At 38.7% G+C, this 72,089-nt stretch overlaps 1 protein-coding gene and 1 non-coding gene across 2 annotated transcripts; both read right to left on the bottom strand.

Annotated features, from left to right (window-relative positions):
- Positions 1 to 22,453: 22,453 nt before the first annotated feature.
- LOC127675918 (small nucleolar RNA SNORA17) lies at positions 22,454 to 22,585 on the bottom strand. Its single transcript, XR_007975595.1, has one exon. It is a non-coding gene; the product is annotated as a small nucleolar RNA SNORA17 (small nucleolar RNA).
- An 11,542-nt stretch (positions 22,586 to 34,127) lies between these two features.
- On the bottom strand, positions 34,128 to 41,107 carry Nexmif (neurite extension and migration factor). Its single transcript, XM_052170829.1, has 3 exons — positions 41,029 to 41,107; positions 35,662 to 40,042; positions 34,128 to 35,089 (listed from the first exon to the last, which is right to left on the bottom strand). Exons 1-3 carry the CDS (start codon positions 41,105 to 41,107, stop codon positions 34,996 to 34,998), a joined length of 4,554 nt encoding a protein of 1,517 aa, XP_052026789.1. The 3' UTR covers positions 34,128 to 34,995.
- Positions 41,108 to 72,089: the final 30,982 nt, after the last annotated feature.

The following is a 72,089-nucleotide window of genomic DNA, read 5'->3' on the forward strand; positions in this document are numbered from 1 at the left end:
TTGCTTCAAATAATCTTTCTAAACAGGTCTACTTGCCCTGTATCCTTTCTTTTCCACTACCTCTGGTGGGTGGCGGGCTAAATGGGCGGTTAAAGGTTTAAGAACCATCACTATAAAGTTTGAAAAAAAATAAAGTTGTATCATGTCTAAAATTGACATAAATTTTGCCTTCTATCTCAACAATAGCTCCCAAGACATCCCTACATCTCTCCTGTTCCTTTCCTCAGTCTCTACTGTACACTCTCCCACTCTTCAAAATCCCTAAACCCCTCTCTATTACACTTAAAGAGCCTTCTGCTTACATCTCCAAACCTCCAATACTCAATTTCCTTACCAGGCTCCCATGTTCAAACCTATCATTTGATCCCTTTTATCTAAGCAGTTTCTATGCCTTAGCTCTTCACCTTACAACACCCCTTCAACACAGGACATGATTCACTGTATACATCACACAGTTCACTCTAATACTAGCTTTCCCCCAAACACACCTGTCTCTCGCCACAACAGACAAGACTTCTTCTTCTTCTTCTTTTTTTTTTTTAACAGAACTGATCCCAAACCTGCAATATGCCAATGAACTAACCACACCTCTACTCTAGGTCCCCCTATTTTTCCCACTCACCAAGTTATAAAGGCCTAAGGTTGTAAGAGTCTAGGAAAATGTCTTAAGGTGTGTAAATACAAATTATAAAGGTCTGAGGACATAAAACCTCAATTGTAAAAACCTGTAAATACAGGTTATAAAGGGCTAAGTTCTGAGGGTATGAAAGCTTAACTGAGGGTCTAAAAAATAATTTGAGGCTGTAAAAAGTTCTTCAGCCTTCTCCTCTCTCTCCATGCTATTTCTTGGGTCCCCCAACTTTTACTATAACTCAAAACCATGCATCTAATGCTTTTTTTTACAATGTTAATTTTAGTCTAATGTATCTAAAACTTTTATCTTTTTATAAACTTAAAAAAATTCTTATAAGCTTCAGGAAATCAACTTGAATCCACCTGTCATAGGTCAAATGGACTCCAGGTAAGTACTACTGTTAACTAACAGCCTACATTTTCCCACCTGTCTATTCCTGAGGATGGGAACTTTCTTCTTTTCCTTGTCTTCTTTCCTTTCCCTGATCTTGGGACTCCTTCCTCCAACTGCTGGGATCATGGGCCTAGAAGTTTCAAATGGATACCCAAGTTAAAAATTTTCCCTTGATCCACTTGGACTTGAGATTTGTCAAGGACCTCTACATAAAATCAGATACTGAAGCTTATAGAGGAGAAAGTGGGGAAGAGCCTCGAACAAATGGGCACAGCGGAAATTTTCCTGAACAGAACACAATGGCTTATGCTCTAAGACCAAGAATTGACAAAAGGGACCTCATGAAGTTGCAAAACTTCTGTAAGGCAATGGACACTGTCAATAGGACAAAATGGCAACCAACAGATTGGGAAAAGATCTTTACATCAGATAGAGGGCTAATATCCAATATATACAAATAACTCAAGAAGGTAGACTCCAGAGAACCAAATAACCCTATTAAAAATGGGGCACAGAGCTAAACAAAGAATTTTCAACTGAGGAATATTGAATGGCCGCAAAGCGCCTAAAGAAACGTTCAGCATCCTTAGTTATCAGGGAAATGCAAATCCAAACAACACTTAGATTCTACCTCACACCAGTCAGAATGGCTAAAATAAAAAAGTCAGGTGACAGCAGATGCTGGTGAGGATGTGGAGAAAGAGGAACACTTCTCCATTGCTGGTGGGATTGCAACCACTCTGGAAATCAGTTTGGCAGCTCCTCAGAAAATTGGACATAGTACTGCCTGAGGACCCAACTATACCACTCCTCCGGGGCATCTACCCAGAAGATCCTCCAACATGTCATAAGGACATATGTTCCACTGTGTTCATAGCAGCCTTATTTATAATAGCCAGAAGGTGGAAACAACCCAGATGTCCAACAGAGGAATGGATACTGTGGTATATTTACACAATGGAATACTACTCAGCTATTAAAAATGACAAATTTATGAAATTCATAGGCAAATGGATGGAACTAGAAAATATCATCCTGAGTGAGGTAGCCCAATCACATAAGAACACACATCGTATGCATTCACTGATAAGGATATTAGCCCAGAAGCTCAGAATACCCAAGATACAATCCACAGACCACATGAAGCTCAAGAAGAAGGACGACCAAAGTGTGGGTGCTTTGGTTCTTCTGAGAAGGGGAACAAAATACTCAAGGAAGCAAATATGGAGACAAAGTGTGGAGCAGAGATTGGAGGAAAGGCCATCCAGAGACTGTCCCACCTGGGGATACATCCCATATACAGTCACCAAACCCAGACACTATTGCAGATGCCAACAAGTGCTTGCTGACAGGAGCCTGATATAGCTGTATCCTGAGAGGTTCTGGCAGATTCTAACAGATACAGAGGCAGCTGCTCTCAACCAACCATTGGACTGAGCATGTAGTCCCCAATGGAGGAGTTAGAGAAAGGACTGAAGGAGCTGAAGGCATTTGCAACCTCATAGGAAGAACAACAATATCAACCAACCAGACCCCACCAGAGCTCTTGGGGACTAAGCTATCAACCAAAGAGTACACATGGCTCTGGCTGTATATGTAGCAGAGGATAGACTTGTCAGACACCAATAGGAGGAGAGGTACTTGGTCCTATAAAAGTTTGATAGATGCCCCAGTGAAGGGGAATTGAGGGCAGGGAAGTAGGAGTAGGGTGGGTGAAGGAACACTCTCATAGAAGCAGGGGGAGGGAGGATGGGATACGGGGTTTCTGGGAGGGAGGCAGGACTGGTAAAGAGGATAACATTTGAAATGTAAATAAAGAAAATATCCAATAAAAAAGATTAAATAAAAAAGTTCCCTAAACTCCTTTAACTTTGCCTTCTGTCCCTAGTCTATCCATCCTAGCAGGTTTCAAATCAACTACTGCTCCAGCAACTCACCAGCCCCAGTTGTTCTTTCAGAATCTACAACCTAAACTGCTAGCCCTAGATGATCCAGTCTCACAAACTGCTCCAACAACTGCCCGTATTTCCCTAAACCCAGATGGTTTCACAGAGCCTGGGTAGCAAATGCCAGCCTGCTCTTCCAGACCTTGCCTAACACCATTCCAGTTTCCTTGGGTCCCTAATAGCAACACCCCTGATTACAAGAAAACCAGAAGAACTATGTCCACTTGCCTGACACCCAGTGATACAGTAAGAAAACCATAAGGTGGAAATGGAGAGCTCTATAACAGCCTGAGCATGGCAAACATGGGGCTGGCAGGTCTTGCCCTCTCCTCTTCCTCTTCTTTGCTAAACCTTTAGATAACATTCTTAAAGCTAGCCCCCAAGGTCTATTCCCTTATTTGGCCACCTCCTTATGCCTGAATAAAAATCCAAGGTCCAGCTATCAAAACATCAAGGTCCAGCAGATCAAAATTCATACTTTGGCTACACTGGCTAACATGTCCAATCAGGACTTGCCAACTCACCTTAGCACAGATCTCCCATTCTTTTCTCCTTAAAAACCCTCTCCTGCAAAAAACAAAACAAAACAAAACAAAAAAAACCATGCTGCTTGCCTTTGTCTGATCCAGAAGCATTCCCACCCACCCTGCTCGTCCTTCCAGGGTCATAAAACCTCTTTGTGCTTAGAACAGGTTGTCTGAGTGGCTTCTGTATCTACTTCAATCTCTTCCCCTTTCTCTTGTCTCCCAATACAGATTTACTAGAAAATTCTTCTGTATGAAGTTTTAAACGTTCCATTGATGATATACATGGATGAATATAGTAGAAGGTAGACTGGACAGCTAAATAATTAAGGGCTGGGCTGGGGAATTTGACAGTCTTGATTCAAATTTTGACTCTAGTTTAAAACCTGTGTGACCTTCACCTGCCTCAGTTTCAGCCTCTGTCAAATTGGAGTCCTGATTTCATAAGGGAGGAATTAGGTGACACATATAAAGAATGTGACATGACAATTGTTAAGCATGAAGCTGGTCGTTTGTATCTCTCAAGGGCCACTTTTGTGCACTCCCAGGAGAGCTCCCACGGTGGATTTCTTGCTCTAGTTCTCCCGAGGATACCAACACTTCTCAGGACATCTACCACTATCCCTGGCCCTTGGTCTCACCCTACACCACACCAGCAGATCTATTTTACTTGTCTTGGGACAAATTCATAAAAATAGCCATCACTGTCTAGCTCCCTAACTCCTGGTACCATCTGTTTCCCGGAAAACAGTTTCTGTTGACTTGTTTTCTGGATAACGCAGTGCTCACCCACCCCCCACCCCGGAAGCTCCCTTTAGATTCTGGAGTGGTACATGAGATACCACAAGGATCTGGTACCTCTTATCATCTCACATTTGAATTATATACAAGTCCTGTGTTTTCACAAACTCTAGGGGACATTATTTTGCCATGTATCCCTTTGGCTTGATGTAAGGGAAAGTACCCCAATTTGTTCCTTTTGAGAGGCAGAGAAGAGGAACACTCACCCACCATTTTTCCCATAGAGTTACTCCTCTTATGTATTGGGCTCTCCAAACTCAACTCCTGTGAATAGGAATTATTCTCTCTCGCAGTCCTCTTAGTGTATGTTTGTGGGTAATTTTGTAGTTTATTTTAGAAAATAATAATATTTATATTTTCCCATACCTTGGCACAGAAATATATTGCACATCTGTTTCTACACTGAGGTCCAAAAAAGCCATATGCCTTGTGTTATTCAATTAAGTTTAATCAGAAACTTGAACCCATGACTCCCAGTGTCCATGAAGTAAAGTGGTATGATTTGTCATCATTAAGTCCGGGACACTAAATGAACAGGATGATCAGAAGTCCTTGCTGATAATCACTAGTAATGCTGTATGAATGAGAAAACAGTTTCATGTTTCAAACAGCTCAGATTTGGGGATGTTTCCTGGTCCATGTGGTCAAGAATGTAGTTAACGTCAATGTTTTCCTTTTTTAGGCCCTCTTTGTGAGATTCAAGATAAATATTTTCTATTCAGTTTAGTCAGTCTTACAATTTCTTCCTGTTACTGCTATCACTTTTACACTGGGACTTGTTAATAATGGTGATATGTAGAAAAAAAACTGATCAAAATATCAAGGAGACAGAAAGTCTGATTTGGTTCCAAAATTAGCTTTATATATCTGAGCCTCACTATTTCCTCAAGTATAGAAGACAGGTCTATACCTCCTCTGCTTCCCTCATTGAGTTGGCTTAAGGATTAGTGAGAACACAGGTAACAAAGTGATATGACAATTCTAAGGCAGAACACCAGCATAATGTGCAAACTTGTGATCACAGATGAATCTGTACAGCAGAATGACCTATAGGTCATCCTCAAAGGCAGATTGTAAAGCATTCACAGGAATATGATGATGAAAAAACATTCAGTCAGAAACTTTCTGCACGCCCAAGCAGTTATTTGTGCAGTAAAGCATATTAATTTCACATTAGACCAAATAGTCTCCAGTTACTTTCATGTGATGAAAAGTCTTTTAGGCATATCTGATCTCTGTTTAATACTATGCTGATCTGTGTGAGAATTAACAGTTTAAGGCATGGTTTGTGACATAATTTTTCTTGTTTTGTTTATTTGAGGCGGACTCTTATGTAACCCAAGTTGGTGCTTAGCTTATGATTTTCCAATCTGTACCTCCCCAAAGTGCTGGGATTACAGACATGCACCAGTATGCCTGATTAACATTTATTCTATTTTTACTTTAAACAGTATTTTAGTTTTTGAGAACTTCATAATGATCATTGTATCTATACTGCTCCCACCCCACCTCAAACTTCTCCCATGAACCCCAACCAAAGCTCATGGACCCTTTTAAAATTGTGAGTTGCCTATGCCTCCCAGAGTGCTGGGATTACAGGTGTGTGCCACCACTGCCAGGCTGAGATCAGACAACCTTATTAGGAGCTTGTCCCTAAAGAAAACAAATTACTCCTCTCTCTTAGCAGTCATAGACTTCCTGTGGTTCTTCATTGAGGGATGAGACCATGAGGAGTTTGCCCTGTCCTTGCAGGGGAACAACTGATGTTTTCATTATGTTGGTCTTGTTCAGGTAACCATATTGTTGAAATTTTCTGGGTGCAGTTTCCCTGTCATACAATATCTGACAATAGGCTTCCTGAAACTCTGGCTCTTCTAATCTTTTATTCTTGAGAAATACTAAGAGTGGATGTTAACTATTCTTACCACAAAAGCATAGCTTTGTGACATAATACATACATTAATAAACAATGTAGGTTCTGTTATGTAGAAATTCCTCAAAATATTGTACTGTATACAACAAATACACAGTATTTGTTTTGAGACAAGAATTATGGAGCCCAGGCTAGTTTCAAACTCTTAATCTTTCTGTCCCAGATCTTTAAATGCTAACATTATATATATGTGTTATCATGCTTGATTATATATACAACATTATCTTCAATTAAAAGAAAATAAGTGCTGGAGAGATGGCAGTTAAGGGCAGTTATTTCTTTTGAAGAGGACTCAGGGATCTGGGTTCAATTTTCAGCACTCACATAATAGCTCACAACCAGCCAATCTGACATATAGGTTCACACATAGAGCACATATACATGTACACAGGGAAAACACTCATACACACAAAATAAAATATCTATAAATAAATATTAAAATTTATATTTGCTTGCATGTATGTTTGTGCACCAACTGCATGCTTATTCCCAAAAGAGGCCAGAAAAGGGTTGATCTTTTGGCACTGAAATTACAGACAGTTATGAGCCTCCATGTGGGCACTAGGAATCAAACCTAGGTCATCTGGAAGAACAGACTGTGCTCTTAACCACTGAACTGTATCTCAGCCCCATAAACAAGATCATTGAGCCCAGAAAAGGTACACTTTAATAAATAAGAACAAGATGAAACAAAAGACCTAATTTAGGCAGAATGAAGACTTAGTAAATCTTATCCTGTGAAAATCAAACTGATAAAATTATTTAAAGAACCACTTCAGAACTCTAAACATTAACCAGAAGTATGAAATTCAGTGAAAAGTATTTGCTTGGGAGAAACTATTCAGCCTTAGTTAAGAACATTGGGATCGTTCCACTCGGGGGCTCACCTCTCTTTTTCTTCCTACCCACTTAACTGAGGTACAGTCTGTGATAATCATTGTCTTTGATGCTGGGTAGAGGTGGCTAACTTGATATAGAATTTTGTTCAAACCCAAGTGTCCATGGTGTCTGTTGTAAACAGTGGTGACTTGTGTTTAAAAAGAAAAAAATCAAAAGACCAGTATTATACTTCCAAGAGCTGGGCTTGGTGTAATTTGAGTATTTGGAAGAGATGTTAAGAAGTACCAATAAGTTTTACAAAAGTAATATTCAGTGACTTTATATACAATTTATTTTATTTTATTTACATTGCAAATGATTTCCCCTTTTCTGGGTCCCCACTCCCGGCAAGTTCCATAAGCCCTCTTCCGTCCCCCTATTCTTCCATCCACCCCTTCCCACTTCCCTGTTCTGGAATTCCCCTATACTCTTGCACTGAGTCTTTCCAGAACCAGGGGCCACTCCTCCATTCTTTTTGTACATCATTTAATTTGTGCATTATGTCCTGGGTATTCAAAGTTTCTAGGCTAATAGCCACTTATCAGTGAGTGCATACCATGATTGATCTTTTGAGACTGGGTTACCTCACTTAGTATGATGTTCTCCAGCTCCATCCATTTGTCTAAGAATTTCATGAATTCATTGTTTCTAATGGCTGAATAGTACTCCATTGTGTAAATATACCACATTTTTTGTATCCATTCCTCTGTTGAAGGACACCTAGGTTCTTTCTAGCTTCTGGCTACTACAAATAGGGCTGCTATGGACATAGTTGAGCATGTGTCCTTATTGCATGCTAAAGAATCCTCTGGATATATGCCCAGTAGTGGTATAACAGGGTCCTCAGGAAGTGACATGCCCAGTTTTCTGAGGAACCGCCAGACTGATTTCCAAAGTGGTTGCACCATCTTGCAATCCCACCAGCAGTGGAAGAGTGTTCCTCTTTTCCCACATCCTCACCAACACCTGCTGTCTCCTGAGTTTTTGACCTTAGCCATTCTGACTGGTGTGAGGTGAAATCTCAGGGTTGTTTTGATTTGCATTTCCCTAATGATTAATGATGTTGAACATTTCTTAAGGTGTTTCTCAGCTCTTCGAAGTTCTTCATGTGAAAATTCTTTGTTTAGCTCCGTACCCCACTTTTTAATGGGGTTATTTGGTTCTCTGGGTTCTACTTTCTTGAGTTCTTTGTATATATTAGATATTAGCCCTCTGTCGGATTTAGGGTTGGTGAAGAGCCTTTCCCAGTCTGTTGGTTGACGTTTTGTCCTTTTGACAGTGTCCTTTGCCTTACAGAAACTTTGTAGTTTTATGAGGTCCCATTGAGGACCAATTCTTGATCTTAGAACATGTTCTATTCAGGAACTTTTCCCCTGTGTCCATGTCCTCCAGGGTCTTCCCCAGTTTCTTTTTGATTAGTTTCAGTGTGTCCCGTTTTATGTGGAGGTCCTTGATCCATTTGGAGTTGAGCTTGGTACAAGGAGATAAGAATGGATCGATGCACATTCTTCTGCATGCTGACCTCCAATTGAACCAGCACCATTTGTTGAAAAGACTATTTTTTTCCACTGGATGCTTTCAGCTCCTTTGTTAAAGATCAAGTGACGATAGGTGTGTGGGTTCATTTCTGGGTCTTCAATCCTATTCCATTGATCCGCTTGCCTGATATTGTACCAATACCATGCAGTTTTTATCACTATTGCTCTGTAGTAGAGTTTAAAATCTGAGATATTGAATCCCCCTGAAGTTCTTTTACTGTTGAGAATAGTTTTAGCTATCCTGGATTTTTTGTTATTCCAGATGAATTTGAGAATTGCTCTTTCTAGCTCTATGAAGAACTGGGTTGGGATTTTTATGGGAATAGCATTGAATCTGTAGATTGCCTTTGGCAAGATGGCCATTTTAACTATATTAATCCTGCCAATCCACGAGCATGGAAGGTTTTTCCATTTTCTGAGATCTTCTTCGATTTCCTTCTTCAGAGATCTGAAGTTCTTGTCATATAGGTCTTTCACTTGTTTGGTTAGAGTCACCCCAAGATACTTTATGCTATTTGTAGCTATTGTGAAGGGGGTCATTTCCCTAATTTCTTTCTCAGTCTGCTTATCCTTTGAATATATAAAGGTTACTGATTTGCTTGCGTTGATTTTGTAGCCAGCCACTTTGCTGAAGTTGTTTATCAGCTGTAGGAGTTCTCTAGTAGAGTTTTTAGGGTCACTTAAGTATACGATCATATCATCTGCAAATAGTGATAGTTTGACTTCTTCCTTTCCAATTTGTATCCCTTTGACTTCCTTTTGTTGTCTAATTGCTCTAGCTAGGACTTCAAGAACTATATTGAAAAGATATGGAGAGAGGGGGCAGCCTTGTCTAGTACCTGATTTTAGTGGAATTGCTTCAAGTTTCTCTCCATTTAGTTTGATGTTGGCTACCGGTTTGTTGTATATTGCTTTTACTATGTTTAGATATGGGCCTTGAATTCTTGTCCTTTCCAAGACTTTTAGCATGAAAGGATGCTGAATTTTGTCAAATGCTTTTTCAGCATCTAATGAAATGATCATGTCCTTGTACTAAGCTCAAATCCAAATGGATCAAGGACCTCCACATAAAGCCAGACACTCTGAAGCTAATAGAAAAGAAACTGGGGAAGACCCTTGAGGACATCAGTACAGAGAGAAAATTTCTGAACAGAACACCAATAGCATATGCTCTAAGATCAAGAATTGACAAATGGGACCTCATAAAATTACAAAGTTTCTGTAAGGTAAAGGACACCATCAAAAGGACAAATCGGCAACCAACAAATTGGGAAAAGATCTTCATCAATCCTACATCAGGTAGAGGGATAATATCCAATATATATAAAGAACTCAAGAAGTTAGACTCCAGAAAACCAAACAACCGTATTAAAAAATGGGGTACAGAGTTAAACAAAGAATTCTCACCTGAAGAACTTCGGATGGCAGAGAAACATCTTAAAAAATGCTCAACTTCATTAGTCATTAGGGAAATGCAAATCAAAACAACCCTGAGATTTCACCTTACATCAGTCAGAATGGCTAAGATTAAAAATTCAGGAGACAGCAGGTGTTGGAGAGGATGTGGAGAAAGAGGAACACTCCTCCACTGCTGGTGGGGTTGCAAATTGGTACAACCACTCTGGAAATCAGTCTGGCGGTTCCTCCAAAAACTGGGCACCTCACTTCCAGAAGATCCTACTATACCACTCCTGGGCATATACCCAGAGGATTCCCCACCATGTAATAAGGATACATGCTCTACTATGTTCATAGCAGCCCTATTTATAATAGCCAGATGCTGGAAAGAACCCAGGTATCCCTCAACAGAAGAGTGGATGCAAAAAATGTGGTATATCTACACAATGGAGTACTATTCAGCCATTAGAAACAATGAATTCATGAAATTCTTAGGCAAATGGATGGAGCTGGAGAACATCATACTAAGTGAGGTAACCCAGACTCAAAAGATGAATCATGGTATGCACTCACTAACAAGTGGATATTAACCTAGAAAACTGGAATACCCAAAACATAATCCACACATCAAATGAGGTACAAGAAGAAAGGAGGAGTGGCCCCTTGTTCTGGAAAGACTCAGTGAAGCAGTATAGAGCAAAATCAGAACAGGGAAGTGGGAAGGGTTGGGTGGGAAAACAGGGGGAGGGAAAGGGACTTATGGGACTTTCGGGGAGTGGGGGTCCAGAAAAGGGGAAATCATTTGAAATGTAAATAAATATATCAATAAATTAAAAAACAATAATAATAAAAAGAAAGAATGGTGTTAAGTATCATGGAGCCTTCCTTATAACAAATTGATACTGATTTACTATTAGTTCATATTATGTACATTTACTTAAGCAACTGAGATTCTTTGTTTTATATCTCTTAGCTATACAGTCTGGCATCACATAAGAGATATGTCCCTGAAAAGTATAAGCACATTATATCACATTTTAAGTAGCAATAGAATAAGCTTTGAGAGTTGAAGGGATGCCTTGACCATTAAAGTCTAGGCTCACAATCAAAAATATAAGAATGAAATTTGAAAAAAAAAAAAGAAATGATCATGTGGTTTTTTTCTTTGAGTTTGTTTATGCAGTGGATAGCATTTATGGATTTCCTTATATTGAACCATCCCTGCGTCCCTGGCATGAAGCCTACTTGATCATGGTGGATGATCGTTTTGATGTGTTCTTGGATTCGGTGGGCAAGAATTTTATTTAGTATTTTTGCATCGATATTCATAAGGGAAATTGGCCTGAAATTCTCTTTCTTAGTTGGATCTTTGTGTGGTTTTGGTATCAGCATAATTGTGGCTTCGTAGAAGGAGTTGGATAGTGTTCCTTCTGTTTCTATTTGGTGGAATAGTTTGAAGAGTATTGGTGTTAAGTCTTCTTTGAAGGTCTGATAGAATTCTGCACTGAAACCATCTGGTCCTGTGCTTTTTTTTTTTTTGGTCGGAAGGCTATCTATGACCCCTTCTATTTCTTTAGGGGTTATGGGTCTGTTTAGATGATCTATTTGATCCTGGTTTAATTTTGGTATTTGGTATCTGTCTAAGAAATTGTCCATTTCCTCCAGATTCTCCAGTTGTGTTGAGTACAGGCTTTTGTAGTGGGATCTGATGATTTTTTGAATTTACTCAGTTTCTGTTGTAATATCCCCCTTTTAATTTCTAATTTTGTTAATTTGGATACTGTCTCTGTGCCCTTTGGTTAGTCTGGCTAAGGGTTTATCATCTTGTTGATTTTTTCAAAGAACCAGCTTTTGGTCTTGTTGATTCTTTGTATGGTTCTCTTGGTTTCTACTTGATTGATTTCAGCCCTGAGTTTGATGATTTCCTGTTTTCTTCTCCTCCTGGGTGAATTAGCTTCTTCTTGTTCCAGGGTTTTCAGTTGTTCCGTTAATCTTCTAGTGTAAGCTCTCTCGAATTTCTTTTTGGAGGCACTCAAAGCTATGAGTTTTCCTCTTAGCACTGCTTTCATTGTGTCCCATAGATTTGTGTATGTTGTGCCTTCATTTTCATTAAATTCTAAGAAATCTTTGATTTCTTTCTTTATCTCTTCCTTGACCAAGGTATCATTGAGTATTGTTCAGTTTCAATGTGTATGTGGGCTTTCTGTTGTTTTTACTGTTACTAAAGACCACTTTTACTCCATAGTGATCTGATAGGAGGCATAGGATTATTTCAATCTTCTTATATTTGTTGAGGTCTGTCTTGTGACCAACTATATGATCTATTTTGGAGAAGGTACCATGAGGTGCTGAGAAAAAGGTATATTCTTTTGCTTTGGGATAAAAAGTTCTATATATATATCTGTTAACTCCAATTGGTTCAAAGCTTCAATTAGTTTCATTGTCCCCCTGTTTAGTTTCTGTTTTCCTGATCAGTCCATTGGTGAAAGTGGAGTGTTGAAGTCACCCACAATTATTGTGTTAGGTGCAATGTATACTTTGAGCTTTAGTAAAGTTTCTTTTATGAATGAGGGCGCCCTTGTATTTGGGGCATAGATGTTCAGGATTGAGAGTTCTTCTTGTTGGATTTTTCCTTTGACCAGCAAGTAGTGACCTTCCATGTCTCTTTTGATGACATTAGGTTGAAAGTCAATTTTATCTGAAATTAGAATGGCAACTCCGGCTTGTTTCCTGGTTACATTTGCTTGTAGAATTGTCTTCCAGCCTTTTACTCTAAGGTAGTTTTTGTCTTTGACATTGAGGTGTGTTTCCTGTATGCAGCAAAATGTAGGGTCCTGTTTACGTAACCAGTCTGTCAGTCTATGTCTTTTTATTGGGGAATTGAGTCCATTGATGTTAAGAGATATCAAGGAGTAGTGGTTATTGCTTCCTAACATTTTTGATTTTAATTTTATACATGTGTGGTTATCTTCTTTGGGTTTGATGAAAGAAGCTTAATATCCTGCTCTTTCCAGGGTATAGTTTCCCTCGTTGTAATGGTGCTTTCCCCCTATTATCCTTTGTAGGGCTGGGTTTGTAGAAAGATATTGTGTAAATTTGGTTTTGTCATGGAATATCTTGGTTTCTCCATCTATAGTAATAGAGAGTTTCGCTGGGTATAGTAGTCTTGGCTGGCATTTGTGTTCTCTTAGAGTCTGCATGAGCTCTGCCCAGGATCTTCTAGCTTTCATGGTCTCTGGTGAGAAGTCTGGTGTAATTCTGATAGGTCTTCCTTTATATGTTACTTGCCCTTTTTCTCTTACTGCCTTAAGTATTCTTTCTTTGTTTAGTACATTTGGGGTTTTGATTATTATGTGATGGGAGGTATTTCTGTTCTTGTCTAGTCTGTTTGGAGTTCTGTAGGCTTCTTGTATATTCATGGGTATCTCTCTCTTTAGGTTAGGGAAGTTTTCTTCCATAATTTTGTTGAAGATATTTGCTGGCCCTTTAAGTTGTAAATCTTCACTCTCATCAATACCTATAATCCTTAGATTTGGCTTTTTCATTGTGTCCTGGATTTCCTGGATATTTTGGGTTGCAAGCTTTTTGCATTTTGCATTTTCTTTAACTGCTGAATCCATGGTTTCTATGGTATCTTCGGCATCTGAGATTCTTTCTTCTATCTCTTGTATTCTGTTGTTGATATTTGCGTCTATGGTCCCTGATTTCTTCCCAAGGTTTTCTATCTCCAAAGTTGTTTCCCTTTGTGCTTTCTTAGTTGTTTCTACTTCTGTTTTTAGATCCTGGAAATTTTTGCTCAGTTCTGTCATTTGCTTGTTTGTGTTTTCCTCTAATTCTTTTTTTTTTTTTTTTTTTTTAACAGAGCTGAGGACCGAACCCAGGGCCTTGCGCTTGCTAGGCAAGCGCTCTACCACTGAGCTAAATCCCCAACCCCTTTCCTCTAATTCTTTAAGTGATTTTTGTGTTTCCTCTTTCATGTTTTCTGCCTGTTGATCAAGGTTCTCCTGTATTTCTTTAAGTGATTTTTGCATTTCCTCCTTATTGGCTTTTGTATTCTCCTGAATTTCTTTCAATGATTTTTGTGTTTCCCTTGTAAGGGCTTCTAATTTTTGATCCATTTTCTCCTGAATTTCTTTAAGTATGTCTTTCATGCGTTCCTGTACTAGCATCATGACCAGTGATTTTAAATCCAAATCTTGTTTTTCTGGTGTGTTGGGGTATCCAGGACTTGCTAATGTTGGAGAATTGGGTTCAGATGCTGCCATAATGCCTTGGTTTCTGTTAGTAACGTTCCCACGTTTGCCTTTAGCCATCTGGTTCTCCCAGGAGTTAGATGGTCTTATTGTCACTGGCTGGTGCTTCAACCTACTGTGGATCTTTAAGATTATCTCTGCACCACTGGATGACTGGGTTTCTTCTGGCACAGATTACTGATATGCTGGCTTCCTCTTTTGTGCCTTTGGAGCCCTTCTCAGTCTTGCCTCAAGCAATGTTATACTTAGGTTGTCAAGGTCAACCAGGTATTCTCTGTCTGCTCTATTATGGAACGAAGATGTTGTGGTGGGGGTCACTCCCTCTGTTGATTCTCACATAGGACACAGGTCCTGTGATGGACTGGCTTGCAGATGAACCGCTTATGTGCTCAGTTCCTGAGTGCAGGCAGACCCCTGGCAGATTGCACCACCAGAAATCTAAAGCTCAGGGTGATATAGTATCTTTTTGTGTCTCTGCAGGCAGCGAGTATGGCTGCAGGGCTTCTCTCCTTCCCCAGCTCCCTGGGCAGGATACAGGCCCCAAGCCCGGTGGGCTGGCAGACAAAAGCCACCTACGTGCTCATTTCCTGAGTGCAGGCAGACCTCTGGCGGTTTGCGCCACCAGAAATCTAAAGCTCAGGGTGATATAGTACCAAGTGATCCTTTTGTGTCCCTGCAGACAGCATATATGGCTGCGGGGCTTCTCTTCTTCCACAGCTTCCTGGGCAGGACCCAATTTTAATTCTTATTATAAGCGAAAGACAATAATGCAATAGGCTAAAAGGACACAAAGTCTGCATATAGCAAACTACAAAAGTGGTTCAAATATCCATATATGGTTTTAATGAAGTATGCATTTCCACATGAATACACTTACAGGTATGTCAATAAATACTACGCCAAATACTTGTCTTGCCATCAGCTTTATAAGTGGTACCCTTTCGGCTACTGAAAGCATATGTTCTTAGAAGCTTTAATTTCATTGAGGAAGGTAGGGCCACTAAAACTTAACAAGTATGTTATAAGCCCCTAAAGGTCTTAAATAAAAAAAACACTTCAACATAGAAGCACTTAACTTAAAACTTTTAGTTTCTTAAAAAAGAAAAAGAAATACTGCACATTAGAAAAGAATATTACAGCCAGGCTGTGGTGGCGCACACCTGTAATCCCAGCACTCTGGGAGGCAGAGGGCAGGCGGATTTCTGAGTTCGAGGCCAGCCTGGTCTACAGAGTAAGTTCCAGGACAGCCAGGGCTATACAGAGAAACCCTGTCTCGAAAAAACCAAATCCAAAAAACAAAAGAAAAGAAAAGAAAAGAAAAGAAAAGAAAAGAAAAGAAAAGAAAAGAAAATTGCAACAGATGATCTATTAAGGCAGAGAAACACGCTTATAAAAATGTAGTTCCTTGGGCTGGAGAGATGGCTCAGTGGTTTAGAGCACTGACTGCTCTTCCAGAGGTCCTGAGTTCAATTCTCAGCAACCACATGGTGGCTCACAGCCATCTGTAATGGGATCTGATGCCTTCTTCTGGTGTGTCTGAGGACAGCTACAGTGTACTCACATAAATAAATCTTTAAAAAAAAACTGAAAAAAAAATGTAGTTCCTTGAAGAAAACACAAACACTCTCAGGTCCTTGTTGCCTAATAACTTCAGAATACTGGGTAACCAACCCTTAAAATGGTAAAAGAGGCAAAAATCAAAAGTAAAGGCAGCAATACCAGTGATGACACCCTCAGCTCCCTTACTAGAGCCTTGTTTTAGATACGCATCCTCCATTGCCTGAAAGTGACAGTGAAGCGCTGGGTGAGGAATTTGATAATCAGTCTAATCTTGAACCCTCTCTGCTTTTTGATGAGGACTTAGGAAAGCCTATGAAAAAGCTAACTTTACAGCCAAGGCAAGCTAGGGCAGGGCATGGAAAGGAATTTGTTTAGCAATCCAGACTAGAAGAAGCATTTGTGTATCATACTTATTTTCCCCACTAAATTGTCTTCTACAGATGTTATAGCGCAAGAGGATAAATTTTTGGGATGGGTTTATTTATACCACAAGGACCATACAATACTAACTGCTTATCTTACTTTTCTTGTTAAATTAGTAAATCAGGAGATGATCTGATGTCAACAATTAATAGGAATTGATCCTTGTTGTATTGTTTTACTCTTGCAGTCGGTTCTTAAGAACATTACAAAAACTCTATGGATTTTAAACTTTTTTCCATTTAACTATGGAAGGATAGAAAATCATTATCCAGCTTCAGGCTTAGGTTTTTCAAAACCTACTTTTACTAAGGGCTCTTAAATGCTCCGACCTCCCTTCTATCCCACCACCCTCCAGAGGTAGTGGAAAGGAAAGGTTAATAGAGTAAAGGAGGATGTGGACCTGTTTGAGTAAAGGAGGATGTGGACCTGTTTAGAAATAGTTCTTTGGTGTAAATCCAATCTGCATTGTCAGGATATCAGCAGCTCAGTTCAATCCACTCAAACACCATTCATGAATCAGCAATGGCAGGTTGATCCAGAAACTACAAGGCTCTGCCAATTGGCCCGAATCCACAGAAGTAGCAAGAAGGCACTGGAACACCACCAGAAGTTTTTCAGTCCATTTCTCTCAATACCATCCAGTGTTGTCGATGAAGATAGTGTCAGTAAAGCCCAATGATGACCAGTAAAGAATGGCAAGGTGTACCAACACCATCTAGCATCACCCATTGTTGGTTGGGATATATATATATATATATATATATATATATATATATATATATACACACACACACAATTTTCTATATTCTTTGTTTACAATCCAAAAGCTTTTCCCTTTCCGAGTTCCCCCCTCCCCATATGTCCCATAAGTCCTCTTCTCTCCATCCATTTTCCTGTCTTTCCCCCTCCCTTTTCTCTGTCCTGGTACTCCCCTACAATGCTGGATCAAGCCTTTCCAGGATTAGGGTCCTCTTCTTCCTTCTTCATGGGAATCATTTCATATGCTAATTCTATCTTCAGTATTTAGAGCTTCAGGGCTAATTAATATCTACTTATCAATGATTGCATTCCATGTGATTTTGTGATTGGGTTACCTCGCTTAGGATATTTTCCAGTTCCATCCATTTGCCTAAAAAATTCATGAATTCATTGTTTTTTAATTGCTGAATAGTACTCCATTGTGTATATATACCACATTTTTTGTATCCATTCCTCTGTTGAGGGATATCTGGGTTCTTTCCAGCTTCTGGCTATTATAAATAAGGCTGCTACGAACATAGTAGAGCATGTGTCTTTATTGCATGCTGGAGAATCCTCTGGGTATATGCCCAGGAGAGGTATAGCAGGGTCCTCCGGAAGTGTCATGTCCAGTTTTCTGAGGAACCGCCAGACTGATTTCCATAGTGGTTGTACCATCTTACAATCCCACCAGCAGTGAAGGAGTGTTTCTCTTCTCCACATCCTCGCCAACACCTGCTGTCTCCTGAGTTTTTATCCTTAGCCATTCTGACTGGTCTGAGGTGAAATCTCAGGGTTGGTTTGATTTGCATTTCCCTAATAGCTAATGTTGAGCATTTCTTAAGGTGCTTCTCAGCCATCCGAATTTCTTGAGGTGAAAATTCTTCGTTTAGGTCTGTACCCCATTTTTTAATAGGGTTATTTGGTTCCCTGGGGTCTTACTTCTTGAGTTCTTTGTATATATTGGATATTAGCCCTCTATTGGATGCAGGATTGGCGAAGATCTTTTCCCAATTTGTTGGTTGCCGTTTTGTCCTTTTGATGGTATCCTTTGCCTTACAGAAATTTTGTAATTTTATGAGATCCCATTTGTCAATTCTTGATCTTAGAGCATAAGCTATTGGTGTTCTGTTCAGGAACCTTTCCCCTGTGCCTGTGTCCTCATGGGTTTTCCCCAGTTTCTTTTCTATTAGTTTCAGTGTGACTGGTTTTATGTGGAGGTCCTTGATCCACTTGGAGCCGAGCTTAGTACAAGGAGACAAGGATGGATCAATTCACATTCTCCTGCATGCTGACCTCCAGTTGAACCAGCACCATTTGTTGAAAAGGCTATTTTTTCCCACTGGATGTTTTCAGCTCCTTTGTCTAAGATCAAGTGACCACAGGTGTGTGGGTTCATTTCTGGGTCTTCAATCCTATTCCATTGGTCCACTTGCCTGTCCCTGTGCCAATATCATGCAGCTTTAAACACTATTACTCTGTAGTATTGCTTGAGGTCTGGGATACTAATTCCCCCAGAAGTTCTTTTACTGTGGAGAATAGTTTTAGCTATCCTGGGTTTTTTGTTATTCCAGATAAATTTGAGAATTGCTTTTTCTAACTCTGTGAAGAACTGAGTTGGGATTTTGATGGGGATTGCATTGAATCTGTATATTGCTTTTGGCAAGATGGCTATTTTAACTATATTAATCCTGCCAATCCATGAGCATGGAAGATTTTTACATTTTCTGAGGTCTTTCCAAACATCACCTGTTCTCTCAAGCATCCGCTCTAACAAAATATCACATGTTTTTTTCCCAGGTTACCTCCAGAGAACACCACATGTCTGTTTTTAGCAAAACATCTTCCCACGTGTCTTCATCAGCAAAAGCATCCTCTTGTAAGACAGTTTCCAGAAAAACATCACATGATGCAACTGAGTGTCCAAAGAAACCAGAAATTTCCACTTCAACCAGCTAGTAAGCTATGGGAGTTTTTCACATGAACTGTATTTGTGATTACAAAAATTGTCCAACCTTCTCCTATTCCAGAGACACTTATTTTATTGATGGCTCATTTAATGGTATAGGTCCAGATATTGATCAATCTATTAGTTCTTGTTTTTCCTTATCCCAACAGGTGAAACTGGCTGTTTTGATTCTTCTATTATGGTTAATTCATAAACCCTTAAATATCATTTCAGATTCTGCTTATGTTGTAGTATTATTTCCAGCAGTAGACTCATACTTGTGCACCCTAACCTCCCTGGTTTTATTGCAGAAGGAAATAAGAAAGCTGATGTGTTAACATGCCCTATTTTATTTCTCCAGAAGAAAATTGGGAATGGGGTATACATCTGTCATTGTAGTTGGATCCAGTGAAACATTATGAATTCTTCTTTGGCTCTTCTGGCCCCAGTTCATCAAGGATGATGGAAGAGGGTGAGGAGACAGTGTAATTCACCAGAAAAATAGCAAATCTCTGGCTAAGGGCAAAGGAGATATCTACCATATCATCAGAAGTTATGTCTGCCCCACCCTGGGCCAAGTTATGGCCCTATTCATCAAGGGAGAAGTTATCTTTACTAATGACTCAGTGTTTATGGCTGCACCTTGGGACTGTAATAGGCTCATTCATTCATGTAATTTCATGCATTTAATTTCATGCATTTAATTTTCCTTGGAGTTTGAATCACTTTCCATTTGCATAGGACATCATGATACTTATATTTCTTTCTTTTTTTCTTTTTTAATTTTTTTATTCGATATAATTTATTTACATTTCAAATGATTTCCCCTTTTCTAGCCCCCCCCCCCCACTCCCCGGAAGTCCTGTAAGCCCCCTTCTCTTCCCCTGTCCTCCCACCCACCCCTTCCCACTTCCCCGTTCTGGTTTTGCCGAATACTGTTTCACTGAGTCTTTCCAGAACCAGGGGCCACTCCTCCTTTCTTCTTGTACCTCATTTGATGTGTGGATTATGTTTTGGGTATTCCAGTTTTCTAGGTTAATATCCAATTATTAGTGAGTGCATACCATGATTCACCTTTTGAGTCTGGGTTACCTCACTTAGTATGATGTTCTCTAGCTCCATCCATTTGCCTAAGAATTTCATGAATTCATTGTTTCTAATGGCTGAATAGTACTCCATTGTGTAGATATACCACATTGTGGTGGCGCACGCCGGTAGGATTTGCTGAAGGAGGCAGAGGCAGGAGGATCACGAGTTCGAGGCCAGCCTGGGATACTTATATTTCTATTAAAGGCAAGTATCAGCTTGTGTTCTATAAGATAGTAGAAACTACAAATCTATGGGTCTCCTTCCATTCTATTCTTTAGATTTTTCTAATCAATATAATAACAGCGATAGAATTAGTCATATTTTGGATATTTGCTCTTAGTGGCAGAGTACTAGACAATGCTGTCACTGTTCTAATACTATTCATTATGTTTATAATTTGCTTGCTTATAGGACACTCATGCACCAAATGACAATTAGATTTCTGTACAACAATCTCAAATCAAAACCACCCTGGATCTCCTGCAATTAAAAAAATAGAAAGGGGTGAGTGTGGGAACATAGAACAAGAATTGTTTCATGTGAGGGGCATTTTGGGTGCTTCTGAGAAAATTCCAAGAAATCAAGAATCTTGTGACTTCAGTTTCTTCAAAATATGGAATTGTTCCTAGACTGTGTTTCCATGTCCTACCCATCTGTAGAGGGTAAGAGTGAACTCACTTTAGATTATTCATCACAACTGGATATTGCTATTAATTTATATTCTTCTATGGAGAAACAAGAATTTATCATGTGTGGCTTGTACATTTTAGTCTCATGAATCATCTTAAGCCATAGAGTACAAATACTCTCAGGTTCATATAAAGTTGTCTATTGACCAAGACAGTAGTCCATCTCATTATCGCCTCCATTCTCCCATTAGAGTGGTAAGTGCTGTAGTATCAAGAAGACAATATCTGCAATTTGCACTTGACCTTGTCTTCCAATTTACATTGTGTTGTGTCATTTCAGTGATAAACTCTATGAATAGCCTGTTGTTGCCCTGTGTCATGGAGATCCTGTAGTTTTGGATCTGTAGAATGGGCCCCTTCAGACACTCCAGCAATGATAGGGTAGATGTTAGGGTGGGCCAATTGAAAGTCCTAGATCTGGGTCTGAGAGGTATCAGAGATGGCAGCTGCACTGGCTCTCATGCTCTTGAGGCCAGCTCATCTGTAACCCTGCTGCCCAGGCGAGGAGTAGGGCCTGTTCCCCTGAGTGCTGCAGTCAGTGAGGGACATGGCCAGTTCTTCCACTCTCATCATCCTGGGAACAGTTTTCATCTGCCACAAATGGGGAGGGATGAGGGAGGGGAGGAGAGTGTCTCTCCCTCATCTGTGTCATCTCCCAACAGACAGAGGTAGAGCTGGTTCTCCTGTGCCTTGGGCCTGTCTCACCTGTAGCTCCCATATTCAGGGGCCAGCTCTACTATGTTACCCAGGCAAGGTGCAGGCTCTGCTCTCCGGAGTGCTGCACCAGGTCTGGGGCAGGACTAGTTCTCTTCTCTCATGTCCCTAGTGCCAGCTCTCCCACTTGTCCTAGGTGGCAAGGGGCGAGGGTAGGGAACACTGATACATGGCAGACAAGAGGCAGGGCCAGCTCTCCCACACTCACACCCTTGAGACTGGCTAACCCGAAACTTCCAAAATGTGCAGGGCCCACTCTCCCAAGTATTGTGGCTGGCTATGAGCAGGGTCAACTCTCCTGTTCTCATGCCTCTAGGGCCAGCTCTTCCATGATGACGCCAGTTCTACACAGCCCTCAGACATCATGTCCCCAGTAGCATTCCAGACCAGGGACATCTGCCCGGCCTTTGGGGACAACAGACACCTACTTCTGCAGAGCCACGGACCCAGACGTGGCCCCCAGTGTCAACACAGGCCAGGACTTCACCGTGGTCCCAGGTGGCACCACCAGCGACTCCCATCAGGCTGCTCCTCACTACCCTTGAGTCTCCAGCTCTGTCTCTCTTCATTGTGCACTCATCTCTTTCTCTTCCATCTCTCCACCACTTGCTTACTCCTCTTAGTGGCACCCAGGGTCTCTGAGTGTCGGGAGTAATTTCAGGAGTGATCTCAAGAGTGCAATGCGCTACCAGGCAGGGTTCATCTCGAGCATGGTCTGCCCCACCCCCAGGCCTAAGGGGTACCAGACTGGTGTTCATCTCCGGCTAGCTCTCTGTCTGGGCCCCAAGGTACCAGTCTGGTGGTCATTTCAGTCTCGCTCCTCTACGGGCCCATCCTAGTGACCATCTGTCTCAGGCTTATTCCTGCCTGGAGCCTGTGGTCCCAGTGGGGGTTCTTCTAGTGCCAGGCTTGTTACCATCCTGGGAACCAGTCCACACCTACCTGGCGCCTGAATCGTGGTCATCTCAGGCTCCCTTTTTTTTTCTTCCAGGAAACGTTAGGCTACTAATCATTCAGATATCAATCGGTTAGAACACTAAGCTTAGACATAGACTCTCTCCTCTCTGCCACCTACTAACACACATGTGACACAGCAGTCACATCTGCATTGCTTCCAGGAGCAGGGCTTTTAAAAACTCATCTTGCCTTTAATGCTTAGCCATGTAGTTCAATCTTATTTCCAGATAAGAAAACTGAAACATGGAGGAAAATGGTTTTTATGTGTTTGAATTTAATGTAGTAGCAGAGCTAGGAGTAGAGCCCAGGTTTCATGATTAATAATTTGCAGCTTTATCTCACCCTGCCGCTAACATTAAATTAGTTCTAACAATGATGTTTCATATAATAGCTTTTCTAATTTTGTCTTCAAAATGGCATCTTTCTCCGAATGAAGATCTAAGTCTTTTCAAGGTAGTTTATTGATTTTCTTAGTTGGAAGCCAAATAAAAAGACATATATTAGCAGCATCTGAAGTGACCTCTAAAAATAAAAATGAGAACTATGAAGATGGAGCCAGGTCTGGTGGCACACTCCTTTAATGTTAATTCTTGGGAGGCAGGCATAGATGAACTCTGTGAGTTCAAGGCCAGCGTGGTCTACATAACCAGTTCCAGGACAGCCAGGGCTGTTATACCATGAAACCTTGTCTCAAAAATCCAAAACCTAGAAAAGCAAAGCAAACCGGAAAAAAACCCCAAACCAAAAACAATCAAAAACAAAAACAAACAAACAAACAAACCAAAAACCCCAAACCAACCAAACCAAAGGGAAAAAAAAACACACAAAAAGAAATATGTAGATGTGTGCTTGTATCTAATAAAAAGCAGTAGTTGTTAAGCAAGACTTGACTGTTTATTGCTACTAAGACTTCATAAGTGTGTTCTTTAATCTTCATGACAAGCCTGAGAGGGATACCACTGCTATCCTAGAACACTAGGTTATGTAGTTACACTCCCCAACTCTGCTCTCTGCCCCAGTGTGTGTGGTGTGCTGGGCTCAAACCCAGGGTCATGTGCTCAATCACTGAGTTACATTGCTAGCACTATACATTGGTTTTGGGGCAGAGACTTTGGAACACAGAGATTAAAGTAATTAATCCTAAATACCACCAGTATGCTCTGACACCTGATTCCAAAATGGGAGGCAGAATAGAAGATATTTGGGAGTGACATTTGGCGACATTGATTTGGTGCTATTACATCCCAGGTTCTAATGGACAGTAGCAATTTCACTTTATATGTGATTGTTATTTTAATCTGCTACTGGCAGACAGGTGTTATGGTGCATACCTATAAATTCAGTACTTTAGAGACCGAGGCAGGAGGAGTTCCAGTTAGTGCCTCAGGCTCATCACAAAACAAAACCTAGAGATGGAGATATGGTTCAGTGAGGCCCTGGTTACCTGTAAACACCCACACTGAGCAATGCACGGATGCCTATAACTCCAGTTTCAGGGAATCCAACACCGTATTGTCTCCTCAGGTGCCTGGGCATATATGGTACACATCCAGAAAAGCATGTGCTTGAACATAGAAAAAACAAAGACAAATGCCGGTGAAAGTGTGGGGAAAGGGGACTCTCACTCATACATGACTGCGATCTTGTACAGATACTCTGGAAATGAGTGTGGAGAATTCTCAAAAAGCTAAAAATTATTTTGGTTGTCATTAGGGAAGAATTAAAATGAGCAAAGAATGCAAAATGCTCTTCTCCATCATAACCCTTGATTTCAAAGAAACATTTGTCATTTGGTGAGACTGCGATGTTGGTTTACTATTTCTTGTGACTAGGGGATCATAACAGAAATAAATTATATGAAACTAAACTAAACCAACCTAAAACTTAATCTCTGACCCAGCTATACTACATCCTACTCCACAGACACGTGTGCAGCCATGCTTACTGCTGCCCTAGTCTCAAAAGCTGGGAAATGAAAACCTAAATGTCTTTCAACCGAAGAATGGATAATGAAACTGTGGTACATCTACACAGTGAAATCTGACTCAATTGTAAAGAAAGATAAGAAATCATCAACTTTTGAGGTAAATGGATGGAAATAAGCACATTTTACTCAGTGAAGTAATGCAGACTCAGAAAGTCAAACATCACGTGTTCTTTTTTATGGTCCTGTTTCAAAATCCTTAGATGTGAGTATATAACCTGGGGGAACCACAGAAACCAGGAAAACAAAAAGTGACCAAGGGTGGCAGAAGAGCATTAGAGAGGAGGATAGAAGGGTCATGTGATGTGAAGAGGAAAGGAGGGGTCTTTTTTTTATTGATATATTTTTTATTTACATTTCAAATGATTTCCCCTTTTCTGGGTCCCCACTCCCCGCAAGTCCCATAAACCATCTTCCCTCCCCCTGTTCCTCCATCCACCCCTTCCCACTTCCCTGTTCTGGTATTCTCCTATACTCTTGCACTGAGTCTTTCCAGAACCAGGGGCCACTCCTCCACTCTTTTTGGCCATCATTTAATTTGTGGATTATGTCTTGGGTATTCAAAATTTCTAGGCTAATATCCACTTATCAGTGAGTGCATACCATGACTGATCTTTTGAGACTGGGTTCATATTTAAGAGCACTGACTGCTCTTCCAAAGGATCTTGGTTTTGTTTCTACACTCATGTGGTGCCTTATAATCACCTGCAACTCCAATTCCAGAGTTTCCAATGCCTTTTTCTGACCTCCACCTATATCAGGCACCCAAATGGTGCACATTCATGCATACACACAGGCAAAAGCACTCATATGCATAAAACAAATCTAAACAAACATATTATCTTAAAAGCTAAAAAAATTAAAACAAGGGCTGAAGCTATGACCCAGCATTTAAGATAATTTACTGATCTTACAGGGGATCCATGTTTGGGTTGCAACACTTTCATGAGGTTCACAAGTGTTAAAGAACAGCTGACTCCATTTTTTTCTTTTTTTTAGTCAATGTTAGACTCCAATTTATTCCTATATTGTTCTTGATGGTGTTTTTTTCTCCTCTCAGATCATGTCCTCAGTTAAAAATCAACTTTATTTTTTGATGTATTCTTCCTCAATAATATTGTGTTTCACAAGTCACAAATTGATTCTGCTTTGCATTGTTTGTTACTGGAACCATCTGATCATAAACCCACCACATGTATTTTTCCCATGATTATGAAAATAATGCAAACTCCACTTTTGTAATCACTTGCTTGCTCATTATGAAAGACCTTCCTGCTCCTAGTCTGAGCAGATTTCTGGAAGTTTGGCCTGACCATAAAAATAATTTTTTTACCTCTTAGTGTTAGCTCCTGAATTATGACACACAACACTGGCATTCATATCTCCAGTTCCAAGGGACTCAAAACCATCTCTCATCTCCATGGGAACCAGGTACACATGTGGTACATACCTATACATTTGAGCAGAACACTCTAACACATAAAATAATAAAACAGAACTGCCAAACATCTGGACTCACACCCATAAACAAACTGACCATTGGCTATTTATTTAAACTATTAAATTGAGCCTGTCCATTTAATTTGTGGACTACTAGAGAAAAACAGGCACTTTACACTTAAATTACTTGTTTTCATAAAATCTAACACAATACCCAGCACAAAGCTAGTTATTTCTTTCATATAATTAATGTCAGAATTAATATTTATCATATTTGTAATATATTATATGTAGTTAGTATGGTATTTGCTAGAATATTCAGTATGTTTTTTGCTAGAAATAAGTATCTTGACTTAGAAACCTGGGTTCAGAAACAGACAGACACAAAGGACTTTATCAACTTCTGTGGGGTGATGGCATGAAGGTTATCATGCCATCTTGAAGAAGTGAACTATAATTCTATGTCCTAATTTTCTTATATGTAAGATAGAAAAAATACCTTTGCATAGTTTTGAGAAATTGTTATTCATGTACAGTAGCTGTCACCTAGTATGCAATAACAATGATAGTTACTGTTCGCATCATTGCAGAAAAAGCAGATTAAGAAAACTTATTATTAAGTGAGGAAAATGCTTTATAGGATTCATGCTCCCACTCAGTATAGTAATTACAAATCTGCAAAACCTCTGAAATTCTATCAAATTCTGAGTACATTACATTTTGTGGATAAGACTCAGTGACATAATTAGATATCAAGGTGATTGTAGCCTGAAAGGTTTAATAACTATGCTCTCAAATATTTTCAAATGTAAAACTATTAGAAACAGTACCATAATAATCTGCTATTGTCTAATATGAATTATCCAAAGGCTCATGTATTAAAGACTTGTTTGTTAGCTAATGAATGGGTTTTTGAGAAGTCACTGGGTCATGATATTTCATCAATGGATGCATCCACTGGTGAATTCTTCCCATATTATTGGGAGGTTGTGGAAACTAGGATGTAGAGCTTATTTGGAGGAAGTAGGTTATCAGTGTGTGCTCAAGAAGGATACATTTTATCTTCAGGTGATTCTGTATCTCAGTTTCTTGGCCATGAGGTAAGTACCATTGTTTTGCCATACCCTCCCCATAAAGATGTTCTGAAAAAATAAAAACAAAGCAACAACAAAAGAAGCCAAAACAAACAGCACCAATAATAGGAGCAAGTGACCATGGACTGAAACTTCTGGAACCCTGGTTTCAGTCTCCCATGACACATATTAAAGAGAAAAAAACCCAATATAATGTATTTGAAATAGAGACTGCCTCATCATCTTTTGATGCTACAATAATCTCTGAACTAATAGTGAAGAGTTTAATTCTTTGATATTTTTACTTAGCAAGTTAAAATTTCTGTGATTCTACAAAATTTCTAGGTATAAAATCCAACTGAAACTCACTAAATTAAGACAATAGTGAAATAGCACAGGTAAAATACCATTAGAAGCTTAACTGAAGTAGTGACAATGGACTTAGAAAGGTACAAGTAGCCAGGCAGTGGCGGTGCACGCCTTTAGTCCCAGCACTCTGGGAGGCAGAGGCAGGCGGATTTCTGAGTTCAGGCCAGCCTGGTCTAAAGAGTGAGTTCCAGGACAGCCAGGGCTACACAGAGAAACCCTGTCTCGAAAAACCAAATCCAAGCCAAACCAAACCAAACCAAACCAAAAAAAAAAAAAAAAAAAAAAAAAAAAAAAAAAAAAAAAAGAGGTACAAGTATTTAAAGTAACCAGAAGGACATGAAGTGACCAGTTGCTGACATGACATGGGTGACTAGGTGGATGGCAAGATTAAATCACTGTGATAAGGCACACTCAGATGGTAAAATAATCTTGACTAATTTGGTCTGAGGATGTTGCAGAATGTTCAAGTAGATGACCGGTCTATAACTGGAAATGTATTGTATATGCAGGAACTTGGGAGACATTTGTGGAAAATCAAGGGGTAGCTGGAGTGATGAATGGAGGTTCCAATGGGAGGAAGGGCACTCATTCATAAACATTTTTCAGTTTCTTTGAGTAATGATATTCAAAACCAAGAAGTGGTCATTGACTTTTGTATACCACAATGACTTGTGGTTAGTCAGAACTCTAGGCTCTGGTGAGCAGTTCAAATGTCTGAGGACATAAAAGACTAATTTCTTTTCTAGACACAGCAAGTATCAACATATTGGAAAGCTGTAGTTGGACAGAAGCTGGGAAGTCATGATTCACACAGTTAGGGACCATGGCTGCACAGTAAATAGGATAATGTGGGAACTGCAGGGAATTATGGAAAATCTGACAGTCTTAGGTACCAGGCAAATCAGTATTTATTACTTTCAACAAACAGCTTTTACACTTTGAGAGGAATGTTTCTCTGCAGCCTCCATCTGAACCACAAATGAAGAATATCATTTACTTTAACATTACTTGAAGAAGGGACAGACTAGAGAATAATTTCCAAATTTGACGGGCACACAGAATTCTAGCCCAGTGCTTCTCAAACGTTTCCATGTATACACATCACTTAGGGATCTGGTTGAAATCCATATTCTGATTCAAAATTGGCACAGATCCTGGCACTCAGCATTCCAAACACGTTATCAAACGATGACAATGATGTTGGTCTTACTCAAAGTGTTGCTGTGTTTCAGTTCTATGACAACTTGACATTGATTTGTGCATTTGTTCTCCAACAGGATACTGACTTCTGGTAATTCTTTTTTTCTCTATGCTGCTTTGAAAGGTAGCTTTATACCTTGATCTAAATACAAATACACCTGGGCTTTTATTTTGCCTATTTTTCACTTTACTTATTCAGAAATTCATTTTTTTAACATTCTGAGATGGATTGTAAGAAAACCTGCTCTCTTGCTAGAGACAGTTTGAGAAACACTGCTCTAGACACTGAAGAACTGTTTAAGATACAAATTCAATTAGAAATGTTTTTTAATTCTGTTACATATGATTCTAAAGCAGTATTTTAAACTTTTCTTTTATTTATTCCATAAACAATAACAAAGCTCAGCTAGGTAACATTATGACAGTTTCACCATACATTCAGTCACAAATATTTAAAACTTTTTTCAACAAGAACAACAAAACCAGAGGTGTTACAAGAATAATTTACAAGAAATTCTATAAAACAGCAAGAAGCTCACAAATGTTCATTTTCTTTTCACAAGATCACTACACTCTTTCACAACATATTTTCTGTTACAAAATTCCCAACAAAAGTGTTTTTTTCTTTGTATTGAGGTTTCTAAAACCAGAAACTTTGAAGTAAATATCCTTTTATTAGCACATAGTGGTGCAGAAAAAGGAAAACTCTCACATACAGACACTTCACAGCACTTTTCTAAGAAAAATATACACTTACAAAATATGTTACAAATTGGCACACTTAAAAATATACAAGATTTTGTAGGCGTCTTAAGAGTGATCCTTAAGCTTTATACTTCAATTGACTCTACAGATTATTTATAAAGCTTAACTCTAAAAGAAAAAGGCAAATAATTTCCTAACTTTAAAGTTGGAGTGTCATGTGTCAAACAGAAACAGGTTACATTCATAAAAAGGGTCTCTAAATGCTTTTACTTTAAATTTTCTTAAATGCTTAAGGGGCTTGGCGAAGAAGAAAAATGGGGATAATCATTTTCTTTAGCACCATAAAGCATTTCACTCACTGAAGAGGTGCATTCAATTCTATGGAAACTAAAGTTTAGTAAGTACATTCAAAACTCTGTAGGCAGCAAACTCCAGTCAGTGCTACAGCTATCCCAGTGGAGACTCTGAAGCTCTCTACCTCCCTGGGAGTGAAAAACAAAAGGCCCCTTTATGTTTTCATTCAAGCCTTTTTCCTTTGTGCTGTAAAACTAGGCATCTCTCAAAGAGGCAGAAAGTTTTCAGTATCTCCTTCCTCCCTCCCTTCCTCCTTTCCTTGGTTCTTTCATTTGTTCGTTCATATATGTTCCTTCCTTCCTCTCTCCATCCCTCCCTCCCTCCCTCCCTCCCTTCCTTCCTTCCTTCCTTCCTTCCTTCCTTCCTTCCTTCCTTCCTTCCTTCCTTCCTTCCTTCTTCCTTCCTTCCTTCCTTCCTTCCTTCCTTCCTTCCTCCTTCCTTCCTTCCTTCCTTCCTTCCTTCCTTCTTCCTTCCTTCCTTCCTTCCTTCTTCCTTCCTTCCTTCTTCCTTCCTTCCCTTCCTTCCTTCCTCCTTCCTTCCTTCCTCCTTCCTTCCTTCCTTCCTTCCTTCCTTCCTCCTTCCTTCCTTCCTTCCTTCCTTCCTCCTTCCTTCCTTCTTCCTTCCTTCCCTTCCCTTTCCTTCCTTCCTTCCTTCCTTCCTTCCTTCCTTCCTTCCTTCCTTCCTTCCTTCCTCATCCTTCTTCTTTCTTTTATATTTTTATTTTTTCAGATTGGGTCTCACACTATAGACCAGACTGGTCTGGAACTCTCATCAATCCTGCCTAGGATAACAGGAATGGACTACCATGCCTGGCTACCTTTCTTCATTTGCAGTGGGCCCAGAGAGCCCTGAGCTTGTTGGATACACAGACATCCTTTTCATTTCATATGGGTGAGTGTTTTTTTTTTAGTGCTTTAGTATTGATTTATCCAAACACTGATTTTAAAAGCCTCATTCATTCCTTAAAACTTTGTACTAAGCCACTCTCTGACAGTGTCCTTCCCCAGTGTTTTATCATTTAGCGATATTTCTCAAACCAAGAGTACACCTCAAGTATCATATAGCTGCAATGGGATCCCCGCATCATGACTGTAGCTACTTTTTAATGTTGAGTGAAAACCGTGTTTTAAAGGGTAGCCTGCATAGTCACCAAAATAACTCCATGCTGGCTGAAGACTCTCAACCTGATGGTAGTGTTCCCCAAACTAAACATCCCAACTAATTCCTATCCTTTACTTGGGTCTTTGAGAAATCTCTAGAAAATCCCTGGCCTACATTATGTTGACAAGATCTCTATTTGTCATGAAAATGTTTGATTTTGGTACTAAGCCTTCTAAACATAATATTGGCTTAGAGAATTTTATGATTAGAAAACAAAACTTGCATTAGCTTTATTTTACAAAAGGAGATATTTCTGTTATGATTGGCAGCATTAAAAACCCTAAATGAAAATGAAAACTCTTTAAATTTGACAACCTTTCAAACAGGAGAAAACAAACATTTCTAGTTCTAACAACAGCCAGAACTAGCTAGTTCCATTTACCTCTTCAGCATAGAAATCCAACTCTAACTCTCCTCATTTCTCAGAACTGTTCTGAGTGCATCTGCAAATTGTAGATCTCCAAAACACTAGTTCAGTTTGGTAAGAGCAAGGCAAAGAGGTCCTTGGATATGTTTTTCTCCTTTACGCAGTAAACACTATTTCAAACCCACTAAAATGGAAATTCACTAGAACTGCAAGACCTCACATGAAATAACACAGGATGAGAGTTGATTACAGCATTTGAAGCATCCTTTGTGCTTCTCTCTTACACACACACATACCCTCCTTTGTGTTCCCCACCCCCCAACGATTCTTCCCAGCAAAGAAAAGAGTCAGAGAAGGTGAAATTTTTTTTTGTCACAAAAGCCCACCTAGCACCAAGGACTTCAGAGAGATGGCTAAAGAAGTGATGAATGAAGTAGTGCAGAAAGTTTGAAAAGATTTAGGAAAAGATAAGGCCTTAACACATAATTGCACAGAGCAGCAAGAAGTCAGTAGGGAAAGCTGTGAGGGAGCAGCATATATGAAGCAGCTGATATCTGAGACACTGGAGAGGCATAGAGGATGGCCACAGGTTCAAGCTAGTTGCTCTAGTCCCAACACAACCCTCAAAGTCTTGAAGACCCTTGCTGGGGCCATTGTATCTGCACCCTGCTCCATGTAGTACAGCACCTGACCACAATAAGAGATTGGACCTATTATCACACATCTTCAAGAGAAAGCAGTTTCCATCTTTTCTCAGTGGTATGTGTGCATGTGCTCGTGTATTTGTATTTTGAGTGAATAAGACTGGGAAAGAAGTCCTCTAAACTTCCAAAGAAAGCCTCTAGCTGAAGTTCTTAGACTTTGACAGTTTGGGATATTGAATAGAATACTATACACAAGAAGAAAAACTCTAAGACTGATAAAAGTCAAGAAAGAAGAACAAGGGAGGATATAATTTCCAGGAAAGTAAAGATTAAACGAGACTCCAATGAGGAGGCATTAAGAGGATGCAGCTTCTCAGAAAGGAGAGGTTAGAAGAGAGTAGTCAGAAATTTCAGACCAAGGTAAACCCAGGGTTTTTGAGTTGAAGAAATCAGTGATAGGGCAAAACACTATTTTCATACATTGGTCCTCACTCCACTAAGGCAGCTGGTTGAATAAGAGATCTCCAGTAAGTTTGGCCTACTATGTTGTAACAGAAAGGAAAATAATTTTGAGAGCAGAGGCAGGACCAACAGAATGCAAAGTGCTCAACAATGCAGAGCATAGTGTACTAAGACAATACGCATCTCTGCCTTGGTCTATTGCTCACTCCTCAAATTCACTTTCTTGTTATGTTTCAATACAAAATGACTGCTTACAAGTCACTAGTTTATATGCTAAAAACATACAATGCATGGCAGGCCGATAAAAAGGTGCTTTAAAATGGCAGTTCTCTTTGGAGAAAGATATGGACCATGCCCTAAAATTGGCCCCTAGTGGGCTCCATAGGAGCAACTGAAAGAGTATCCACTCCAAAGGACTGATGATAAAGTTCTGACAATGAAACTGTTGGGAACAGTTTCAAGCTATCCTACCCTATTCTTACCCCATTCTCCAAAGCTGAACACCGTGATGCTTTAAAAAAATCTGGGACAATGGTTCCCATATTTACTTTTATAAAAACACATTATACTCATAGAACATTTTCTTTATTTCTTCTTTAATTTCCACTTTTTGGTTACATAGAAAGCACTCCATTCCTAAAACCAAGCAAGATGACTTTGAGGTCTGGAGTCTTGGGGATCACAATACAGGCTGAGTTGGTGATTCTAAGTAAAAATTCAGCTGCAAAACAAGACAAAACCCAAAACTGAAAAAGACCAGTTCCTAGGAAGTAGCCATCACATTTAATACAAACAGCTAGCTATCAGAGTATCAAGAAACAAAAGAAAGTGTTCTAGTTTGATTCTTTTCTCTTTTGGATGGCCACTGTAGGGCAAGAGACTTGCTTCAGCTGATGCTTTTCCACTAAATCATTTTCCAGGGCTCCCTGAACACAGTGTCAAAGTCTAGGGATGTGCCTGAACTCTCCTCACAGACTTCTCACCCACTCATCCCCACAGACAAAAGAGACTGATGCTGAGAACACACACAATCTAGATCATGGGCTTGTTCATTTTCCTACCTAGCTGTAAGTAGTAGAGTAAGCTGGTGAAAGGAATCATGGACTGGGAAATGTGTATGTTTATATACATGATAAGCTCCCTTCCATTTCTCTCTGACTACTTGAAAACATTGCTTCTCTGTTTGTGAATATATTTAGGTGTCAATAACTAGGTAGGTTGCTCATATTTTATTCAAAAATGTCTTTTGAAACATCTTCCCTGTTTTGTTAAGTCCCCCTTTCTCCCACCCCCTTATCCTCCTCCCTCCCACCCCAGACTCTATATTCACAAGTTAATAGATTAGTAACAATATTAGTAAGAATAGTAACAACAACAACAACCAACAACATTAATAATATTAGTCCCCTATATTGGTATAGCACTTTATGATCTACAAAGCGCTTTCACATCCATTATCTCATCTGTGCCACGATGCAACAGTCATCAGGCACATAGGCCTTAACTGTGCAAGGAAAAGAGATCAAATGGTATAAGTCAAGTGGTGAAGAAAGGGGAAGAAAAGGCTAGTAGTGAGGAATGTTGGAACTGTGAAGTGTTTTTTAAGTGGTGGAAGGGAAGGTTGAACCAAAATTATGAATTTAAAAAGTAATTAAAAATTGAGATTGATGTTTATTGTGTGATATCAAAAAAGTAGTCATCCTCAGACTATATGCAGATGGCCTGAATTAGTTGTTTCCACACATTGTTCAGCTTTACTTGATATTATATGTATTTAATCATAGGAAGAAAAATTTCATCAATCTGAGATGCCATTTTTAAAAATGACATTGGCATTGCAAGATCAACATTTAAAGAACACTAAAGCCATGTGGTGAGTGCACTTTTGACAAAACTGGAATAAAACATTTAGGAAACTACTTAAATAAAAGCAATCTTTGTATTCATTTATTATTAGTGTCAATTTTATAGCTATCTTATAATTTATCCAAGGCTATTATAAAATATATAAAACTGAGATATAAAGTATCAGCAATATAACTTTGCACTTTAAATTCTTTTCCACTACAGATTTTGCTTTGGAAAACAAACTTTCAAAGCAGCTGTTTTATTTCCTTGTACAAGGTTCTGTAAGTGTGTATACTCTGTCCCTGATGGACGTAGCTGCTGTGACCTTCAAGCTTTTCCAACATTGTAATCCTTAGATGGTGGAACAAACACATTTTTATTTTGCCTTGTTTAACTGTTCATATTTCCACACAGGATAGTAGAGTTTAAAACATTAAAAGAATGGATGGATAGATGTGTGTATGTATGCCTATATATATTTAATAATCATGAATGAGCTTTAAACTGTGGGGTGAATCTGTGAGATGAAGTAAGAAAATTTGGCACAATTCAAACATTATCCTTTGTTTTGGTAAATTGTATAACACAACATATTTTTCCACTGTGATCTATAGGTGCTATCCACAAAAGTGGGGATGGTTAATAGCAAGAATCACTGGAATGTTTCTAGTAAATTAACAGGGACAAGTCCCCCAAATACTCACAACCAAATGTTGATATAGAAGTAAAACTATATACAGTACAGTTACTTATTTGTAGTTTGGCACAATGTTTTCCATTTTTTCCTTGTGGGGAAACAGTGCATAAACTACTCGTGCAACTGTATGACTTTTAAAGTCTTTTACACAGAACATCAGATTAAAGTTTGATTTCAAAGACTTATTCCCACGATTTAAAATTCTTTTCTTTAAGCACTTACAGGTCAACATACATACCACAAAGCTTATTTTGAAAGAAAGAAAACACAAACATCAAATGTCTTTCTGGAAAATGTGAGTCTCTTCTTCAAATACAGGTAAAACCCCAAATGCTGTTTCTGCTTTTAGGAGATTGTAGTTGGAATTCCTGCAGAAAAATCAAAGAATTTATGCCATCTTAGTAAGTTTTAGTGTATGTCCCACAAAGGGATCATACCCTGTAAATATATTAACACCATACTAGATGTTGTATGATGCAGAAGGGTAGAGAAAGCACTCCTAATTGTTGTGCGCTGACAACTAATGCTCTTTTGTTTAAATGATCTTGGCTTTTTGTCTACATGACTTTTCGAATATGTTGTTCAGAATCTGTCTTTATTGCAAAGCCCTTCCATTCCAAAAATCATTTAAGAGCATTTTTTGTTGTATTTTCTTAATAAGCAAAAATTAACGTTGAATAGAAGAAAAACGTAGCCTTTGATAGAACTTATCCCTAGCTAAGCCACAATAAAATTGCCCGATATTTTTGGGTGGCTTAAAGGTATAGGGATTTCCATGCATTTTTCTTTTCTTTTTAATTTGAAAAAAGAGGAGAATGGGAAAGAGTCTCTCATGCAAAACTGCTTTCAAGAGGGAAAAATGAGGAACTCTGGGCTCAGCAGGTAATGAATAGGAAAGCCAAGGGTGCATCTCATCTCAGCCATTTTGGTGCAGTATTACCTCAGTTTTTCAAAAGAAGTTGTCCCAGCTTCATCCTTGTGGACCTGCTCTCGTTCCACGCGCTTTCCCTTGTATTTCTCATCTCGCAGGCCCTTGGAGCTGGACTTGTGACGATATAATTTTTTGTGTGTCGGCCCATTATTGCCTAGAGTGTTCAGGTTACTGTACTTTTTGTCAAAGAAGGCAGATCGAGAGTCCTCACTGGAACCAGGCATATCTGCATGACCAGGATCACCAATTGCTGCTTTTCCATTGCTTTTGCTCACAGCTTTGACTGACCTGTGATTCTTGGTAGCTCCTGAAGGCCCATTGTTAATCTTTTTCTTAGATTCTTGTGGTATCCCAGCCAGTATTTTGAGGGTTTTTAATTTTAGACTATTGGAATCAGGGGAGTAGAATGTGTTGGACTCCCCTTGTTGCTCCATGGGTTCCCAAAGGGGCTCCATGGAGGCCATCATGAATCTTTGCACATCTGCCATACCAGAGGCAATATTGGATAAGATATAGGACGGCTCTTGAAATTCTCGTTGGTCATCATCCAGAAGGTTGTTGGTATTAGTGACTACACTCATATCATTCCAGCCTGGCCTGCTTTCCTGTCCCAAAGCCCAATCTCCAGAAAGTCCCTTCTGACTTGGTATCTTCATAGGGGCAACAGGACCACCATGTTGAATACATTCAGTCAGTGTCTTTGCATTGGAGGATGTACTATTGGGTTGGCCCCCACTCTGGCTAATCCCAATTTGCATTTTCTCTCCATTGACTGCAGCCACATATTTCCCTTTCTTTGTTGATTTAGGAACCTGGCGGGAGGTTTTGCTAGGTGGCTTTTCAACTACTTTGTTGCTGGCCTTTGGAGATTTTTTCCTGGTATTTTTCTGAGAAGAACTTTGGCTTACAGCCCCACTCTTGCCAGGTGAAGTTTTCTTTCTTGATTTTGACACTTTGTTGTTGGTGCTAATTTGCCCAGCTGACTCATCAAATGTTGACAGGCAAGGGCTTTTTTGGAGCAGGCCAACAGAGTCCTCATCATTGAACATATGGAACTGAAACTGATGGTTATTTAGTGTAAAGCCATCATCAGCTTGGACCTGTTGTGAGAGGGTACTACAGTCCCACTTGATTTTTTCCATGGTGCTCAACGGTCCCAGGACACCTTCTTGGAATCCTTTCATTGTTCCTAGTGTTTTGATACTCTCACATCTGGTACTTTGAGGAGAAAGACTGGGGGTGTCCGGTGGAGACATTTCTGAGAGGGAAGAGTGACGGAACTTGTCAGGAGTGAAGTTGGAGATGTCGAGTAGGTCAGTGGATTCCTTTAATGGTGCTATCTCATCAATGCTCTGCTGGGTCACCAGTTTGGGGCTGCAGTGGGCCAGGAAGTCATCATTGATATCATCATCACCATCCTTTTCACAGGATTTCAAGCTTAAGGAACAATAATTGCTTGAATTAACAGAAAGGGGAGTCATGGAATCAAAGCTGAAGAGCCGGCCGTCATCATCTGTACTGAGTGGGCCCTGCTGGAAAGGAAAGCAGATCTCTCCATTATTAAAGTGACACAATTGATACAAGTCATCAGGTGGGAGATGCGAGTCCTGCACAGAGGCATACAGAATCTTGTTGGAACCGCTGTCACCACTAGTGAGGCAGACAGGACTGTATGTTATAGCTGTGAGGTTATTCTCCATGGAGACAACTTGGGAAGTTTCAAACTCACTAGGTTGGTTTGTGGCTATCTCCCTTGAGACTTCAGCCATGAACTCCTGGGAGTCAGATGTATCCTTGTCGGGCCACAAATTTCCATAGTTGCTTGCTTCAATTTTGAAGTTCTGAGATGATTGTTGCAGCTGAGAATCAGAAGTCGAGGACAGTACACAGTCCTGAGCAGACTGAAGAGATACAAATGCCTTTTCTGTTTGAGTGAGGCTGCCTTCAGTTTGCTCTGCAGAATGGTTGGTGAAGTATGAGATACTAGTATTATTTGACAAGTCAGAAGCATCTAACAGTGTTTGCAGATACCCTCCGGGAATAACAGGTATATTAGTGGCGACATTGGCAGATGAGAGAGGCATTTCAGAAGAGCAGGTGGTTGGTAAGAAAGTGGAATTCTTAACAACTTTTGTCTCATGAAATTCAGACATATGGGGACCGTTTGAGGTTCCAGGAGTGACTTCATTTTTTAAATTAGCCTTGGAGGATGGGTCTTCTGAAACAGGGCTCATTTGAACAACTGGTTTATTTTCTTGTCCAGTTTTGATTTTTTTGGACTTTAATCTAGCTTCGCTTTTAAATTTAATTTTGTTAAGCACTTTTCTCTCTGGCCCCTTGGACTCTGGATCTTGGGCTTTGATTTTCACCGAGTCGGGGACTATGAGGCCCCGCAAATGTGACCCATTGGCACAGCTTGGGGCAGCAAGAGGTGCTGATTTTGGCGTACCTTTCAAACCTCCTTCTTCTTTGCGATTACTAGCTTGTTTCTGATCACTGCCGAATGAGACCTGCTTACCACTTGCCGAAGCTTCCATGGATTGGATCCTTTGAATCCTGTGTCTATTGCCAAGCTTAGATTTTCGCTTGCGAGCAGGAGGCAGGAACGACACCTCAAAGCTACCTGGCTCAAAGCTTTGCTTTTGGCATAAGGGTGTTTTGACGGAGTCTGTGTTGCTGTTTTTCTGCTTTTTCTTCTTTTGCCAGAATCCTTTCAAAGGTGATAACTTGGCATACTTACTGAGCTGATTCTCACTCAGATTCACTGTTGTCTCGCTGGCATCTACCTTACTTAGCTTCACTAACATGTTCTTCTCACCTTTAAAGCGATTGATAATGATATATTTAATAATAACAGGGGGCTCCTTCCGTGTTACTTTTCTTCTCTTTTTGGGACACCATTCATCATCATCTTCTTCTTTGGAGCCACCCGGAGGCCATTCCTTTCTCTCATTTACTTTTTCCCCCTCTAGTGAATCAACATCATATAGATAATCTTCACTGTATCTGACTTTTCTCTTGGCTCGCAGCCCATAGTTCTGCTGGGAGGATGAGCTTCCAGAATTAGTGTCCCGAGCCATATAGCGGCTACAGTCTTTGATCTCCCCCATGGCATCATATGAGACCTCAATGAAGGAACTGTCATCGCTGAAATTCCCTGATGTCTCCAGGGAATTAGTAAGATGGTCAGGCTTTAGGTTCTTAAATTGCTCTACCTCAAGACCACTACATGGTTTGTTGTTTAATGCAGGCTTTTCTCCATTCTCTTGTTCATCTTTTTTCTCTATACTTTTGTCTTCATGTACTTCCTCTTTGCCTTTCTTCTTGTCCAAGTTTTTATCTTCTTCTCCCCAGATGATGCTCACATCAGGGACCTTGAATTGAGAAAGATCACTGCTCGGCTTGAGGACTCCACTCTTAGATTCCCTCTTGGGACACGTAGTAAAGACACTGGGGAAAAAATTGAATTGGGCATCTTCCTGCATCAGAAGAGTGGTCTTGTCTCGAACATTGTCCTGAAATGACTCATATCGAATTTTGAGGGAGCAGACATCACTGCCCAGGGTTGACTCATCATCATCGAACATATAGTTCTCCACATCTTCTTCAGAGAAAAGGTTAACAGATAGTTCATTCTTGGAACAGAGGTCAAGTAGCTCAATCTTACTCTCACTAATAAAAGTCTCAAAGTAACCCCAATCTTGATTGGAATTTGCCAGCAAAGCTTCTTCCGTGTTGCACTTATCTAATAGTAATGCCTCATAATAACTTTTCTGAGTTGGGTCTTCCAAGTCGATGTCAGGTTTCTCAGATTCTCGTCTATCTCCTGCCCTTGATTTATGCAAGGGGAAGCCTAACAGCTGGTCTGAAAGCAGCTGCTCTCCATACTTGATGTTTTCCCCAGCATTAAGGCATTGAATCCCGATGTCAGAGACTGCACATGTTTCGTAATCTTGATTTAGATCACTGACTTTCAGACTGATTCCTGGTTCAGGGTCTACTGCTTCTTTTGATTCCATGAAGCAACCTAAGCAAGTCCGGCTTGGCTGCATGAGGCAGTCTCCATTCAGAGCTGACATGCCTGCAGGCTCCATTATGGCAAATGGAGCTTTGTCACACTCATTGGGCAGTGACCATGTGTTCAGGCCCTTTGCAACTCCAGATGTGAGGGAGATGGCATTCACAGAAGCACTATTAGCAGAATGATCAGGTGCTTCAATCATGGCCAAAGGAGATGGAGGGCTCTGCATACACGGCTTCTTAGATGGCAGAGGAAGAAGACCCCTGGGAAACATTGGGGGCTCTTTTTGTACCACCGGTATAGACTGGATTGGAGTAGTAGCTTCTAGAGCTACAAATGACTTCATTGCCGCATCCTGGTCCTCTGAGTCTAGAAAAAAGGGGTAAAGAGGCAGGAATGAAGTTAAGGCTCTTAGATGAGACTCAAGTCTCTTTCCCTTGATTAGTTTTTAATATGTGGACATAATATAATAAACTAAGCCTCTGTTTATCTAGCTTTATGAATTAACACCTAAACATTAGAAAAACAATTCTAATTCAATACTGAACATTTATATATGACAGCGCCCGTGCTGCCACGGTACCAAGTATCGGGCGTAGGCCTGGGGGATTAACAAAAAACACAGACACGGATCATTCAGTAAGGAGAATGCCAAAGCTTTACTGAGAGACCAGTAATATATATACTAGAGGCCAGGGAAGGGAACAGGAAAAAAGAATTATAGTCATAAGTCAGGCACCTGGGAAGTCCATGCCACACCGGGCAGGAAGGCAGGAATCAAGCTAAGCCACGGGATGTTTTGCTCTCAAGAAACCTGTGCAAACAGCTCAGCTGGGGGCGTTGAGCCAAGCTCGCTGGTTCCCAACATATATACATGAAAAATAATCATTTTTTTCACCCAGGAAAAGGTAGAGCCCCCATCAGAAATGAGGACAGAACTGGACTGATCTGTCAATTGGAAAGCCAAAGCTTTCAGAGGGGAAGATGCACAGGAGGCCATTCATGACTTGAGCTGTGAGATACATGCTCATCCTTGAAAAGTTAAGTTAGAGAAGTTCCTAGTGAAACTATGAAAGTCTCACATCAGAACATACTTAAAATTTACTAGTAATTTTGACACATTTCATTTAACAAATGACAAATGAATCTGACAGAGCAAGGGAATTTATCTGAGATCTTTCAGAGATTCTTCTAGTTCAGTTAAAAATCTGGTATAATACAGTTTAGATTTACATGAACTTCAGATACATTTTGGATTCAACCCATCTCAGGTTTCTATATAGTCAAAATCCACATTAATAAGAAAAGAAAATTAATAAGAAAGGAGAATGTATATCATCATTAAACTCTCTTACCATTTTCTTTGACCCCATTAATCAGATCGTTTTCTCCGTTGTCTGAGGCAGCAATAACTTTATCCTGTTGGTTATCCATGAATGTAGCCTCTTACTGTTTCATTCCAATTTCAATGTTGTACAACCTGCACATTTCAAATATAGAGTGTCAGTCATTCTGTTTGTCTTATTTTCTATTTTACATGTTATTTCAGCTATACGGTTTGTAAAATGCTCACTGGGATCTGTTTTCTAGACTGGCTTCATACTTCTGTTTTTGTTTAATAGCTTAGACCTATTATATAAGGTACACATTTTCTATTAACAACTATATTATTCAAAACTGAAGCAGGATGAAGCAGGAAAACGCACAAAATTAGCCTGATTATAGTTGCCCAATTAGAAAAGATGTAAAGTCTAGGATAATTTTAAATAATATGTATATATGAGGAAATTAGTTTTGTTTACTTTGTTTCTACTTTACATGTCTAGATGTTCTTTCAAGCAAACCAATCCAATATATATATATATATATATATATATATATATATATATATATATATACATATACATCATGCTTAATATCTTTTTATTAAAATATAATTTTATCATTTTCCTACATCCCCCTTCCTTCCTCCAACTCCTACCTTGCCCTGCCCCTGCTTCATTACCTCTCTAATACCTGGCCTCATCTTTTTTTTCCTTTTTTTAAAAAATTTATTGATATATTTATTTACATTTCAAATGATTTCCCCTTTTCTGGACCCCCACTCCCCGAAAGTCCCATCAGTCCCCTTCCCTCCCCCTGTTTTCCCACCCAACCCTTCCCACTTCCCTGTTCTGATTTTGCTCTATACTGCTTCACTGAGTCTTTCCAGAACAAGGGTCCTGGCCTCATCTTAATAATATATGTATATCTATTTTTGTATCTGTACCTATATCCCTATCTATAATTATATAATCACACTTATTTTCTCTTTGCTTTAAATTTTTATTTCTGAAGTTGAAAGAGGTAGAGGACAACTTAATTTCTTGAGTTAGATGACTTCAATAGAATTTTGAGAGCCATCTCTTAAAGTCAAGTTTTTATCCCACACACTAAGGCCATGTGCCATCATACACCTGTAATCTCAGCACTCAGGAGGCAGAGGTTAAATGCAAGGTCAGTCTAGTCTACATAGGAAGACCCCGACTCAAAAGCAAAGCAAAATAAAATGGCCTTCACTGATTCTCTGGGACATCCCTTTCATGAGACACCAGGCATATCCATTACTTTCAACCTCACAGGCCTGCCTGGCTGACTCTGGGACTTCCTTTTCTAGTGTCCACCAGGTAAACCCACTCATTCCCATATGACAGACCTGTCTTGTTACTCCAGGACTTCCTTTACCCTTGTAGCTAGGTAGGCCTATTCTTCCCCACTCCATAGGATACATGGCTCCTCTGGGAGCTCCCTTTCCTGCACCACCAATTGACTCTGCTTCTTTCAATCCTATAGCTTCAACTAGCTCATCTGGAACATTCTTTCCCTGTCATGCTAGGTAGTTCCTGTTCCTTTGTGAACTGCCCAACATGACTGCTGGGAATGTAATTCTGGTACTCTTTAAGAGCAGCTAGTGTTCTTAACTCTCTAGTTATCTATTTAGCCTGTACATAACAGTTTAATAACTATACAGAAACGATCAACCATACAACCCTAAAAATATTAAGAATGAGAACAAAAAGATGATCACAAAGAGACTTGAAAGCAGTGGTTCCCAAATTGTGGATTGCTACCCTTTTAGAAGGCCCAATGACCCTTGCACAGGGGTTACATAAGACCATCAGAAAATATAGATATTTATAATTCACAACAGTAGAAACATTGCAGCTATGAAGTGACAACAAAAATAATTTTATGGTTGGGGGGGGGGGCTCACCATTAAAGGTTTTAAAGGGTTGCAGCATTATGAAGGTTGGGAACCACAAAATCTCCTTTTAAAAATATCCATGCACACCAGGCGGTGGTAGCCTGTAATCCCAGCACTCTGGGAGGTAGAGGCAGGCAGATTTCTGAGTTTGAGATCAGCCTGGTTTACAGGACGCGCGCATGCATACACACACACACACACACACACACACAGAGAGAGAGAGAGAGAGAGAGGGAGAGAGAGAGAGAGAGAGAGAGAGAGAGAGAGAGACTGAGACTGTGTTGGAGAGATTGGAGAAGCATCTATAGCAATTCCAGGAGGAGGATGGCTGAAAAGCATAGTCACCTTCTAACTTCTGCTATTATTTTACTGCCAAATACTTCATTTCTTTTATAAGTGCTTTTAGCTTTCCCCACTCCTGTGCCTAGCACCCCTTTATACTCTCTTTTCAATAAGATTCCTCTTTCTCTGTGATCCCTGTGACAACTTGGAAGAAAACTTGTTCTTTAATAGGTTTCATTCTCCCTACTCATTCTGCTGGACATAGTTGTTTCCTGACTCAAGCTTGCCTTTGCCCCAAGGGCAAAGAGAGTTGGAATGACGACAGCCATTCCTGGAACAACACCACACCTATCCTATGGCTGTTGAGTCTATCTTGACAAAAATCCTAATATCAGTCTTTAGCTTGTCCCTATCAGACTGTTTCATAGATGTCTTTATCCTGTTTTACTTTATGATGATTTGGTTGTGTTTGCAGAGGTTACTAAGGTCCTCCAATGTGAGTGGCCATCAAGGTAGGCTTCCATTCGGAACCCACAGAAATAGCTGAAGAAGTTCTGGCAGGGGTTTACAGTGAGTGGGACCCGTGGAGTTTAAGATAGAACTGATCACTGAGATGTAGGCCTTGCTCAGACATACTGGCATCATCTTTTTTTTTTTTTTTTTTTTTTGGTCCGGCACTGGATGTCCAGGGCTGGCAGTCAGATCTGCTGCCAGAAAGGACATCAGAATCACCAGCTGCTTCACCATTGGGATCTGTGCCACCTAGCACTTTTGGCTTTGTTGGGAACTGTGGAAGTTCACGTGCAAGGCATGTCACCCTCAAAAAGTGAGTCCATCAGGTCCTTCTTGTCCAGTGTGGACTGCTTGTCCGTTAACACCATCTCTTATGGGCTCTGCACCAAGACTCTGATGGCTATGCATCCCGTTGAGCCCAGGCTCTGGTTACATTGTGCTGCTGGAGCCTAGGCTCCCAACTCAGAGCAGATGCTGCTACAGCATTCCTACTGCTTCCCCCCGCCCCCCGCCTCCATTTGCCTGTAAAATCTCCTGCTGTAGTATGGGTACTTGGCTCGACTAAATGGGTAGGCGCCGTTTTAGGATTGTATCAACAAAGAAAGGCATCACAACATAATTCAAGAGCTGGCAGGCTTCTTCAAGCTCAGGCCTTTTATCTTTATATTTAACTTTCCTCTTCTCCTTTAATCTTTTACCTCCTCTGTCTGTTTTGGAGTATACTGTCCAGGTTTATGGGGATGTTGAATTACAATAGAATCATATTCATGCTGTGGGTCTAAGCAATCTCATATATCAAATTTCATAGTGCAGACCCATGAATGGGAAACTGACTTGGCCCTTGTAGGTGATATTTTATCTTTAAACTGTTAATTATACTCTCCCAGGTCTTTAAACTTGAAGTCTCCTAGCCTGACTTTTTTTTTTTTTTTACACTTTTAAAATATTTATCACAGCAGTACTCACTCTCGGTGATTTCTCCCATCTTACTGCCCTACAGTTGGGCACCACTTGACCTGAATCCCATTGAAAGGATCTTATCATTCCTTAATTGGTGTAATTCTTTGTGTAAGGTCTAGGACTCATGGGTTTTCCCAGTCCAATTTGGTGTATTTATTGTTGTTTTCCTTATTCAGCTCATGTTTAGCCAATCATGTTGGTGAGTTTTTAATGAGTATAGCTTGTGACATTCCTAGGAGACTCAATCTCTTCCTGATCCTCTGGCTATTACAATCTTTTCACCCCCTATCCCCCAATAATCCATGAGCCTTTGATGCTTTTAGTTATATTCATTGGACTTTGGGGCTCCACAACTCTGAATTTTAATTGGTTGCAGTTTTCTGTAATGGTCTTCATCTGTTGAAAGAGAATTGTTCTTGACAAGAGGTGAAGATATACTTCTCTGTAAATATAAGGACAAGTGTTTATAGATTGTTGTTAGGAATTATGCTGCTTTAGTAAAGGAATAGTTGTAGGTCCTCTTCCTAGGTATTCCTCGAAGATCCATGATTTTACTATCACTGAGAAGTTGGCTAGGACTTCAGTACCAGGTATGGTATAGCTCTTGTTAAGTGGGCCTTAGGTTCAATTAGAGAGTGGTTGGTTACAATAAGGTATAGGTGCCACTAATATGCCTGTAGGTTATCATGCCATGCCAGTTGTTGTGATTCATAGGCTGGTAGGACTATCTGTTACTTTCCCTTCTTTGGATGCTTACATTGTGCCTTCAGATATCATGCAAACCATAGAAAGGGAACATTCAAGTCAATTCCAGAACAGGAGCCCCGGGGTCCAGTTTCTGAAGTATATGGTATCTTCAGCAATAGGGATTTACCTTCTATGTATGGGGTCAACCAAGGGCAACAACCATAGGGTGTATGTTTTGTGAGTCTCTTGGATAGTCCTGCCCAACAACTCAAAAGAGGGCTTTTTACCTTTGGTACTGGGATTTTTGTTAGGTGTTCTTTGGCTCTTGGAGAGAGTCTGTCAGCTCAGATGAGAAAAATTTATTTTAAATACATGAATATGTATATGTATATGTATATATATAATTACATGAATTATAGGTTTTTTTTAGATGCATAGTAAATAGCATGATTCCTTATGAGTTTTTTGGACATCCTTGTGTTTATTTAATCATTCCTCTCTTCCTTTTGTATTTACCTCCATTTTCTCCTCCTGGATTCTATATATCTCAAAAAAATCAAGTAGTAGCATATTATCTCTTTGTAAATATTTCAAAATTTTAAGAAGCAACCAAAAGTCTATTTAAAAGAAGTGATACTCTGTGATAAATAAAATACAATTTCTAATTATCTAAGTAACATTAGACAAACTCCTTCCTTTCTCTTATGAGCTTATATATATAAAACAGTCAAAATGAGTTAAAGTATATATATCTAAGATATCATCTAGTTCTAAACAAGTCACATTCACTTTTAAAAATGGGTACATGTGAAGAAATTTTCATTTGAACTTGGTGTGATATTAAGATGAGACAAATAAATACTTCAGGGAATGCTTTATTCCATTTCATTGAATGTCCTTGTCTACATCCCTTTACGTCGGGATACACAACTCTCTCTTTCTCTCTCTCTCTCTCTCTCTCTCTCTCTCTCTCTCTCTCTCTCTCTCTCTGTGTGTGTGTGTGTGTGTCTGTGTGTCTGTGTGTCTGTGTGTCTGTGTGTGTGTGTAATAGGAATTAGTCTGTTTTATGGTATAACACAGAGCTAGAGACAACATTACGAGTAAAAAAACGTTAAGAGTTTTCAGTTTCTTTAAACACAGGGAATTGTTTTTAGTGTGTGCACAGCTTGCTTGCCACATGAGAGAAGTTAGTTATGTAGGACTCTACCCAGTTCTATCATCTAAGTCTATAGTAGGGAAGAATATTGAGGGACCAGGCTTTTAGAAGGTCACTTATTAACAAGAAAAGTTGTTTCTAAGGAAGACAAGGACAATCACATTCTTCCTGGTTTTCTTACATTCTTGTACTCTCTACTTATCTATCAATAGAGCCAAGTATTATAAAGACCTCATTTTATTTTTAAAAAATTATAATATCATCTACTTGTTTGGAACATCTAAAATTTACCTTTTGATACTGTAGCTAGTAGTCAGCTGTAAATTTAAATTTAAATATGATTAGATTATAACCATCTCATCAACTATTCTAGTCACATTTCAAATGTTCAGTAATGACACGTGGCTAGTGTAGCCAATACAGAACATTTTCATTACCATACAAATGTAAACACATCAGCACTGTTGTTCTTGCTAATAATCTAGTCATTTTCTCTGTTTGTATATGCTTGCATGATTTTTATTATTTTTTTTGGTCTTAATGAACCAAGCAAAACTTTCCTCTTGTATACTAGTCAGCTGCTCTTGCTTATTCCTGTTCTCTTTCATAGGTAACCTACTAATGTGCTAACTGTACATGTATACATGCCCATTTAAAGGAGTACTGTTATCTGTTCGTACTTCGAATTCACATGTGAATGGCATCATGTTATAGATATCACCATTTAAGTTTTTTTTTCCTCCTCAAGATAAGTTCTTACTACTTAGTGCTGGCCAGCCTGGAACTCATTAAGTATGCCAGGCTGGCCTCAAAGTTGCAGTGGTTCTTACATAAGTGTTGGATTTCAGGACTGCACCACCATGCTAGGCCTCATTATTTTAATTGTTATATAACACATTTGTAAGATTTGTTCGCACTTCTATGCAAATATTTCATGTTTTAAATTTTTATCTGCTACAGAATTCTCTATGGTATATATTTACACAATTTGACTTCTACTTTCATTTTGAAAAACACTCAGAATACAAAGCCTAGCATTGTATGGAAATTCTTGACTTCACATACACACACACAAAGTCCGTAAGAGACTCCTAAGTGAAAGCATTTGACTATGTGATCTCACTTTTAACTGAAGGTATTATAACACCTGCCCTGTCCTTTATTTTTTTTAATTTACTGGTATTATTTATTGATTGTTGCTGTCATTGTAAATTTTGTTAGTCTCAAATAGGGTTTATTTCCTGATCTCAATTTCAAATAATGGGTTTCCATTGGTCTTTGGCTCTGATTCCCGGGTCTCAGATTATGAGCTTATGAAGTATCTCATATCTTTTGTTTATTTTAGACTTTTCTATGTCTTGTTTCCTTGGTGTTGCTGCCATTCAGCATTCACTCTGACAGCTAGCTTACTGGCTTAGGTTTTTATGGAACAGCAGGGGTTAGGGACCTAATGGAGACAGGGTTACTACACTGACAGCCAGAGATGTCCAAAGCCTAATGGGAAGTTTCATGTTGTCTGTTAACTTGATACACTAGGGAAATAACCTTTTAATCCAGCACAGCATACTTTATTTATTGTAGCATTATCCAGTTCAAAGATGTTATGAAAAATGTCCCCAGAGAGATTTAAGATTTCAAAAACATCCTGAGTTTGAACTTAATTCAAGTACTCTGGAAGGCTAAAACAGTGGAAGATGACCTTTTAGGTACTTCATATGCCAGGCACTGTTAGGCCAGATAATGTCATGCCAAATTAGAATGTTTGTCTCTTGAGGGATGGAGGTTGGGTAGGAAGAAGGTGTTGATGGAAAGTGTTTTATCTAAAATAAATTGTCAGTGCTAATGATCTAACATTAAAATTATTAACAATCTTAAAAAATACATCAGAAACTAGGACAGGAGTAGTGATGCACGTCTTCTATCACTCAGGAGAAAGAGGCAGATGGGTCACTGTGAGTTTATGGTCAGCCTGATCAATATAGAAAGTTCCAGGCAAATCAGAGTTACATAGTAAGATTCTGTCACAAACAAACAAACACAAACGAATACATCTACAGAAAAAGAAACAAGTAATTGAACAAGGAACACATGTTGTCATTAAGTTGGCAGAAAGCTTTCATGAACAATGCAAGCAAACTAGAAATTAAGAAAGCAAAGTCTAGAATATTCAAAATTGTAGATTAGGGGAGTAAATTCAAGAAATGTGATTTCTATCTTTAAATATATCTATCACAAAGGTTGACTTTGTTAGACCACAAAAGGAACTAACTTGAGGGAGAAAGATTAGCTCATAATACTATGAGAACAATCTAAAGATGAAGCGAATGCTACGGGAGAGGCAAAAAGAGAAAGTGAGCTTTCTGTCACTAGCTGGTTAACAATTTGACAACATTAAAGAACAGATTTAAGTAATGGATGGAGAAAACAGACTGGAGGGCTTTATGTGACATCAAGAGAATCAGTTGCACAAATCTAAAATAAATTAGGTCAGCCTCTAAGAAGAAATACAGGAAAACACAGCAAATCCAATCAAATTACGTCCTACTCAAGTTGCTCAGCCATGCATGAGAAAGGGAATGATAACAGAAGCCATTCACATACTGTGCCATATTTGGGTTGTTATTATAAAGGACAGGGAGATTCTGTCAAAGACAAGAAACTGTGAGCAGTAGAGGAGTGTGGTAGGTTACAAACCTCTTAAACACCCAATCCATAGTCCCTCCCCGCCCCTTGGCTGAAGTCATGTAGATTTTTCAATTAAAATAGGTATAAATTGGCCAAGGTAGATGAGCATTCTCTGCCTTTGGTATCTTGGTCCTATATTTTGTCCATCTTCAAAAAGGCATGCTTTCAGCTGGAGAGATGGCTCAGAGGATAAAAGCACTGACTGCTCTTCCAGTGGTCCTGAGTGCAAATCCCAGCAACCGCATGCTGGCTCACAACCATCTGTAATGAGATCTGATGCCCTCTTTTGTTGTGTCTGAAGACAGCTACAGTGTACTCATATACATAAAATAAATATGTTTTTTTAAAAAGCATGCTTTTTCAAAAATGTATGGCCACATTTTTCTAAGTCTCTGCACAGAGTTTGAAAGCCAAATGAAGTGGCACTTCACTCCACTTGGCTGGATATTATTGCCTGTGGCACTCTATAATTTCCCTTCTAACCCAGGATAGATTACAATCAAGGCTTGCAGAAAGCAAACAACATGCAGCCAACCTGCCACAGCACTAATTAAGTGCAAATATACCACAAAAATGAAAATGAAAATGAAAATCAAATGCCAACTCTATGAAAAGAAACCAAGAGCTTCCTCACATATGAAAGAAATAAAGGCAGAAAGAAAAATAGAAAAACTTTTAGGCTTAGTGATGTCTCCTCAACCTTGTAAACCTCTCTCATCTGCCACATCTGCATATGCTATACTGTTAGCACACTGTTTCATCACATTTATAATCAAGATGTCTTAGCAGTGATTTCACAAATTTTATTTGGTGGCACATGACTTTTAGGTTTCCAAGGCAACAAATGTATTTTGCCTATCCAGAAAATTATGACCACAAGCTTCAGATCTTGTGTTAACAGGTCTAGAGGCACTTCATGGCCCTAGGAATGGCTCCAACATAAAGGATACTTAATTAGAATTGACTGGTATAAAATTCTTGATTTCACAATCCTATTAAGTCTGGACTGTAGAATCAAAGATCCCAAATCAACCTTAGGGGGCTATGGCCCAACAATAGCTACTTGTTACTATTATACATCCTTTTAGTGCTGAGCATAGAACTTACTAAATACATCTAGTTTCTTTTTCTTCCTGATCTATCGAGTTCATAAAGCTAGTAATACACTGTATAACAATGGTGATACATGATATAAAATACTGATGGTGATAGATAATACGTAAGTTGTATTTTTATATAGGTAGAAGCAAGAGTAGGGAGAAAAAGAAATTAGTCTTGAATGAAGTCAACAAATTGGCTTCTGAGTCTTAGTAACACAGGTGAATAGCTTATATATACAATGAATTCTCTTTTACCTCTCTACATATTTGTGTATTTAATGTGTGTGTGTGTGTGTGTGTGTGTGTATGGGCATGCACACAATACAGCTTCTATCTGGAGGTCAGAGAACAACTTTGGACAAGGGTCTTCAGTTTCCACTTTGTTTGAGACAGAGTCTCATTTGCTTCTGTGTACACCAAGGTAGGTGGCCTGAAAGCTTCTGGAAATTTTCTTGTCTCTGCTTTCCTGTGAGAGCACTGGGATTACAGACCTGCCTATTGCTGAGGAGCAGTAAGGGAAGTGAAGCCGTGGATTGTGGAGGGACATGATTTAAGATAAACTGAAAACCTTTGCCCTCTCAGCAGTGGAGCTTCTTCAGGGTTGTAGCCTTGATGTTTTCACATAACCCTAGCTGATCCCCAGAGCAACCTCAAAGACTACATTTGGTCCCTGTCCTCAGATCTTTATAACTCTATGCTATCAAATTTCAACTTCCAAGGTAGAATCTAGAATCAGAAGTTTTTAGATGGAAGAGAGAGGTCAGAATAACCAATGGTTTCTGTCCCAGAATTCTGCCTTGCCCCCAGTTCCTGAGGAAAGAGGAATGCCTTTCATTCCACGGACACTCCTATCACCCTCTTGTACTCAATTATAGCTTCTTTCTTGGCTACTAACTCACCCAGCTATGCAAACAGGTAGAGATAAGGCTTTGATGTGGGCTCTCTACAGTTATCTGTTTCTTGTGGGCATTAAAGAAACAGGACTTTTCAGGAAAAAAGGGGTTAGTCATTAAAATTTTTACTCTGAAGTCCTCTTCAGGTATCCACTTCTTGCCATGTCTTTCAAATATTTACACATTGTCTATTTAGGCTTTTTAAAAGGCAGCTTTTGCTTTAGAGGATGGCTGAAATATGTGTATAGGGAGGGAAAAATCAAGTTACAATTACACTTTTTATCCAGAAGAAAGTAAATCAGATGGTGATGAAATCCAACGAGAAAACACAGATTAAAGTCTGCACTTTCTAAATCTGTTACTTAACTAAACACAGCTGCTAAAGATGGAGTATTTACTTGCTTGTATATCTATAATAATGCTGTCATTAGTATTCAGATAGGATGCTGGAAACACTCTCCATTCTTAAGATATGTTCTCAGAAGGTCTTTCTATAGGAGTAGGGATGTATTCCGCACTGATCCAACCACAAACTCTTCTGGTTATACTTTACATTCACAGTGTGGTAAAAGAAGATTAACATGTATTGAGTGATACTTTAGTAAGTACTTTAAATATATTTATTACTTTATGCAAATAGCAGCCTTGTTAGACAGATGTTATTATTTCCTTTAATAAATAGGGAAAAAAATCTCAGAAAAAGTTAGCTCATTGAACTCCATCTAACTAATAGAAAGGAAATCAGGGTTTAGATGCAGCACTAAATTATTCCTGGTAAAGCTCATGGCCCTATCTTACCAGGGCTGAGGGTAAAGGCTCTTTGATGGGGCCGTAAACATAGATTCAGTGAATCATTTATTCTACTACCATTTATGATACACAAATGCATTGCCACATCAATGTGAAACATTCTTAGTATGAAAATAAAACAATTCTCTCATGCTCTCTCTTTCCCTCTCCCTCTCTCTGAAAGTAGAAAGGGTGCTGTGAGAGGTGAGGAAGAAGAGGATCAGGAAGAACAAGATTAGATACTGGAATATATGTGCCATGAAAATAGCGGGACTATTTGAGTGGAGAGAGAACCAGCAAGAAGAACAGGCAAACTAAGTGGTGGGCAAAAAATAAACAAAATATAATGGATATGTCACAATGAAACTCATGTCTTTGTGTGATAACCAAAAGATTAATAACAAACGTGGACTAACTGATTATAAGAATTAAATGACAATCTTGAACTCATTAACATGCTGCTGTAGTAAAACAATCCCAATGAACTCTTCATATATAAAATATCTACTTACAGGAAACTAATAAAAAAGTAGAGGAGGTTGAAGTCAGTTCTCAGCTTGCAGAACACCTGAAATCAAGAGTTAGCATTAAAATCAATATATTTTTGTCAAAAGAAATACAGTAAGAAGGATCCCCCCAAAACTTGTGGTGTACTTTGTTTGTTTTGTTTGGTTTTGAGGGAGGGTCTCAGTCTGCTTTTCCAGTGTAGCTTTCAGTTACATTTAAGGAATTAATAAATAAATAATTATAGATGGCTTTACAATTTAACAAAATGGTCACCTATGTTCTTACATTTGAATATCACTATACCATGTGTCTGTGAAGTAACTGTCATCTTGGTTTGTTGATGAGAAAAAGCAAGGGCCAGGGAAACAATAGCATAAAGTTGTTGCAATGGGGCTGCTTGGGCCCTGAGCGCTTTGACTCTTGTAGTTTATTCAATACAGTTTTTGGTAGAAAAGAAAAGTGACCAAAGTGGCACATTAGGTTAGTCAACTTAATTTGAATCACAAGAGGTCATAGTGGGAAACAAGAGGAATGCTGGACTAGCAGCCAGGGCCCAAGTTTAAAACATGGCTTTATCTCATTATTGGTATGCAATTCTGCTTTTAATATTTAAAATGTATTGGGAGGTCAGATGAGAGAGAAACAATGGATTCAAGAATGCTTAGGTTCAGTCCCCACAACCTCAAAAAAGTAAATAAATAAAAGATAACTTTGGCCTGAGAGTGTAATCACCTTGATTAACATGCATAACATGCTTGGTTTAATCCCCCCAGCAAAACATACATGCATACGCAGGCATGCATGCACACGTGCGCGCGCACGCACACACATACACACACACACATACACACACACAAACACACACAGAGCGCAATTGGCTTTTTTGAAATAAATCAAACTTTTGTTAATGCAATTATAAATTTTAAATAAATATTCAATGGATCATCCAGTCTATTGTCATTTATGGTAAGTATATTGACCCATAACATTCTCAATGAAGATATAAAATAGTTGTTCACCGTACAATATGCTCTGTAACTAAGGTAGGTACTATGCTTGAATTAGAAGGGAACCCGAGTGTGGTGACATTAGACTTTTCTTGTTTTGTAACCCATTTGCTTTGTACTCCTGAGACCATTAAGGCCTAAAGATTCTGCCTCACTTAAAACTTAGATACCAGTAAGATGGCAGGAATATGGGTTATGAGTCATAGGAGAGAGAGGTGTAGCAAAATGTCTCCCAATAGCTTCCATTATGGGTTAAAGAAAAAAAATCTACATTTTGGCCTTTTTTTCAGTGTAAAAGACAGCCTAATTAGCTCTTAATATATACCTAGATGAAAATCTTACTAGATCAAATGAATCTACTATATAATGAGACAACCTGTGGATTATAGACAAGTTATTTTGACACATATTAAAAGATTGGGGGAACTATTATTCTGGCCCAAGTTATTTTTGTTCATTATTTCTTCTTTATCTTTTATTGGCCTCTTTTCATTTTTGCTCCAATTTTCTAGTTTTCTCAACTAGTTCTGGGCTATCACTCACTTCTTTTGTTCACAAAAATATTCCAGTATATTTATACAGTTCTGGAAAAATTGTACCATATTCAGAGCAGGTATTTCTTTTTTTCCTTATATTTTTATTAGACATTTGCCTTATTTACATTTCAAATGATATCCCCTTTCCACATTACCACTCCAAAAATCCCCTATCCTATCCCCCCTCACCCTGCTTTTTCCTCCTCCCAATTTCCTAATTTGCATTACCCTATTCTGGGGAATCAAGCCCAGACAAGGTATTTCTATCTCTATCCTAACCACAATATGTAGACTTGTTCTTTTTTTTTTCCCCAAGATGCCGGATCTTGAAAGGGCAAAAAGCAAGTATTATAAAGATAGTGCTCTAAATATGATCCTGTAATTAAAGACCCCTAGCCTCTACAGAGACCATTTAATAAAAAGTACTTTGTTATTTGCAAACACATCACAGAATCAGTTGGTAATTTTGCTAATACTGTCAAGAACTGAACTTACTTGTCAGAGAAACAAACTTATGGCTTTATAATATGGAGAAATAAGACCAAGGAGTTGTTTTTTCATAAATGGGAATAGAGGGCTGAAGTCTATAAAATTTTCAGGTGAGTTAACATGACAAAATTGACTGCTAATTTTTGTTCACAATACTAGTCAGAGTATACAGGTTCAGTCCTGCCATGACAGGTCACAACTATAGCTGCTAACACTAAAATCTTTGTAGCCATCCAGATAGTTGTCACCAAGAAGCTATGGGATGACAAGGTAATGCAAGGTACCATAGTAATTTGCTTCCATTATAATGGAATAGCCAAGGTAGGCTAAACATTTTATCACTTGCTAAATCACTCTAGAAAATATTGTGGCATCTTAGATCCAATGATCCACAAATACCTAATAGTAGGTATAGTCTTAACTGTTTTTGTATAATTTATTTATGCTTAAAGAGAACTATTTGTCTACATAACCATAAAAGTAAGCAAAAGTAAAGGAGTAAGATGTATACATAACCTCACCTGGGAAAAGTCATAGTAGTATTTGTACTCTTTCAGATTCTATCCCAAGCTTGCTGAACAAAAAAAGCAATTCATCCAAGAACCCAAGCATAACCAAAAACATGTAAGCATGCCATCACATTTCCTGTAGATCAATGAACAGTATCCTTGTGTCTGGTATGCACCAACAGGCTCCACACACAGCATGTGCAGGTGAATGGCAACAAATAGCTCTTATTTTTAGTGATTTCCATATGGTATCTTTCATTATTTCTTAAGTTCTCTCAAGTGAAGCTGCATCATAATCAAACTCTATGAGAAAATGCACACTTTTTACCACTTGAATTAAAGTCACATTACTCTTAGGAGTAGGCTTATTTTATTCACAGAATATGTGATTACAAATAACAAGGGTAAAGATACAGTATCTCATCAAAACAAGTTACATACTGGATTTATTAGCTGCTGACCACTCATCCACCATAACCTCTACTCAACTGTAGCTAGTTAAATAAACTAAAACCCAGTTGCTATTTAAGCAGCTGCTATCACACTAGGCTACATTCTACCCTTTAGCCACCATTTAAACAGCAAAGCTGAGAGAAATGTTTGCTGTTTATAAATGAATTCAAGTTTAAGAACCAACAATAAGCTGACCTGTATTCTCTTAATGCCTAATAATCATTCTAAGTTTACTAAATTCAAGCTATGTTCTAGAAGCATTATATTGAATTGTGTTATTTTACCCTTATGCAAAATCAAAATCCTCTGAAGTAGAAAGGAATTAGCATTACTATTTCACAAATGAGAAACCTGAGAGTTTCAAGAGACCTTCTAAAAGTCACACAGCCTTATCATTCTAGTTCAAAGGATTCTTTTTTGTTTGTTTGTTTGTTTTTTGTTTTGTTTTTGTTTTTTTTTTTTGAGACAGGGTTTCTCTGTGTAGCCCTGGCTGTCCTGGAACTCACTCTGTAGACCAGGCTGGCCTTGAACTCAGAAATCCGCCTGCCTCTGCCTCCCAAGTGCTGGGACTAAAGGCGTGCGCCACCACCGCCCCGCTATCATTCTAGTTCAGTATGTAAGTATTTTAGGGTGGGGAAGAAATGCATATGCTTGAGTACTTTTATGTGTGTCAGAGTGAACATTTTCCTGAGTAAAAGCAGCTTGCTATTTGTTTTCCATTTAACTTCTTCATTGTTTATAGTCTTTTGGTGCTTAGTTTGTTCAATTTTTCTTTGAATTTCTTTCTTTTCAGACAATAGAGGTCATTTTGACAAAAACTAACACAAATGTTGAGTCCAGATGCTTTGAGAAAGTCTGGAGAGGAAAGATCATTGCCCACCTTGGCTCCCAGAAAGAAGTTGGTCAGATCCAGAAACCATTCACTGATTCAGCACTGGGAAGGTATGGAATTTCCTTAGGCCCATCTACGGCATATCTAAAACTTACCATTATGTCAGACTTCTGACTGATAAGAATTTTCTGACCCCCCCCCCCCAGTGTTCTTACTGCTCTCTTTTTTTGACTGTATCTTGTTTTCATTCAATATCACCTTCTTCAAACCTACTACTATAACACACAATGAAAGCTAACAAGTGAGTTTTGATAGTAAGTGCTTATGTCTATAATATATCCTGTGCACTGCTCAACACATTATTTTCTCTTCAGGTTTCCAACTCAGGAATTCACAAAGGGTCACCACTGCCAACCGTATCCAACTTAGTCTTCGTCTCTGTCAGAATTTCAAGAACTGTCTGTCCATAGTCTGTCCCTGCCATATCTCAAGAGCCTAACTTGGAACATGCACAATACCTGACATGATACTTCTCTTTGGAAGACATTCTTACTCTTTCTGTCTGAACATACACAAACATTTCCTTGTAGTCTTTCTGTTAGTCTTCTGAAATCTATTCTGGCCTACACAAATATCCACCTTTTCAGAATGTCTTTTGTTCCACGTCATTTAATACATGATGCTACATTATCTTAGACTTTTCACTAAGCCCCTACACAGTGATCTGAATATATGTTGTGGAATGTGGTACTCGAAAGAAAATAGCTGCTACTTTCATTGGATGAGCTGTGCCTACTTGCAGGAGACTATAAAGACATCAAGACTGGCCTTTTGACTGTTGGTGTTGTCTCAGATAAGGTAGGAATAGGGAGAGTCATTACACTCTCATTGAAAAATCCCAGTTCTTTCCTTCACTTTCCAGTCATTTATATGAAATTCTACGTTAATTGCATGTGCCCCCAGGGTTTGGATTATACAGACTGGGAAATGCTAAATGAAGTATGTGTGAGGGTTCTCCATCTATGTATATCTGAAGAGTTCATCATCTCTGTTGGGTAAGACTTTCTGAAGTCACTTATTCTCTATAAGTAAACCCAATATACTCAGTGGTTGTCTAAGTTAGACTTTGATGGAATAATACTTTGCTTTGTCCTGGGAGTGTTAAGAGGAAGGTAATCCTTTGCCTACATCTCCCTAGGGATGGAATTCTTACAATGGTATGCAATGAAGGATTATTTAATACTTTCTTTTCACCTCCTTAAAGATGTTTCTACATACTGGGAAATTTGGAACATAGACTTATGTTTTATACTTAGAAGTAGCTAGGGGAATGTAAATTTAGTTTCACCTAATTTTCTTACATTTTTCTAATTGCCTATAAAATATTTCTTCTGTTAAAGGAAGACTGTTTTAATTACTCTTGGGCATTCATTCGGGATTTGAGTAAGATATCAACTGAAAAAAATCTAACTATATCCATGTGATACAATTGCTACTGGCCTTTGTATCAATCAGAAAAAAGATTAGAGGTTTTCTCTAATATTAACTTTACTCAAAGTATTCAAGTGAACTGAACTTAAGCAAATCTGGGTCTATAAATAGGCTTAGAAAAATATACCATGGTTCATAGATGTGATACAATTTTGTTCCTTTTGGCATTTCTTGACTAATATGATAAAACTACCCTTTATTTTCACAGTATTTTATAGGCTATAAAGATGCCACATCTGTTATTTTATTTGGTCTGTGTAATAAAATTATAAATTGGGCATTATCTTTCATGGAAGGAGAAATAATCTTAAGAGTCAGATGAATTAAGAAATCTGACAAATCCTAAAAGCTAGGAAGTCAAAGAAACAAGTTCTGATTCCAGCATGAAAGGGGGAAAAGAGGGAGAGATGACTGAGATAGGGGGTTATTTAGTGGGTGGAAACCTAGTGCAGTGGAAACTTCCTGAAACCAATGAGGGTGACCCTAATGGGGACTCCTAGTAATGGAGGATATACAGCCTGAACTGGCCATCTTCTATTAACCAGACAAGGATTCCAATGGTAGGACTGGCACACCAACCTAGCCACAAAACCTTTGACCCATACCTGTCCTGCCTACAAGATGTGCTGACTCAGAGCTTGTGAGATGGCCCACCAATGACTGCTCTAACTTGAGGCCGAAGCCACAAAGACCCCATGCCCAGCACTGCCCGGATGGCCAGGAACTGAAAGCTGGGTGGTGTAAAGACCTAGGGTAGAACTAAACAGGACTTACCAAAATAAATCAATAAAATGACTCCTGATATTCTGATACCCTCATAGATGGGTGCCTAGCTAAGTCATCATCAGAGAAACTTCCTCTGGCAGCTGACAGGAATAGATACTGAGACCCACACCCAAACATTAGCCTGAGCTCAGGGAGTTCTGTGGAAGAGTAGAAGTAGTTGTAGGAACCAGAGATCTCTCATGGTCTACCACTCCTTTAAATCATCTCTGTTTTTGTGAAGAGTAAGTGTGTTCTAGGAAACAGAATATTGGAGGATTTTAAAATAGTAATACAAAATGGTAAAACAAAACTAGAAAAAAATCACATTTAAATTCTATGTCTGTCAGTAATTAAATGATTATCAATGTTATCTAAGCTTTAAATATTCTTCTACTCTATCTCTTTTTTTTTTTTAAAAAGATTTATTTATGCATATGAGTACACTGTAGCTGTCTTCAGACATACTGGGAGAGGGCATCAGGTCTCATTACAGATGGTTGTGAGTCACCATGTGGTTGCTGGGATTTGAATTTGGGACCTCTGGAAGAGCAGTCAGTGCTCTTAACCACTGAGCCATCTCTCCAGCCCTTTACTCTATTTCTTTTCCATTATTTATTATTTGCTCCCTATGTTAGTTGTGAGTAAATCTTATCTAGATCATGCCACTGACCGTTTTAGAATATAATAAATGAAATATATACATATATGAATAACTTTAATTTAAAATACAAAGAAATGTGACTAAATATAAGGGAGCATTCCATAAAATTCCTCAAGATGTCACAGGAAGTTAAATTCAATATTTGTGTGGAAAAGACATTTGAGTTTGGCCTTAGTGCATCAACAAAAATAGTGTGAGGATCCACTTTTTTCCCCATAGGAAAGCATTAGTATAACAATCATGCAAATGCTTTTGTAACTGTTTAGAAAAGGGTAGAAAAAGCAGTTAGTTCTAAGGCAAGATGTAGTAAGACAAGGAATGAGTCAGTCCCTTATTTCTTTATGCATAACCTTCAAATACTTTACTTCAAAAGAAGTTATGAGTTCCCTTAATTTCAGGGTCTCTCCACCTTATTTCTGTCTTCTTCCAGCACTCTAAAGAGACATATTATATATTAAAACTTTCCAGGGCTACTAAGGTCTGGCAGCATAAGGCCAATCAAAGGAGAATCACTGACATTGCTCTGAGACACTGAGTGAATTTACCGTATCAGCTGAATGAACGAGCCAATTCAAGCTCATATACAAACTAAAGGGAACTGCCTCAGGACCCACTTTTGGGATGGGGCTTAAAGCAGAGGAAGAGCTTGAAGGGAGATAAAATATATTTGACACCCACTTTCCTAACAAAATTCCCTTAGGATGCTAGTGGTCCCTCTGGAAGCCGTTTAACAATCTTGTTTGCCATTACTACTTGGGTTCAGACCGAAAACACACTATCCTTTGACATGTACATGCATTATCATCTTCACCTCTATGCATGGATTTTCTTTTTATGCTTTTTCTTCATCCTTAGAGCACACTTCACCTCTATCCCCTGTGCCCCATCCCCCCTACTTATGCCCTTTGGAAGAAGCATCAAGGCTGGGTTGGAAATAAAGTCCAATACTTAGCTCAAAATCAGTACACTTCAGCTGTACTCAAGGTCGCATGAATTCATTTCCATTCTTCTTCAAATTTACTACAGGTACTAGTCACCATAGTAAAAGTTCTTCACAGAGACTTCCCTAAGATTTGCTGGGAAGAATCTGGCTATTCTCTTCTCCAGTGTTTCAGTTCTGTATTTTCTTTGAGAGGTCTACATCTTTGCCAACCCCCCTGGGTTGTGAGCAATATAGCTTGTATAAAAAAATAACTGGAACAAGCAAAACAACTCAACACTACAATCCACTAAGAAATATACAGTTACTGATAAGAAACTGCAATGTTAAACTAGGAGCACAATGGTGGTATTGATGAAATTATTTCTGATTACAAAGAAAAATAAAATTCTCAGGAGAAAATTTTAAACAGTTTTGCAATTTTCAAGACAACTTCTCATGCAATTTTATATGCCTGCTGTACTTAATAACACCCTAGACCAACTCTAGCTCTTATTAAACAGTTATAATTTCTCACATTTTATACACTGCATTATTAACACACATCAGTCATACACACACACACACACACACACACAGAGAGAGAGAGAGAGAGAGAGAGAGAGACAGAGACAGAGACAGAGACAGACAGACAGACAGACAGACAGACAGAGAGGTTTAATATCTTCATACCTATCTGTAAAGGAAAATGTTGGCCAAGCAGACCTAATTTTCTCAAATCTTGTATATTGTCCAAAGTGCTCACCTATGTGACTAGACGTCAGCTGGCTCTTGGGACCTGAAGACATAGGATGACACCTGTACCACACACTGACAAAGACATTGTGAATGCCTGAAGTTTTGAACTGTGCAGTAAAAACTTATGTAAATGGAGTTTATAAAATGTAACTTATTGTCCTTTCTGTGCAATCTGAGTTTTGGGTAATTACACTCAATTACTAAAGTTCAGGCTTCCATTTTAGATAGTACCACTGTTTCTATAGTTCATTGCTTAGGGATTCTATGTGAGTCTACTACTAAGAAGACTTTGAAAACTTATACCTGTGGTCTTCAAGGCTTTTTCTGATGTACACTTTTTTCTATTATAGGTCTGGCCTTCCATCTTTTTTGTTATAACAAATAGTGTTCTGATTATAATGATTTCTGGGTCCTTTCAGCAAACTGTCAAGAGTAGAACTGGTATTGGGTATACTATATTACAATGTCATTATGGATTATCAACTCTATTTTATGCTAAAGGAAACCAATTTTCAAGGAAATCAAATCACTTGAGTTGAAAGTAGAATTAAATTATTTATATATCTTATGTTCTTTTTGCTACAATAGAATACTCAACATATGGCCTTAACCTCACTGGCACAGGAGACAACTTTTTGAACAGAACACCAACAGCTCAAGCACTAAGATCAACAATTAATAAATGGGAGCGTATGAAACTGAAAAGTTTCTGTAAGGCAAAAGATCTTGTCGAAAGGACAAAACAGCAGCCTACAGATTGGGAAAAGATCTTTGCTAACCCTACATCTGACAGAAAGATGCTATCCAAAATATATAAAGAACTGAAGAAACTAGACATCAGAAAACCAAATAATTCAATCAAAAATTGGTTACAGATCTAAACAGACAATTCTCAACAGAGGGATCAGAGAAGCACTTAAAAAGAAATGTTCAGTGTCCTTAGTCATCAGGGAAATGAAAATCAAAACAACCCTGAGATTCCTTCGTATACCCATCAGAATGACTAACTCGAAAACTCAACTGACAGCACATGCTGGCGAGGATGTGGAGCAAGGGGAACACTCCTCTGTTGCTTATGGGATTACAAGCTTGTATACCTGCTTTGGAATTCAATCTGGCAGTTTCTCAGAAAATTGGAAATAGTTCTACCACAAGACACAGCTATACCATACCTGGGCACATACCCAAAATATGTCCCACCATACCACAGGGACACTTGCTCAACTTGATTCACAGCAGCTTTATTTGTAATAGCCAGAAACTGGAAACAACCTAGATGTCCCTCACCTGAAGAATGGATGAAGAAAATGTGGTATATTTACATAATGGAATACTAATCAGCCATTAAAAACAAAGACATCATGGAACTAAAAAATATCATTCTGAATAAGGTACCCCAGACCCAGAAAGACATACATGATATGTACTCACTTCTAAGTGGACATTAGCCATAAAGTACAAAATAACTATGTTACAATCCACAGATCCAAAGAAGCCAAGTAACAAGGAGGGTCCAAGGGAGGTTTCTTGAATCTTGACCAGTAGGGAAAATAAAATAGACATTGAAAATGGATAGAGGGAGGGAAATTGATGGAGGGAGGTGAATGGATGTGAGAGTAGATGGGGAGGGAAAATGGAGTAGGATCAGATGTGGAGAGGGCTGACTGGCACTGGACTACCAATTGGTATGCTCTTCCTTGAGGAGGACCACCTCTCATGCTCCCAGCTTTACTAAGTTGCCTGTGTAGATCTTTCTGTAGGGTTGAAGCCTCCTGGGCTTTTCCCATCCCGTCTGGCAAATTAGTTGATTTCAATCTTGTTCAGGTGGTCATATTGGTGGGATGTAACTTATGGGCATGGCTTCTGAAGTTACTAGGAGGCAAAAATCCCACAGCCAAGTCTCTGATTCTTTATACTTCTCTCCCTAATCTCCTTGTCTTCCACATGCCCTGCTGCCCACATCCCTCCTTCCACCTTCATATTACATGTATTCCGGTGATGCTTTCCTTATCCCTCTCTCTTATAGCTTCCTCTTCCAGTTTCATGGGCCCTTTTCTAGTTTTCTGGTGTTTATACACACTCATTCTGATATAACTACACATATAGAAAAGCTAGAAGCTAGGATCTGAATACTGGACACAACATCAAGTTTCTCCCTTTTTGAGAATGGGTTGCTTCCATTAATATATTTTTCTAGTTCTATCAATTTTCCTGAAAATTTAATCAATAATTTCATTTTCCATTATGACTGAATAAATTACATTGTGCATATGTACTACATTTTCATTATGTATTCAGCTGTTGATGGACATCTATGATGATTCCATATCCTTGCTACTGCGAATGGGGCAACAGTAAACATGGATATGTGTGTATCTCTGTGGTAGGATATAGTCTTTTAGGTATATGTCCAGCAGTGATAAAACTGGGCCATGCAATCATTTAATTTTTAGTTGTTTTACAAACTTCCAAGCTGACTTCCACAGTTGTCATACCAGTTAACATTTCTATCAATGGTATTTTCCAACATCCTCACCAAGATTACTTATCATTTGTTTTCTTGATGTTAGACATTCTGATTCAAAGTAGTTTTAATTTGCATTTATCTGATGGCTAAGGATGTTGAACTCATTGAAAAGTGTTTCTTAAAAATTTTCTGTGAGTTCTCTGTTCAGCTCTTTAGCTAATTTTAAAAAATTCAGTTGTTTGTTTTCTAATTTAATTGTTTCAGTACTTTGTATGTAAAATGACCAAATTTTAATGCTTCCATAATCTTGTAAATATTTATGACTTTCTAGATGTTAGCAAGTACTTGATCATCTAGTGGTTATTTTACGGAAATTTCATCATTCTGGTAAATTCAGCTATCTTCCTACGGATATTGCATTTTCTATCCATAGATAATATGCTTAGAGAATGATAATTATTCCAATCAGCTTACAAGCAGAGATCCTATTACATTCTACAAACAACTTCAACCTAAACTTCTTTGAAATGTATGTTAAAAGCACAAATATAAATAGACTGATAGTATGATCCACCAACTACATTGCTAGGAGTCTACCAAAATAAATTAGAAATGTATATTTAACACAAAATACATGTACATGTTTACAGTAACATTATTCATAATTTCCTAAAGTTAGAAATACTCTAACAAAATATTGGATAATTATTCCTACAATGGAATACTACTGCACTTGGAGTGATTAGGCATATTTGGGGTCATATGGTCAAAGACAAAAGGGACCATTTAAAATGCATTACCAATTCATACAATATGAACTGTACCTTAAATTAAACTTTTCTAAGAAACAGAAACTATACCCAAATAGGCTACATATTATATTGTTATATTAATATGCCATTCTGTAAAGAAGATTGGAATATAGAGATGGAAACCCATGAGTAGTTTCTGAATGTTAGGAGGAGTCCTGGTTGGTAACAACAGAAGTTTAGAAATGATAGACCTCTTCTCTATATTAAGCATAATATATCTCTTCATTATATACATATATACATACATATATACATAAAAGTGTACTGAGGAATATAAAGCAAATTTAACTTGAGAAAATTGTGCTTTGACACAAAATTATAAGGATAAATTACTGAACATAAACATTATTCTTGTCAGTTTGTTTCTCATAGGGAAAATAGGTCAATTCTGAAACTGGTTTACATGTGTCGGGATTGAAGAAATAAGCACACGGTGGTAGAACACACTTTTCTCACTGTTAGAGAAGAAATTTGTAGATAAACAGGAACAGAAGGCTAGTACTAGATTTTTTCATGGCATTGATATGAGCTCATATTTAATGTACATAAAATGGATTGATATACAATTGTAGATATATATGTATATATATAGTTTATAGTTGTATATGACTTAAGTTGTCCATTGAAGAAGTATAGAAACAATGATAGTTTGGAAAGATTGGCCTACTCTCAGATCTTGGTTTTCAACTATAGTCCCAAACAAAATCAATTAAGATTCCTTGGAGAAACTGCTGGTTCTAGGTCTAAAGGAAGGGAAAATACAATGTAAGTCTGGAGTATTTTGAAGTACCAGAAAATTATCAATCTAAGAAGATAAAATTCAAGTTGCATGCCAAAAGATTACAGAAGCTAATCTGACAGAATCACTTATGGTCAAAGTAAGGACATTTTGAGCAACAAAATAGATAAGGTAGTACTGGATTATAACTTAACATCTAAAACACTTCTAAGTTAATGCACATTTAAGTAAATGATCAAATAAGCAGTCAACAAAAGATATTCTTTTAAAAAGAACTCCAAATTGTATATCTATTTTTAATAAATTGTATTAGACAAAGCTGGGTGTAGCAGTGTACACTTATAATCCCAGCACTTGGGAGGCAGAAGCAGGCAGATCTCTGTGAGTTTGAGGCCAGTCTGGTTTACACAGTGAGTTTCAGACAGTATTGAGTTCCAGGATAGTCACAACCACACAGTAAGACACTGTCTTAGAAAAAAATGAATTATATTTCTACATATGTAAATATATACAAGTATTCTTCATTTCAAGGAGATTGAACTTAGGCATGGGTGAATGTCTGAAGTATAGAGAACAGAAAAGGAAAAAAAAGCAACAACTTTCTATTGTGTGAACATGACAAACCATATTATCAAAGTTAAATATTGATACTTCTTAATATTGTGCACCACTTTATAGATACTGTGAAGGTCATGACATTTAATCTATGTGGTATTTTTTCCAAAACTCATAACAAATTGAGGGACAGTGTACAAAATATCTTACAGGTAAACCTAAGAAACTGTCACAGATTGGAGAAAACTAAGGAAATGTGAAGATCAAATGTTTTGAGTTATCATGATACTGATTTTCTAGATGCTAGCATAGAAAACTGATGAAATCTGGGGTTTTATTTTGAAATTATTCCACAGCAATATAAGAGAAAGGAGAATATGATCATGAATTTTTTGTACATTACAATGTTTTATAAATATAAGATTATCTCAATTATTAAAAGTCAAACTATAACAGAATACATGAAATATTCATACTCACAAGAGTTCATAGTTTAAACAGTATCTGTTAGATTCCTCCTTTGCATAGGAGGGAAGAATAGTCTCTCTTGAAGCCAGAAATTCATTAATGTGACTGTGACCTTGAACAAGTTTCTTTATTCAATTGTATGCTTGGATTTTCAATATGTACCATGAGGGATTGAGCAAAAAATGTCTCAAAGGCCCATTCAGTTCTATCCAGTCTGGGATTCTTTTTGGCTATGTCAGAAGCTGGAACAGAGACCTGAATCTTCCCTAGGGAGTTGTTTAACAAAACCATCTGCTTTACTAATACAAGATCAAAGTAGAATGTTCAATTTGCCTTCCAGCCACCAGGAATCCTATAGAAATGATTTCAGTTAAGAAGCAGAATGAAACTATCAATGGTGTAAGTCTCCTATCTGGGCAGTGTTTTGTATTCTCTAGGAAATGAGGGAAAAGTGAAAGCCAGAGTATAGGTGTGGTTTAAGAAAGGAAAATGGGCCGAATCTAAATTTGTATCTTGAAGTTTAAGATGTGTATTGCCTCATGCCAAAGAATGATTGCCCAACTACCTGCTTGCGCAAGGACAGAAAGCTAATAAAATAAAATGCTCTCAAAATGCCATTCCTTTCATTTATTATATACAAGGAGGTAGGTAATATTTGAGAACAAGCAATGTGTATGTTCTAAAAAAGAGTTAGACTCAGTCGAAGAAATTGCATTAGTTATTAATACTCCTTACCCTTGCAGGGTTTTGGTTAGGGCTGGAGAGATGGTTTAGTAAGTGTGTGCTATGCAAGTGTGAGAACCTGAGTTTGGGCTCTCAGCATGTAGAGAAGCAAAACGCCAGGCATGGCTGTGAGGAAGCCAGAAACCCAGTGGAGTAGAGGCAGGGGAATCAGTGGAGTTTTCTGACTCTCATCCTGACTCTATGGTTCTGAGAGACTTTAAAAGGGAACAAGGCAATGAGTGATAGGATAGCTTATTTGATGCCCTCCTTTGGCCTCTGTACACACACACACACACACACACACACACACACACACACACACACACAAAATACTACTACTACTACTACTACTACTACTACTACTACTAAATTTAAAAATGAAGGTATTTCTCTACTCAGGCTAAACTCAGTTTACTCCAAGGAAAAACTCTTGACCTTCTAGAACCAGAATGTGCTAGCTTCAGATGTTTGCATTACTTTAATGGCTTAATAAGAGATGGCTGAGAAAGATGTGCACCCTCACTTTCGAAGATAGTGACTGTGTGTGATAAATATGTATACTCACACACAGTACACCAACCTCAAAACTAAAGGGCTAGATCACCATCTTGAACATTTTTTATTGGCTATTTTCTTTATTTACATTTCAAATATTATCCTTGAACATTTAAGGCACCACAAGTTTTCTAGTAGCTGTCTATAGATTAGAAGGAAATAAACCTGAATTCAGCAGAGATGTCTAAATCTTATGAGACTGCAAGAGAATTAAACAAACTCTTATACAGAGGGGGATGGTGGAGCGCTACTGTAATTCCAGCACTCAGGATGGAGGAAGTGAGTTGAAGATAGAGTGGGGTACACAATGAGTTAGAGGCTAGCCTAGACTGCGTGGTGAGATAATATCTTGGAAGAAAGGGACTGGAGAGGAAAGGGAGGGAGGGGGAGAAAGGCGAAGGAGGGGGAAAGCCAGAAAAGGGACATAAGGTTATTACTAATCCCTTAAACATAGTAAAGCTTAGACCCAACAGTTTCCCTCAGTCAGAACTTTTAACAGTTCTCTAAGTGTGACAATCCTAGACATTCTGCATATCATCTAGTGTTGTATACATCTGTTTTAAAAGACACATTTATTTATTTATTTATTTATTTAATGTATATGAGTACACTGTAGCTGTCTTCAGACACATCAGAAAAAGGCATCAGATCCCTTCACAGATGATTGTGAGTCACCATGTGGTTGCAGGACCTCTGAAGAGCAGCCAGTGCTCTTAACCTCTGAGCCATCTCTCCAGCCCTATATACATCTTTATATTTATATAATTGTAATAACGAGTAAGGAGAACATTTAGATCCAGTTACTATAATTTCTTTTGCAATATATTTTTGTTTACTTTCTTCCAATACATCTTCTTCCAGCACAGAAGCTTCAATTATATGATACGCTGGGAACCTCAATCAAGAAAATGCCCCCTTCAGAATGGCCTTTAGGCAATGATTGCTATAGAAGGGCCCAGGACATGGCTGTTGGTGCTATTCTCTGGGTTGTATAAGAAAGTGGGCTGAACAAGCCAGTAAGTTCTGCTTTTGTTTCTTCCCTGACTTTCTTAGATGATTGACTACAAGCTATAAGCCAAAAAATCCTTTCTTCTCCAAGTAGCTTGGTTATGCTACTTAAAAACAAAATGTGATTGTTTATTTTATTAATAAATCTAAATTACAGTAACTTAAAATATTTAGTTTCAACATCAATATGGAACAATCACAGCTCTATGTAAAAGGAGAAATCAGAGGGAAAGATGCCTGGAAGGGAAATGTAAAGAAAAGGAGAGATAGAAGGGGGAAAAGGAAAACTGGTCAGAAAAAGGAAAATAAAATAGAAATAAAACAGTACAAAATGAGGTCAAAATTACCAAAATATATTATGTTTATATATGAACTTGCCAAACAAAAATAATTTCAAAGGTGGGGTGAAAAGATGGCTACACTGGGAAATTTTTTGCTATATAAATAATTTGGACCAAATTTCAGATTCTTAGAATTCATGGCAATACTTAGTGGGTGTGGTCATAATCCGTAGGGCAGGATGGCTAGTGAGGGTAGCCATACCTTTGAGCTTTGGATTTGATTCAGAGACCTTGACTTGAGTTATGGTGAAAAAACATTGACAATATCTCCTTACATTGAGTTTGGACCTCCACATACATATATACACATGTGGACCTGTACCCACATTCACATGCATACAATATACACACATGAAAATGAAAAATTAAAAAAAAACATGAAAAGAAACAAAACAGAAAGAGAATAAACTAAGGGATGGTGAAGAAACTGGTGTTAAATGTAGTTGTGAGTTGCCTGATGCTAGTGTTGGGAACCCAACTTCAGGTCTTTGCAACAACAGCATGTTTTCTTTTATTAACCTCTGAGAAAACTCTCTAGATCTCTAAATTCCTCCTTTCGCTTATTTATTTATTCATTCAGTTTTTTGAGACAGAATCTCCCTATGTAGCCCTGACTGTCCTGGAACTCATAGAGATCTGCCTGTGTCTACCTCTCAAGTGCTGGGATTAAAGGTAAGAATTTCATATATCCATACAATATATTTTGATCATATTCATTCCCTCTTGTCCCCCTAAAGCCTTCCAGATCCACCAGCCCAACCCTACCCAATTTCATATAATTTTTTTAAAAAAACACACTCTATGTTCAATTTGCAAGGCCACCCTCTGAAGTATGCATACCTCTAAGTTCTACAGTTTAATGTTCACTTAATCTAATGGCTTTGATACATGCATGCCATGAATCCACTTTCATCCAACTTCACTGTCCTAAAATTTCCTTGAACAGTATTTATTCCTCCCCCCAAATCTCACAATTATGATAATTTTTATTGTCACCACAGTTTTAGTTTTCAAGCATATTGTATTAGTTGGAATTATACAGTATAAAGACTTTTCAGACTAAATTATTTTACTCAGCAATATGTATTTAAGATTTCTTTGTGTCATTTTGGCTTGAAAGCTCATTTCTTTTAAAGGCTAAATATTCCATTATGTTTGTTTACCCACTGACCCACTGCAGGACATCTTAATGAACTGAATAAGATGTGAATTATTGTGTAGATTTAAGTTTTCAAAAATTCATTTGGATAAGTACACATAGCATGATAACTAGGTCATTTACTATGGGTACACTCAACTTCATGAAGAAACTCTCTTCCAAAATGGCTGTACCAATTTTTGTATCTCCAGCAACAAACAATTCCTATTATTTAATAACTTCATCAAAATTTGGTCCTGTCATTGTTTTTGGATTTTGTTCTTCTAATAAATGTACAATGTTTTTATGCAGCCTTAAAATACCTTGGGTAATTTGTGAATAACACTTTATTTCTCAGAGACCTGGGGGATAAAAACAATCAAGGTATGAAAATAGACTTATTGTGTGATGAAGGCTAACTTCTGTTCAATAGATGATAGATTGTTTCTTTGTTTCTGACATGATAGAACAAAAGGGATTAAAGGATGAACTCACTGCTTAAAGTCATTTTAATAATTTGTTTTTATTACAATATCTTAATTATACACAATAATGGGCTTCATTATGTTCTATATTTTGTTGCTGAGTGGTGTAGTTCTTAAGTTCCACACTGCAAAAGCAGTCAAAGCAACAGCTGGCCCCTCCTTCCTGCTCAGCTTAAGGCTGTGGTGAGACGCTCCTGCAGGAGCTCTCAAAATGGTGGCACCAGGACATCTCCTCAGCCTGCAGTGGTCACAGGAGCTGTCCCTAGTGATGCATTGTCTAAGTAGGAGATGCCCCCCAGGAGCTGTCCACAGTGGCAACACCTTTCCTGCCTCAGCCTACTGCAGTCGTGAAGAGCTTGTCCACAAACAATACCTTCTTTCCTGTCTCACCCCATAGCCTTGGTGAAACTGCAGCTGTCCCACAGGAGCTATCCACAGTGGCAGCATCTCCTCTCCAGCCTCCCTGGAGCAGCTCCACACAGATGGCACCTCCGCAAAAGCTGGCTGCAGCAGAGAAGGACTTCCCACCCTAACCCATAAGCCCCACGCAGGGAAAAGGGGGTGAAAAAAGCCACAATCCCTGAACAGGAAAATCCTCCAATCCCTGATCTCCCCAAGCTCAGAACTTGAAATTTAACCAATCCTAAATCTGGAAATGTCTGCCTGGAGAAGCTCCGCCCCCTCAGAAATCCTGTATAAGCAGTGTCCCTTTGTTCAGTTCCCCACTGTCTGCTCTAGGGAGCAGATGGATGCCCTCATCCATCCCTGGGTTCATCCCTTCATACCCCGGACCTTCCAGTCTTTTTCATGACATTTTGTCTGGTGTGACTCTCATTGGAAGAAGCCAAAGGGAAAGCAGCAATGAAGAGAAGAAGAGAAGGAGCTGGGCTGAGGGTCCTGAGCTCCTCAGCTCAAGCTGGTGGTACCCTCTCCTGGGAGCTGCAAGGCCTCTGCTCGGGAGGCTTCCTCTCAGAGCTGTGTGGTTCCTGAGCTCCCATGTCTCAGGATGCCCCTCCCTTGGGACAGTGTCCCACCTCAGAGCTGTGCACTTCTGAGTCCCACAATACCTATTCATCTGAGCAGAAACACTTACAGGTGATGGTGGCGCATGCATTTAATCCCAGCACCCAGGAGGCAGAGGCAGGTGATCTCTGTGAGCCCAGCCTGGTGTACAATGAGTTCCAGGACATCAAGGGATACAAAGAAACCCTGCCTTGAAAACAAATATATGTAAATGTATATGTATATGTGTCTGTCTGTATATATATATACAGACAGACACATATACAGACAGAATATATATAATGTATATATATATATATACATATATATATATTCACCACTATTATCTTATATCCCTCTTATTTTCCCTAGTTCCCTTCTTCTTCCCAGCAAGTACCCACTATCCTTTCATTTCTCCGTTTTGGGTATCCCCATGACTTTAAATAGGGTTGCTTAGATGAGGGTTATTTAGAGGAGCATGGCCAAGTTATCATCACTTGAAAACTGAAAATGTCTTTCTATCCTTCAGCAATCATAAACTACCAAGAGTGCTGCAGGGAAGGGTGAAGCCTCATTATCCTTCCCACTAGCAACTGTCAACTGCCAATAAATTCTCTAGGAGGGGTGGGGCCTTGTGATCCCCTCCCCCACCCATGATGAAATTTGATGGGCCCAATCTTGTGCAGGTCTTACACAAGCAATTATATTTCAATAGTGCTACAACCATGTCATAGTCAGAAGATAGCAGTGGACAACACTCTTCCTTTTCTTTCCTTCTGTTCCCTTTTCTGCAAGGGTCCTCAAGCCTTGGGGCAGGTAATAGAGATGATTACTTTAGGGCTGGGTAGACCATAGTCACTTTATTCTCAGCACCTCGACTACTTTT

Source organism: Apodemus sylvaticus, chromosome X (assembly GCF_947179515.1).
Source record: "Apodemus sylvaticus chromosome X, mApoSyl1.1, whole genome shotgun sequence".
Classification (NCBI taxonomy): Eukaryota; Metazoa; Chordata; class Mammalia; order Rodentia; family Muridae; genus Apodemus; species Apodemus sylvaticus.

Excerpts from the sequence above, each read along its gene's own strand:
- Nexmif (XM_052170829.1), bottom strand. The coding sequence starts at position 41,107 with ATGGATAACCAACAGGATAAAGTTATTGCTGCCTCAGACAACGGAGAA. Across the intron at positions 40,043-41,028 it reads TAATGGGGTCAAAGAAAATG|ACTCAGAGGACCAGGATGCG; the intron begins GTAAGAGAGTTT and ends CCTTTTTTCTAG. Across the intron at positions 35,090-35,661 it reads ACTTCTTTTGAAAAACTGAG|GAATTCCAACTACAATCTCC; the intron begins GTAATACTGCAC and ends ATTTTTCTGCAG.